Source organism: Humulus lupulus, chromosome 1, assembly GCF_963169125.1.
Source record: "Humulus lupulus chromosome 1, drHumLupu1.1, whole genome shotgun sequence".
Classification (NCBI taxonomy): domain Eukaryota; kingdom Viridiplantae; phylum Streptophyta; class Magnoliopsida; order Rosales; family Cannabaceae; genus Humulus; species Humulus lupulus.
The window spans coordinates 19,765,217-19,837,305 of record NC_084793.1 but is presented as its reverse complement, the minus strand read 5'-3'; the positions used below and the strand labels follow the sequence as shown (position 1 = coordinate 19,837,305).

Genomic DNA, 72,089 nt, shown 5'->3' with positions numbered 1-72,089 from the left:
GGCGTTTTTGAGACCCCAAGCCTTGGGTTATACTTAATGTTACTTGAGCTCGAAGTAACCTGACAGAAACAGATATACGTTCAAAACACTTTCTCTCTCTCTCTCTCTCTCTCTCTCATGTTCTCCTTTATAACGTTCGTTGCATTTTCAAAGGAAACTCTAGTTTTAGGACTCAGATTCAAGTAAGGATAGAGTCATTGTGATTCTAGTGAAGATTAGAAGCTTGATAGCCGGAGGATTTAGCGGGAAACGACATAGTCAAAGGTAATTTATGCTTTGAATTTCCAAGTTTCCGTTTCCTTAAGTTTCTTAAGTTTTAAATTTGGAATCTATGTTTTGATTAGTTTTTGAGTTGTTTGAAACTTAGGTTTTGATGGTTTTGGACCATTGAGTTGATTGGGAACTTTGTTTTTGGGATTCAGATATGTTTGGATAGGTTTATGGAGGGTTTGGTATGAGAAAAATGGAGGAAAATGGATGGGTTCCAGGTCGAGTTGCGGCTCTGTTCTTAGGTGTCGAGGCTCAAGCTTGGTAATTTGGGCCACGGCGCTTGGTAGGTGCGTTGTGGCACGAGGCGCAGGCAAAAATGAGACTAGGGCCTCTGTCTTGGGCGGTCCGCGGCTCAGCGGCTTGGGGCTGTGGCGCTTAAGGGGATTTTTTGCCATAGGGAGGTTTTGAGTGTGGGAACTCAAACGTAAGGGCTCAGGAGTAATCCTACTACTCGGTTTAGTAGGATTGATGCCCCGGAGGCTAGGACTCGGTTCAGAAGCCTTTATTTACTCATTACTGATGGGATTCTATACTTGGTTGTGACTAAGTTATCGCTAGGGGCTCAAGATTAGGATCGTGCTCGAGGGTCATTCTTATTTTACATTACACTCGGACATGAGGTAAGAAAACTGCACCCATTACGTGATGTACATGATTAGGGCTTGGCTCGAATGTTGAATAAAGTTTTGATTGGGCGATAGCCCTTGTAAATGTGCATGATTATGAATATGCATGAAATTATTGATTAAACATGTTGAGTGCGCTGTATACGGATGTTTGTTATGTGATGAATGTCTGTTAGCATTGTATAATTGGAAAAGGCATTGACTTATCAGTCAAGGATGACAATAGTGCTGAGCACTAGTCGTAAAGCATTGACTTATGAGTCAAGGGCGGCAATAGTGCGTAGAGCACTGGTTGATATGGTTAGATCTAATCAGGAGCGCATCATATGCTTGTTCGACCCAATGGTCATGGAAAACTGAAGTGCTAGGTACGTTGGGCCAGCTTCAAGGCTGGTTATTCATAGGATAGGGAAATTGGCCCCGGGGTGACTCATTAGTCCCAGATCCTAGGATGCTAAGCCCGATGAGATTAATTAGTCATGTACTTGGGCAATGGGCCCCGATATGAATCAATTAATCATTTATTTAGGGTGATTGGCGCCATTTGACACTATAGTCGATTATATAAAGGTATGCATGCATGAGTAGGGTTATTACTGCTAGGCATGTCTATTATGATTTGGAAATGTGTTATTTACTGCTTATGAGCATGATTAAGTTTTCTTGCTGGGCCTTGGCTCACGGGTGCTTTGTGGTGCAGGTAAAGGGAAAGAAAAGCTGGACCAGCCATGAGTTGGAGCGCTTAGGTGGCGATGTGTACATATGCGGCTGCTTGACCACCACAGCCAAGGATTCTCAGAGGAACTAGGGTTAATCCCTATTTTTGCTGTTTAGGTCGGCGGGTTGTAACTTTTGAGTTGTAATGACCTTTTTGGAACTATAAACAACTTTTTAAACGTTTACTATGGGATCCCATGTACAACTTAATGTTTTAATGAAATATCCATTCCTTTTGACTGAAATTTTAACCTGGAACATTAATCACATTTAGATGCACGTTTATAGCCTAATGACTCGTTTAGCAAGTTAAGCACTATTTAAAATACACAGTGTAACAGTCTTGGCTAACCAGGGTGTTACACTTTTCAAATGATTTCAATGCGTTTTGTGAACAACATGGACTTATACATGAATGCACTGCACCATACACTCCATAACAAATTGGAATAGTTGAAAGGAAGAATGGTATTTATCTTGAGATGATTAACTCTATGCTTTTACATGCTAAACTGTGTTATAATTTGTGGGGTGAAGCTTTGCTTGTTGCGTGTCATATATTGAATCGAATTCCTATGAAAAAGAATAATGTGTCTCCATATGAGTTATGCAGAGGAAAGAAGCCTAACTTAGGCTATCTTAAAGTGTGGGGGTGCCTTGCTTATATCAAGAGGACGGAGCCTAAAAGGACCAAGTTGGTTCCAAGGGCTGTAAATTGTGCATTTGTTTACTATGCCTTAAATAGTAAGGCCTATAGGCTATTATACTTTGAGTCTAATGTGATAATTGAATCAAGAGAATTGGAGTTCTTTGAGAATATGTTATATTGGGATAGAAATTCTCAAGAACCCACAAGTGTTGGAGAATCTCTTAAAGAGAAAGATCCAAAGGTTAATGACCAACCTATATCTCGGAGAAGCCAAAGGCTTAAAGAGTTGGGATCAATTGAGAAATTTTCTCAAGTAGAGATACTCTACGGTAAACTTGAAGAAGTCACATGGAAATTTCCTATGACTCTTCAAGAAGAGGATGATCCCAAAACCTACCAAGAAGCAATGTCTTTGAGAGATTATGTTTTTTGGAAGGAGGCAATAAATGATGAAATATATTCAATTATGTAAAACCACACATGGGAACTAGTAGACCTTTCACAAGGTTCAAAACCAATTGGGTGGAAGTGGGTATTTTGAAGGAAATATCACACCGATGGCACATACAATCCTTCAAAACTAGATGAGTAGCTAAAGGGTTAAATAAAAGGAAGGAATCAATTATTTTGACATGTGTGCACCGGTTGCTAGGAAAACTACAAACTAGGTTTTATTAGCCTTATCATCAATATATAACCCTTATATTCATCAAATGGATGTCTAAACGACATTAATAAATGGAGATCTCGATGAGGAGATTTATATGGAACAACCTGAGAGTTTTGTTCTAAGGAGAAATGAACATAAAAGATGTAGGCTTGTTAAATCATTATATGGTTTAAAACAAGCACGGAAACAATGGCATGAGAAGTATGATAAATATATTGTTTCGGATGGGTGTAGACACAATAATGGTTAAGTGCTTATACTCTAAGACTTGTGATGAATATGTCATATTGATGGGTCTATGTATTGATGATTGTTGATTTTGAGTAATGAGATGAGGGGCATAACAGAAACGAAGAGGTTTCTATCTTCCACTTTCTAAATGAAGAACCTTTGAGAGGTTAATACCTTCTTTGGTATAAAAGTGACAAGAAATAATGGGGTTTATGCCTTAAGTCAAGCTCACTTTGTTAAGAAAGTGCTTGACTAGTTTAGTAATCTCAAAATCAAAGAGGCAAATTCACCATTTGATTCAAGCATAAAGCTTGAAAAGAACAACCGTAGAGCGGTTAGTAAACTAAGTGGGTTTACTAACAATCCAAGTATGGAACATTGAAAAGTGATTGAGAGAGTTCTAGGGTACCTTAAAAGGACAAAGTAGCTAGGCCTCTAATAATCAAAGTTCCCAAAGATACTTGAAGGATATTTTGATGCGAGTTGGATATCAAGTGTAGGAGATAATCTCTCCACAAGCGGTTGGGTGTTTATGACTCAAAAGAGGAGTTGTTTCTTACGGCCCATAGAAACAAACATACATTTCACTCAACCATGGAGAATGAGTTTATAACTCTAGCGACAAATGGCAAAGAGGCCAAGCGACTTAGGGATTTCATGAGGAATATCCAATGGTGATAAACAAGCCACATTAGCTAGAGCATATAATGGCATGATAAGTCTAGACATATAAGTCTAAGACATGAGTATGTGAGACAATTGATTCTAAGACATATCAATCTCATGTATAAAGACAAGTGAGATCTTAGCAGATCCATTTACAAAACCTCTTACGAAGAGGTTAGTAAGTTCTACTTCAAAAGGGAAGGGACTAAAATTCCTAGAATAATATATTCGCCAATGATGGCAACCAACCTCTAAACTTGTGAACATCAAGGGCAGGAGTTCAATGGGTAAGAACAAGTTATTGGGTGAATAATTTCAACACTAACAAAATCACGAGTTCCATCCAAGGATGGTTAGTGTTGGTGGCTACCGAGTGAGGCTTAATCCTAAGGATTTTAATGAAGTGGAGTTGTGTGAAACAAACAACTCTAAATGTAGCAAAGATGTTGTAAGAACTTCACCTATGTGAACTTAGAGGTGATGCCACCTCTCATGGGAGTTGGAGTTTCTCCCCGGAAAGTTCGTGAAATGGATGAACACATGGCCATATGAGTGCTAAGCAAGAAAATTGAGAAAATGAATGGTCAAGTGGAGGTGTGTGAGGTGTTACTAGTCCTATCATTAAGGAGTACTTGGTTCAATTTTTTAGAAACCAATGAATTTGATAAGGCTTTGTAATTCTTTCACTAAGATAAATTTTAAATCGAAAGATACTTTATTTTATGCAACAGCTAAGAAGAGATGATTATATTTAACCAAGATGGAGAATGTTGAGATTGGTTAAATATAATGTTTAAGATGTTTACAAGTTGAGGTGCAAAACACTTAACGATTTTCACTTTAAGATAAGTGAAAACATAAGATTGTGGAGAAGGAATCTAAAAGTGACTTTTATGGGTCTAAAGTAATACATAGGCATGGAAAAATGGGGCGGTGAGGTGGGGCGGGGCGTCTTTGCCCCGGTAAAAACGTGGTGGGTCTGGCCCGCCTCACCTCGAAAACTTTTTTTTTTTCTTTACTCTAACCTAATTCTCTCATGCAACTTATATACATGCATAGTACGTAAAATTGACATTTTATATATGGTTTAGAATATATTTAATACTAAATAGACTAGAAATAATTTTAAATATTTAAAAATATGTTTTATATAATTCATCATTATTCTTGTATTTATTTTTGTAAATTTTAAAATAAAAAAACAAAATATAATATTCGAGGGTGTAGTTGATACGAAGTGTAAAAAATAAAGATTACAATAAAAAAATAATATTTAGGCTTAGGAAAAATTATAAAATTATAATTCAATGTTTCTTTTAAAAAAAAAGTTAATGGGGCAAATGAGGCAGGGCAGACCTGCCCTGATTAAGCCGGGGCGGGGTGACCGACCCCGCTCTAAGAAACTAATCGGGGCAGGGCAAAGTGTTTGCGGGGCGGGGCGGGGCAGACCCTCCCCATTTACATGCTTAGTAATATAATGAGGTATCCAAACATTCCCAAAATATTTGGTAGCATTTGGAGCAATTTTAGGACCATGAAAGGTCTAAAGTCAGAGAGGGTGGCAATACGTCGTCTACTAGCAGTCTTTTAGGGTCGTACAATTTATGTAAAATGATCCAATTGATGTGTTTTAAATGCTCTATTCCTATTGGATAGACTAATGATGATGCCTACACTATATGTATATATGGGTTATTAGAGTTGAAAAGCCTTGATCACACTTTTCAACTCTCTCTAAACTCATTCTCTCTCAGTGTTTTCTAAGACCAAATTTTTCTCCAAGAAACTCATGAAGCATTGCTTGACTTGCAAGAGTTTCAAGACTTGTTCAATCCTAAATCTTATTATACATAGTTGAAACTTCAAGCAATTGAGAAGGCATGGAATAAAGATTTTGGACAACAATATTCATATTTGTGTATAAACCTTAGAAGTTCTCCAAATTTGAAGATTCAAGTTGCTCAATACAAAGGTTGTATCTCTCTTTATTTAATTTAACACTTTATCATAACTAGCGTATTTTCGTATTCAAGGGCAACCCTAATCTTGTATTTTGTCATTTTATTATGTTTTTCATTGTTGGTATAGATGATTAAATGTATCTAAGTTCATCTTATCATCATTTAATCATTTAGTTTTTTATATTCAAGATTAACATTCATATCATGAACATATTTATTTGATTATCAAGAATTGAACTTCCAGCTCAAGAGTGTTGATTTCAGTCTATCAAACCACGCCCTCGGTGCTTGTCTTAAACTGTATAATGATTTAGTATGCTTGCAAACAAAATCTGGTTTTGTTTCATCAATAAATCCCTGTGGTTGTTTCATAAACACATCCTCTACCAAGTGACTATTTAAGAATGCTTTGTTTATGTATAATTGTCTCACATCCGATCCTCGAGAGACTGCTATAGTAAGGACAATTCAAACTGTAGAAGCTTTAATTATGGGACTGAATGTCTCACCAAAATCAACACCTGGCCTTTGGTTGAATCCCTTTGCCACAAGACGTGCTTTGTAACGTTGAAAGGAACCGTCAGAGTTCTTCTTTACTTTAAATACCCACTTGTTGCCCACAATGTTCATGTGTGGTGTCTGTGGAATCAGATTCCATGTTTTGTTCTTAACAAGAGCATTGAATTATTCTTTCATGGTTGCTCTCCATCCATTGTGATTCAAGGCATCGTCAATAGATTGTGGTTCTTGACTCATTTGTATCCAGCTGGATTGACTTAAATAAGTCTTTGGTTTATAAATCCCTGCCTTTGATCGAGTGATCATAGGATGTCCAGTACAGGCTGCATTTTCATCTGCATTTGAGGGACATGGTGATGATGATTCTGCCTCATTGTGCACTTCATTTTGTACTGAACTACTTGTTGATTTACTGGGAGAAACAACATCATTAGTCATATCAAAATCAACAACAGGATCAATTGAATTGCTTACCTGATCTATGTTATGACTAGGAGATGATGACAAGTCAAGTGATGTAGCTCTGTGATTTTCTTCTTGATGGCCACTGGCAGCTTGAGAACTTGCTGCATTAGAAGGGTGAGATAAGATAGGTGCTTGTGGATAAGATGATGCATACCAAGATGGAATATAAAGTGATACAGGTGACTCTGGCTGGTGAGTGTTCAAGAAACCAGATTTGAAAGGAAATTCGTTTTCATTGAAGACTACATTTCGTGAAATGTACAAGTGCCCAATTCTACTCAAGCACTTGTACCCTTTGTGGCTATCACTATAGCCTAGATTTATGCATTTGGTGGAATGGAATTGAAATTTATGATTTTGGTAAGGCCCAAGACATGGAAAACAAGCTGACCCGAAGACATGAAGGAATTTATAATTTGGTGCTTTGTTGAATACAAGTTCGAAGGGTGACTTGTTGTCAAGCACTAGTGTAGGTAGGCGATTAATGAGATACACTGTGGTCTGAAATGCATCCCACCATTACTTTTGAGGAACACCCGATTGCGCAAGCAAGGTAAATCCCATCTCCACGATGTGACGATGCTTGCGTTCAACTCTTCCGTTTTGAGCTAATGTGTGTGGGCAGGAATGCACAAAAGCTATACCACTATCAATAACATCATGAGTGAAGGCTTGATACTCTCCACCCCAATCTGTGTGAAGTGTTTTAATTTTCTTCCTAAGCTGATTTTCAACTAAGGCTTTGAATTGTCGAAAGGCAATGACAGCTTTAGATTTGGCTCGTAATGGATAAATCCAAGTGTACTTACTAAAATCATCAACAAAGTGTATATAGAATTGAAAATTTGTGTTAGACATGATTGGAGTTGGCCCCTAAATATCATAATGTAGAAGATCAAGAATAGATAAGGCACAAATTTTATTAATTTGAAAAGGAATTGAGTGTGATTTTCCAAGTTGGCATGCTTCATAGAAACTTGGTTCATTGATATCGGTTTTTACATTCATTTTATTTAAAACAACATCTAGGACACGTTTGGATGGATGGCCTAACCTATGATGCCATTTATCCTTGATTGAAATAAAAGACTTAGCAGCCACCGGCTGGTGCACATTTAAAAGAAAAACAGCTGGTACATTAGAACAAAGACTTGGCTGGGACTTGTTGGAGTGTGTGTGTGGTGTCTCAAATTGGTAGAGGCCATACTTAAGTTTCCCTCTAAGCAGTACCTGCCTTGTCACCTTGTCCTTCACATAACACAAATCAGAGAAAAATTCAACTAAAACATTATTATGAGTTGTCAATTTTGAAATGCTAATTAAGTTTTTAGTAATGTTGGGAACATGTAAAAGCTTTTTCAAGGAGAGTTTTGAGGCAGAATGAGTTGGGAGAAAACCAGTACCAACATATTGGATTTGAAGCTGGTTACCATTACTCGCCATGAGAGTTTCCTTACCAGTGTATTCCTCCTTCTGTAGCATCTTGCTAGACTCAGCTATGATGTGGCTAGTGGCTCCACTATCTGCATACCAGACATCGTGGTCAAGAGTGCCAGGCGATGTTATGAGAGCCATTGGACTCACAGGGCCTTTGTTCTGATGAGAGTTTCCTCCTGGTGGGGTTCCCATGAAGGATTCGTCATATCTATTGTAACAATAAGCCGCAGAATGGCCATATTTCCCACAAACATGACAAGTGAGTTTGGGACCATTGTTACCACCACCACCACCTCTACCATGGTAACGACTAACTCCTCGATTGTTACTCAGACTTCCTCTGCCTCCATTTGAGGTGTTACCAACTGAACCCCGACCACCAGTAGGATAGTTGCCCTTGTTAGCCAGGTTTGCGGAAAGGTTGCCAACATTGCCGAGTTTTTTTGTGCCTGAGATAACACTGAGTCGATCCATCTTTCCATCAATACTCAGAAGAATATCTTGCAGCTCTTGCTAGGAGGTAGATGAGTGAGTCTCAATGAACAAGTAGTCAATGTCCAAACTAGAAAGAACATCTGAAACAAGATGAGATTTGGGATATGGTTCACCTGCAAGGGCAAGGGCATCAACCCATTGTCGTTTCTGTCAAAGGTATTTTGCCATCGTGAGAGAACCTTTCCTGGATGACTAGATTTTGGTTCTTTATTCATCCATTTTAGCTCGAGAGTGAGCACCGTAGAGGGCCAGAGGGAAGTCGATGAGTCGCAACCCATGACTTCAGAGGCTATCTCTTCCGTGATTGAACCGTATAGCCAACCGAGTAGAAGTTGGTCATTCACAATCCATTGCTCAAAGGCTGGATTTACTTGTCCTATAGAGTTAATGATATTATCGTCATTAGCTAAACTAGGAAGATATTCTAAAGGTCTGGGTATGGTGCCTTTGCGGTAGCCGTCGAGTCGATGCCCACGAACAATTGGCGAGACCATGGTTTTCCACAGAGTGAAGTTGTTTTGATCCAACTTCATGGAAAAAGGCTGGTTGAGTGTACTCCCAAACTGAGGTACATTGAGGTTTGGAGCTTGAGTTTGTGAGGACGATGGCTGATGTGGGTTGCCAATTGTAGTAGAACCAAATAGTGGATTTCCTCCATTGTTTCCATCGTCAGCAGCAGTAGAGGTGTCATGAGTTGGAGTTTGATTGTCAGCCATCGTCGTGAGAGGCAAATGCCGGTTGAATGCTCTGATACCAACTTAAAAAAATAGGGGTACCGTGTATGAATAAAACTCAGCTCAATTTGAGACTGAGGAGGAGACTTCATTTATAGTGTGTTGAGTATACAAAAGGAATATTCTGGAATAATACACGTATGCCCTGACAATAACCATTTGCACAAAAATAAATGAGTAATACACAAAATATTCTAGCAGAAAAGGAAAAGAAAAATCCTAACAAAATTTGTTACACGAATGAGTTGTCCTGTGTCGTATTAGCACTATGAGTTGAGGTTCCATTGTGTGAGTAGGTTAATTCCAATTTCTTCACAGATGGTAACTTGTTACCACAATCAAATTAGTTATTTTATTTTAACTCACCACTATCAAATTACCAATCTATTTTCAAGGTTAAAGTAAGTTTTAAAATTTGTACTAGGCTTCTTAACCGAATTTTGGACTTAGGGGAATGATTTTAGTACCACATAACACTGAGAAACAAGCTTGGAAAAAAAACAACTTCAACTTAATTAAGAAAATGAAGACAAACAAAATAGTACATAAAAACTCATATTGAAGAGTATGATTATTAGTATCATGCTAACCATTGGTATTTGTAACAATGCACCTAACTTCATTTACTTAGTTGAAAAAATAAAATCTCAAGTCCCCAATTATTTTTTACAAGTTTTTGGCATTTTCTTTACTTTTAGGGTAGTTTTGATAATTTCATCCCAATCAAAGTCAAATCATACTCATTGTACGCTGAGGTTACAATATAAGTCACAACACGGTGACACGACTAAAAATTAGAAGATTTGGGCTTAACATAAATAAGTATGGGTTAAAATTAGTTAAACCTAATTAAAATTAGGGCAAAATAAAGTCGGCCAACTAATCTCAAAGTTGACGTGTTTAACATGATTAAGTACAAAATTAATAATAAGGTCACAAACAAGTTAAGATGGAATTAAAATATTTATTAATCTACTTATAACATGATTTACTATATTCATTTAACTATATAAAATTAAAGTTAAAATAAGAAATTTGATGACTCGATAGGCTTTATTTAGGAGTTTGATTACTTATTTTTTTTAATTAGATTTATGTGTAAATTTTAAGTTTATAACATAGTTTAAAATGAATTTGTTTATCCTATTTATTTAAATAGATGTTATATGAGTTAAAATGAATTTCTTTCAGTTTGTTTAAATAAAATTTATTTTTATGAGTTAAATATATTATGTTATGATTGGTTAAATACAAAAAGATAAGCTTTCAAATATAAGATAAGTTTAAACACTTAGTAAATTTCATATAGAGAAGGTGTGAAATTTGAGCTTCAATTGTAGGCACTTTAAAAATGTGTTTTGGGGTCCAAAGTGATGCATGAAGGTATCTAAGGGCTCCCAAAAATTTTGGTAGCATTTGGAACATGTTTAGGACCTTTGTAAGTGTCTAAAAATAGAGAGGGTGGTGATGTGTCGCTACCCAAGTGGCATAGCATCGCCTGATGCATAGGATTTCAAAAAATTCTAACAGGTGATGCATCACCTGCATATAGGTGATGTATCACCTAGCAGGTGATACCTCGCCTGCATGCAAGTGACGAGTCTCCTATTGGAGTACGTACAAGTTACGTAAATTGCTCAAAATGACATGTTTTACAAGTCTAATCCTATTGGTTAGACCTAATGACGGTGCATACTATATATAAGGGTCAAAATAGAGTTTTGGAAGACTTGATCACTCTCTCCAATCTCTCTAGCTCCAAGAATCACAAGTTTTCTCCAAGAACTCATAAAGAAAGTGCTTGACTTTGTGATTTTAAGGCTTGTTCAATCTCAATCCTCATTTCCTTTTAGAAAGGCCTCAAGCATCTATGGTGAATAGGAAATAGAGTGTTAGGGCAGCATTAAGAAAAGTGTATAAGCCTTGGTTTTGTGATTTTTCAATGTTCTAAGGATTCTCTCAAAGTGGTGGTTCTACTAGGGTTTTGAAGGTTCGTCATGATTGAAGAAGACCATTCACCAACTTCGGTTTGCATAATCTTTCTCAATCTTTATTTAGTCCTTGTCATTTTTTTTTTGGGTAGATTCTAAATATTGAGGTGGTGTTATCTCACTCTCCCCCAACAGGCTCAACATATAAACGCGTCATGTAAAGTTAACACGAGCCAAATATGACATATTTAAAATACTATGTTAAATGTGTCATAATTGTGTTGACTCAAAACAAGACATGATACCACAAATTGCCAGCTCAATTTATTGGTGTTATAATTTCAGTGTAATGTAACATCCTACTAATCCAGGATTGTTACACTATGTAATTAAAATAGTGCTTAACTTGCTAAACAAGTCATTTGGACTTAAAACATGTAATTGAAACTAACACCAGATTTAGGTACTAACAATTTTGGTCAAATGGTACCGTTTCATTAAAAAGGGTTTAAGTTTTTACATGGGATCCCAAAAGAGTTTATAACTGTTACAGACCCAAAGTGAATACAAAAGGCCGATATAAGTGGCAAAATTAGGGTTCAACCCTAGTTCCAACAAACACCCTCGATCATGGCGGTTGAGCTGGCCACATATGTACACCCTCCTCTGAAGCTCTCCAACTCATGGCTGGTCCAGCTTTTCCTTTCCTTTACATGCACCATATAGCACCCGTGAGCCGAGGCTCAGCAAGAAAACGTAATCATGCTCATAAGCAATTAATCAACATATTACAAAATTATAATTAACATGCCTAACAATAATAACCATACTTGTGCATGCATTTAATCCACATAAGCGACTATAGAGTCACACTGGGGCCCATTTCCCTATTCCCTATTAACTATCCTTAGATCTAGCCAAGCACACCTCACGCTTTATGTTTCAAGTGACCATAGGGTCGTACAAGCCTATATCACACTTCAAGGTTGGTCTAGCCACGTTAGCCTGCGTTCAGCATGCGATTGCCACCTTCGACTTATAAGCCGACATTTTTAATCAGATATAACAAAAAAACAGTCATCACTTAACACAGGTATGCACAAAGAAATAAACATGTTTAATTAAACATTCCAAGCATGGTGATAACCATGTTAAATAACTAGGCTCAAGACCTAACCATAATCCAGGTGCAGTTTTCTTACCTCAAGTTCTGAGTGAATAACGTATGGCAACCCCGAGTGCGATCCTTTCCTTCCGAACCTAACAGTACACCCTATTCACGACCATAACAAGGAATAACTATCAAGAAACTAACCAATAAACGCTTCTAGATCAAGTCCTAGCCTCCAAGACCTTGAATTCTACTAATCCGAGTAGTAGACCCATTCTTGAGCCTTTAGGTTTGGGTTCTCACTTTTCCCTATTTGAGCCGCGTTGCCCCCACAAAATAGTCGCGACACTCAACTAAGCATAGAGTGCCCAAAATCCCCTGCACACGCGTCGTGACGCTAAGGCGATTCAAGACTCCCCTGCCTTGACCAAGTTCATGAGGGTCGCGGTGCGACCCTGCGAACTCAAAAACCACTGATTCCAGAAATTGCAACCGACCCCAAATCCATCTGAAAACAAAGTTTTGACCATTATAATGGTCCCAACAACTCAGAAACATTATAAACAACCTTAAAACTTAACTAAAACTCAACATCAAAGTAATTCTTTTTAGAAACTTTCAAAACCAAAAGCTTAAAAAAAACAAAGTTACCTCTACCAAGGACGATTCCCAGTTGTTCAGTAAGCTTAACAACCTCTAAGTTTTCCCAAAGCAACTCAATTCCCACCAAAGATTGTTCTAAACCTTAGAATTCAAGAGCTCTTGTAACGACCTACAAACCAGGACCATTACTGTAACGTCCCAATTGTTGGAAAAATAATCAGAGTGTGCAGCGAAATGGTATGGTGGGCCCAGTTTGTTAATAACAAATTTTTTTCCTCCTCTCATATAAACATTTTATATGTTCAAGATTACATACATACAGGAACCATTAATATGCAATATTGTTAATCATGCAATATATATATAATTATACACATACTTATATATATCATATGCACATGTATACAAATATTCAAGAACAAAAGTATTTACCTCTTGAAGCTTATCAAGTGTCCTTAAGTCTTTTTGAATAAATAATGATATTCCTATCCAACGCTTTGAGTACTCAGACCACAATCTTCCTGTAATGTCCCAAATTTACTAATAAGGCTTATTGCCTTGATTAGCGTGCCAGAAGGGCAATAATTGATTTAATTATGTTAATACGTGGATTAAATGATTATGTGATTAGGAATGCATGTTTAGGTGAATTAAATATGTATGTGGGCCCATTTTTGTTAGTAGGAGCATAATTGTAATGTTGGCCCGTTGAGGGCATAAATGTGAATTATATGTATGTTGTGCTTGATACCACAAGATTGTGGTGATGTATTAGACGGTCCTGGGGAGCGGAATAGCGAAATAGTCACAACGGGGTCGAATACCCGGCTCGGGGTGAGCCTAGGGGTATTTTGGGAACATAGTTTGTGTTCAGGATTTACCAGGTAACAGGTAGCGATTTAGCGATCATTTGGGTTTGTTAGGATTAAATGGGGATGTATAGGAACACTCGACGAATTAGCAGGAATTGGAAAATGATGAGAGTTCCCTTGGAGGCATTAAGTGGCTAGGTTATATTTTAGGGGTAATTTGGTCAATTTGGAGGCTGAGGATGGGTTAGAATTATCTTAGACTCTAGAACAAGTTAGAAGAAAACCAAAGAAACACTAAAACCTTAACTCAACTTTCTCTGGCTCTCTCTCTCAGTTCTCTTGGAGACTTAAGGAATTTCGAAAAATTCTGGTGGTGAGGCTAAAGGTTGGGGGATTTTCAGCTGGAGGTGTTGGAAATCTAGTCTAAGGTCGGAATTTTCACTGAGTTAAGGTTCAAAACAAGTTCCCTTACTGAATTCTTTAGTTTACTTTGAGTGTTTTAAGGTTTTGAATTCAATTGTTTGAGCATAGGATGTAGTGAAGTTTTTGTTGAGCTTTTGGGGTGCTTGTATCAGTTTTGTTGCTTGGATATGAATCCTAGATTGAATTCTAAGTTTGAGGTTCGAGATTGGTGAATTTCAGGGAGGTTAGCTCGTAAAATGCATGAGAAATTCTGGGTTTTGGGGCTCGGGTCGCAACCCGCTTGAACATAGAGGCTTGGGGCCTCGAAATTTTGCCCAGGTGTTGTGGTGCAGGCTGAGGTGCACTGTAATGCCCCAAAATCCCTAATAAGGTTTAGGACCTTGATTAGGAGGCGGGAGGGAAATAATTGATTTATTATGCGAAATAAATGATTATATGCATGTTTATGTGAATTATATTATAATATGATGATAAATGCATGCATATGGGTTCATTTTTAATTATAAAGGCATTTTGGTAATTTGGCCCGTTGAAAGCGTAATTGTGTATTTTCATGCATGTGAGTGAATTATAAATAATACCACATTATATGTGGATTTGTTCGAGCCATTCGGCATGAGACGATCTTTGAATGCAAGTTCTCGGTCTGGTCATAACGGGGTTAGTTTCGGGGCTCGGGGTAAGTCTCGGGGTAATTTAGTGATTAGAACATTGCCAGGAATCAAAGGGTAATGGGAAGTGATTTATTAGCATTTGAGAATATTGGGAATAACGGGAATTGGAGGATGTTAATTATGATTAGCGGGATTAGATGGGAAATGACAATTTTTCCCTTGGGGGCTATTAAGGAAAGAAGATAAGCCTAAGGGCATTTAGGTCTTTTCACCCTAAGGATAGATATAACTTGAGAAGGTTGTGGAAAGTTAAGCAAAAATAGAGCATCTCCTTCATCTTCTTCCTCTTCATCCGTTCATCATTTAGGTCTTTTCACCCTAAGGATAGATATAAATGTTCTTGTGGACCCATGAACAGTTTTATGTATATAATAAAACATATCCTTTCCTTTTTTTTTGTTTTTCACGTTAGCCTATTAATAACACTTAGAACACGTTTTTAACCAAAAGACTCGGGTAGCGGGTCAAATTTCTGGTTCACCATTCACCGTATCAATTCTGGGGTATCCAGGGCGTTACAGATCGGAGCTTGAGTCTCTGTGTTTGTGCATGATCCTTGTACGCCCTAAATATCCGCGAGTTATTAGCGAGCTGGAAAATGGCATAATTCAATTTGCCATGTGTAAATCGTCCACCCGGAGCTACTGTTACGAGTCTCCACCTCTCTAGCCCGAGTTGATTAGAGAATTAGCAGTCTACTCGAAGGCAGCGGGTCAGTAATATGGATATCATGAGCTGGCGCTACATCAAGCTCGAAGTGCAGCATAGATCTGACACCCGAATCCTTGTAAATGCTACCAAGCAATGTAAATGTGCACATATCAGACATCACGTGTCTATTCCATTCCTGAATTCTCGAACACACAGTATAAACGTGCGTATTCAGGCACCCCACGACTGGTTTGGGCCATGCGGCCCATTAACCCCCCTTACCTATTGATTAGACCACACCTCACTGTCAGGTTTTAGGAATTAATCATCAGTGTCACAGAGATGACATGATGGGTAAGAAGGTCACGGGATGACCCTCTTTACCAACGTCCAGGTATCCTCTCCCTATAAATACCAAGACCCTGGGCGTTGCAAGGGGTTGGCATATTTTTTGTAAAGAAACACCCTGTAAGGAATAGTCAAGAGAGATCAATAATATTGACTAGTGGACTAGAGGGATTTTAACCTTCGAACCACCTAAAAGGAAAGAAGTGATAACCTTCCCACGATAGTAATTTCGCCAGTTTAGAGTTACGATATTTTCATATTACTGTTCACTATTTAGCACTAATCCATCCTGTTTATTCGTATAATTATCTGTTTGCGAAGAACCGCGTCAACAATCCTAATTATGCTAGTAATAGTTAGGTAAGCATGCTGAATGCCCTATATTCAGATATTTGACATATGATATATGCCTGGTAGCATTGCTTAGTTGTGTGTGGCACTGACTTACTAGTCAGAATCGGCAATGGTGTCAGATCCGTGTGTGAAGCTGTGACTTACTAGTCAAGTTCAACAACGGTATTGAGCACTGGTCATGTGTTACTGACCTAAGAGTCAGGAGCGGCATAAACGTCATGAACGTAGAGACGATAAAATAATAGATCTAATCGACATCTGCATTGAATGACTCATATGGAGCATTGATGCCGGACCGTCCCTAAGTTCGATGAAAATTATAAGCGCTTGTCTAGTCTATGACTAGTTACTCAGAGCCAGGGCCAAAGGCCTAGGTGACTACTTTGTCACATGGTTGAGGGAAACAGAATCCCATTTTAGTGACTCTATGGTCACTCGGTAGGTTTATGTTGGTGACTATTTCATCAAATACCTATCTTGTTTAAGCTAGTGAAAGGATCACTTATTTGTAAAGCCCAGGTGACCGTATCGTCACATGGCTAATGGGAACAGAACCCACCTTAGTGACTATTACAACTGTCACTCTATTATTTAGGGCTATAAGTCCAGCATGGTTACCAGAACCACCAGTGTTAAATCACTTATCTGATTAGGATTGACTTGATAGTCATCCATTCAGGAGGGCAGGATTCCTTATTCTGGATACCCATCATTATCATAACTTATTTGCATGCTTGAATAGGGCTATACTTCCTAGGCATGCACGTTATGACTTGATGGCATCATATTACTAATCATGAGCATGTTGAGTTTTCTTGTTGGGCTTCAGCTCACGGGTGTTATGTGGTGCAGATAAAGGCAAAAAAAAGCTCGACCATCATTGAGTTGGAGAGCTTAGGTGACGATGTGTACATATGCGGCTGCTCGACCGCCACGGCCGAGGGTTGAAAGATGAACTATGGTTAAACCCTGTTTTGCCGCTTAGATCGGCTGATTGTAAATATTTTCTTGTAATTAACCTTTAAATTATATTTTTGGGATCTCAGTGTATACAGTAAACGTTCTAGTGAAACGTTATATCTTAACCAAAAATTTTAATTCAAGATCGCTAATCATACTTAGTTACACAATTATGGCCAAATGACTCGGTTAACGAGTTTAGCACTGTTTAAAATGCGCACCGTAACGGTTCCTGGAGTTTAGGGCGTTACAATAACCATATCCACCAGCGTTATTGTCGTCCTTGACTGACAAGTCAATGCTTTACGACCAGCGTCCATCGCTATAGTCGTCCTTGACTGACAAGTCAATGCTTTACGACCAGCGTCCACTGCTATTGTCGTCCTTGACTGATAAGTCAAGCCTTTCTCAATTAGATAATGTAGACCAGCATATATCATATATCAAAGATCCAAATACAAAGCATTCAACATGCTTAATCAATAATCACAAGCATAATCTTAATCATCCACATTCTAAAGTGTTCATGCCCTATTCATGTTCCTGTTAAAAAATTCGGGCCAAGCCATAATTACACGTATCACATACCAGGTGCAGTTTTCTTACCTTGGGTCCAAGCATAGCTTACGAATGAACGACCCTCGAGCCTGATCCCGATTCCCGAGCCCCTAACAATAACCTACTCACAACCAAGCATAGAACCCCGCCAATAATGAGTAAATAAAGGCTTCTAGACCAAGTCCTAGCCTTCGGCACGTCGAATCCTACAAAATTGGGTAGTTGGATCGATCCCGATCCCTTAGGTTTGAGTTCCCACGCTCAAAACCTTCCCAAGCCCAAAAATTCCTTAAGCATCGCAACCCCAACCATTTGAGCCGCGACCCATCCTAAGTCAAAGGCCCAGCCTCTTCTGTCACTGAACACGGGCCGCAGCGCGACCCCGCATTAGGAAACCGCCAACCTTCTGGGTTTGTGAGGGCCGCGGCGCGACCCCGCGAACCCAGATTTTTCAGATCCAAATCCTTCCAACACTCACCCCAAACCGTACCAAACCCACAATTCAATCTCACAACTTCCCTAGAATGTCCCAGGCAACAAAACCTACCATTCAAATGGATCAAAAACTCACCAAATCATAAAATCCAAATCACTGAAACTCAGAAACTTAAAGCATAAATTACCAATGATTATGTCATTTTTCTGCTAAATCCTCTAGCCATCAAGCTTCTAATCGTTCCTAGAATCATTATGACTCTAACTTTGCTTGAATCCGAGCCCTAAAACTCGAGTTTCCTTTGAAAACGCCAACGACATCAAATGAGCGAATGGAAGAGAGAGAGAATACTGAACGTATTTTGTTTATGTCAGGTTACTTCGAACTTAAGTAACCTTAAGCAAATCTCAATGCTCGAGGTACCCCAAAAACGCCCCCGAGGGTAAAATAGTCAAAATCCTCAGAATTCCCTCCTGATCTCACTAACTTCAAATAGATCCTCAAATATTTATTCTCATTACCCAATAACTAGGTAATGTACTAAATACCCAATATACCATTTGACTCTCCCCGAATCAAGTATTGGTCTGTCCCGTTGTGACTTTCCCGCTAACTACTTGCTCCCTAGGATCGTCTCGTGCCGAGTAACCCAAATATATCCACATAATGATGTGGTCCCACACATATATCACATATATGCCAAATATACCCATAACGAGTCAAATTACAAAAATGACCCTTTAAATCAAAAATGGGTCCACATGCATATTTAATACACATAAACATGCATATAAAGTCATATTATAATATAACTCACATATTCATAAAATGATACACATATATATCACATAATCACATAATTTCCATAATTTTCCATCCTAGCCCCCTAATCAAGGCCCTAAGCCTTATTAGGAAATTTGGGACGTTACAACACCCGACAACACAGAATATGTCAGGAGCAAAATCACACTTGGGAAATGGAGGTGCAACGTTGACATCTGACTCTTCTTGAAACGTGATTGTACGAGTACATCGTTGATCACCTAAGTAGCCCAAATCACAATTGCTCGTAGATGTGAACAACCCACCCGTACTTCAAATTACTAGAAATCCTTTTGATTTTATGTACTTAGTGTATTCTCCATACTTTTCTCTGTGTAAAACAATATTTGTTGTATGCAGTTAAGGCAAATAGCCTAATTAACTCTAATTAAGAGAACTAATCACTCACAGTTGTCTATAAATAGAGTTGTGGCAGTCTTTTGTAAAACAAGAACACAACTTGAGCAAGCTAAAAAACAACCAAATTATAAACCCAAGAGAACTTGAGCCTTTGCAAGTACTTACCTAATACACTAACTCGTGGATTTGGCTTAATTAACAGTCGTACCATGTAAAATCCCTAAGCTTGATTTACGTACTCTTTTTAATCTTATTGATGAAAAACTGCATCAACATAATAATGTATACAAATATATATATATATATGCATATATTTTTACAATGTACACATATACAATACATTAAAAAATTATATTTATTTTTATGAAAACGAGTGTCATCAGAGTCCTAACCTTGACAGGAATATAATATTTCGTTTCTGTAAAGGCAGATATATACACTACATTAAAAAATATATATTTATTTGAGTAATAATTGGTAAATATTAAAATTACACACTCAAATCACACATAATAATATTTTATTAATCCTAGTTATATAATTTAAAATGATGAGTCTCACTTGAAATATTTAAATAACTAAAATTTATGACATATCCTAATTTGTAATTTAAGTGTATGTCTAATAGTGTGTTTATGTAATGTAACCAACACTTTATGAGAGTTCCAACTTTGACGGGAATTCATGTCCCATAATGGCAATGCAAAAGTGGGGAATGCATTCTCCGCCATCCTCTCCTCACATGCATTCCTTCTTATGAGATCCCTCTAATGTCTTCACTCTATTGTATCGTGGGCCTTGTGCCGCAAAATAGGGCCCAACATTTTGTAATATATTGTTAGGACAACATAGTATTTAAGGGCATGATAGGTTCATCTTCATGATTTAGAAATTGTATTTTAAAAAATATAACTCTAAAATAAGAATTTAGATTTGATATCTAAAAATTTATTTATGAAAATATGATTGGTTGTATTTTCTGTTAACTATTTTTTAGTTTGAAAAAATTGAATATGTATTAGGTAGGAAATCTAAAAATGTAAAATTGAATATGTAATTATATATATTTTTTACTTTTATTATAATAATAATTGAAGTGAAAATATTTTTTTATTATTTATTAATATCAATTATGTATTGGTTGTAATTTTTATTTGATCAAATATTTTTTTCTTCAATAAATTTTATTTTCGAAAATATATTATAAATTAGAATGAAGTTATATCCGGTTGCATGATTTTATAATTAATTATTTCACCAAATTTATATAGATGACTAGAAATTTTAAATAGAAGGAACTACAGAATACCTTAAAAAAAAAGCAGATAGACTTGTAGAAAGGGCGTAAAGAAAATAAAATCAATGTAAGAACGTAAGAAAAGTAGTAAGGAAAAAAAAAAGTATATCAAAAAATAATAAAAAAAGATAAAAAGTAGGTTTATGCTGAAAACCTGAAATTTTTGTTTTTTAATCAAATAACATAAATCATATTTAAATCCTATATCAATCACACCATTTTCTGACATTTATTTTTATATCACAATGCTTTGTAGTATATATGTAAACTATTGAAAGATCCGACAAGTTATTAATTTAAAAATATCTCGCAATTAATCAATAAAATAAGTGATCGCTGGAAAGAGGGACAAATAAAAGTGAATCACGTATTAGAATTTCACATCGCATAATTTTTTTTTGACAAAAGTAAATTTTTATTATTTGGCTTTATATGATAAAATATATATATTCATATAATAATATAACGTGAGAATAACCATTCATTTCAATTGGTATTTTTTCCTGAAAATGAGACATGAGATAACAAATTCAGTCTTTTACTAAAATTCTGAATAGCTGTGCAGAATTCAAGTCCATTTCTTAACAAAATTTCGTTGGTTGGTGAACGATTAAGTATATATTTTTAAAAAAATTATTAGTTGATTATTTTTACATCCAAATTGAGTAACATGACAAATTTGTTGTAGCTAACATGGAATAATGGATACATTATTCTCTACAACAAAAAGTACTTTACATCGATACATTATTGGATCTAAACAATACTTCAATCATATATATATATATATATATATAAATAATCAATGTTACAGTGACACAACATATAGCACGCTCTCACTAGAAAATGAAGCAAAAAAAAATTAGAAAAAGGAAGAAGGCACGTCTGATAAGTCTATCTTCTTCATATCATTGTTTCTGTTGTCTTGGGAATAAAGGAGAAACATTGCAAAGGACAGAACATGAGCTTGAGCTGAAAAGGCATAGAGCTTTTTCTTTCTTCTAGGGTGCCATGCTCGTATAAAGTCACAAATGGAGTCACATAAAAGATATATATAACAGTAAATAAAAAGTTATGTGAAAATTTGTTTTTCTATACAGTAAAAAAAAAATATGTAACCTTTGGGAAACGAGTTATATATAATTAGATTCCCACACCTAACATTTTTACCAATGTCCAAGCAGCCTTATTATGAGCTCTCTTTCTTTCTCACTTATTGATTATTTTGGGAGATGTTTTGTCCACCTCTTATAATCATGAAAAAAATAGAAAAAGGGGTCTGGAAAAATTCTATGGTAAAGACAAATAAGCTCTCGTAAAAAGAAAATATATTCTTAGAATGAGTGGTATATATACTTTTGTTTTAGGAGTCATCGTTTTCAAAATCAGATTGTCATACCTTTGGCCTAAATCCTTGGGCGATGAAAGCTGGAGAGCATTGAACTAGTTATTGGATTAGATGAAAATTTAAATGAAAAAAGAAAGTAATAATCAGAATACATATCATGATCAATCATTGTATACTCACACAGTATAATTGTATGTATATAATATTGTTAACACATTCTGCTTTTTAGTTTGCTCATTAATGAAACCAATGATTCAGTTTGGTTCTTGTTTGTTTTTAATGATGATGGAATTTATTCTGAGTGTGTTAAAATTTGCGTCTCATTTCATTTGGATATATAATTCTTCTTTCAGTTATGTTATTCATGTTCTTTTAAATTCTAATTGTGACAAAAAGTTGTGATGTAACTCTGAACTTCATTTTCAATATAGTACATTGGTACTTTTCCTCTTATTAATAAATACCATGTGAAATATCAAAATATCATTTTCAAAAAAAAATATATATATATATGAAAAATAATAAACATAAATTACACAAATTTAACATGGGTCCTACATAAATTAATAAGGATAAACCTTTTGAGTATTTTTCTTGGTTTATAACTACTCAAATATGTATAAATAATAAGCCATAATAAAGTAGTAATGTCTTTTTTTTCTTTCTAAAATAAATAAATAATAAGAAGAAGCATCATCATTGAGATTGTAAAGTGATTATATACATAAGATGTGAGTTTATTGTCTAGCTTAAAAGCATGTTGAGCTAGACCATTCACTTTATTATTAGCAATCAACATGAAATAGAATTGATCCGAGAACTTTAAACAATAAAGCTCTTATATTAGAGAACAAGACACCCACCTCATTTACATAAACAAACTTATTATTAATAGCCAAAGCTAAAGAGAAGTAAAAAAAAATGCAGCTTCAATTGGGAGTCCACATGCTTGAGCCCCATTAAGTCTTGCTAGAAGACCAAGAACTTCTGACTCAAAATCTAAAAGGCTACCTGAAAAGAACAAAGATGATTCATGAGATATAGAACCTAGGTATAAAAAAAAGATTAAAAGATTAAGAGGCTAATTCTCTAACCAAAGGGAACCAAGGGGTCATAAATTGATACTACATACTCTAAAAAAAAGCTAATAATAATAATCAAAGAAAAACTTATAGTGAATGCAAGTAATTGAAGAATAAGATAATAGCCACCATATTTGCGAAAGTAATTACTTGTTAACCACCAAGATTATTATGGTAGTCTACTTTAAGGAGTTTAAACAAAAATGCCATAACTTATTGTTTTGCTGACATGATAATTGTTTCGAGACCAATTGTATTGGTTGAGCTAGAAATAGTTACATCAATATTACAAAGGTATTTTCTAATTGTGCTTTTTCAGATGTGAACAGTCTTATTAGAGCAATTCCAATAAGAGTTGCTGGGAGAGTGGTTTGTTGAGATAGGTGGATGAGGTGAAGGAGTTTTATTAGAAGAACACTGGCAACATTGTCCATTTTTTTATAAAAAATTTCTCTTTTTTTTATTGGTTAAGTTTATTAAAAAAACTAAAGTAGGGTCACTTAAGTCACCACTAGAGTTGCTCACATTATTGTTGTTCTTAAAGGAAAAATAATTCTAGATTGTTTATTTACAAACTTGACATAGTCATAATAATAAATTATTTACTGAATTACTTATTATAGTTGTATTACTTGTGGGAGATGAGCTATCTTATTTTTTCCAAACATCATCCATGTAGCTCATGAACTAATTAAGATCTTTTCACAACTTTGCTAGATGAGAAGGATAGAGACTTATCAATTAACATAGCTAGGTTATAATTGTTTTTGACCAAGTAATTTCTATGAGATTGGTATATTATACATCTACAAATTTTAATTGTTTTATTAAAAAAATAAATAATAAAAACTTAATTTTTACAATTTATAATACTAAAGAACTACTTGATTGTCACTTTTTTTAATAAATTGCCAAATAATGGAAAACTTTCTTTTAAGTATTTATGAAAGTTAAAACACCTAAATACTAAATAGGGCCAACAAAAAAAAAATACCTAAGACTATCTCCAACCATAACTTCATTTTAAATCAACTTTATCTTCATGTTTCACATTTTTCACTTTAAATTACTATTTTATCTCCAATCACTACTTCAAAAAAGGAATATATCATTTTTTAATTATTTTTAATCATCAATAAATAATTTAACTAATTAATAAATATTAATTTTATACATGAACATTAATATATATATAATTAAGTAATAATAATTTTATATAAGTAAAAAAAATATTAATGGACTTACCTTAAATTGCTACATTATGAAAATTAAACATTACATTTTAAAAAAAAAAATTGTTTTTGTTGTTGTTTAGTTATGATTAATTTTATTTTGTATTTTAAATTTTACACGTTATTGAAACAAAACTATTAAGGTACTTTAGGTATCATTTTGATGGTTTTATATGAATAGTGTTGTCTTTATTATCGAATGAACATAGTGTAATTCTTTAAAATGAAGATAAATATAAAGTTTAGTTGAAGATGATTTTTGTATGATTTTGATCTTTAAAATGAAGGAATTAAATTTTTAAAAGCAAGGTTAGAGATGCTTAATGAATCACAATAAAACAATGGACATTAGCAACAAAACTAAGAGTACATTTTTTTTTTGTTTTGTTTAATATTTGATACATTTTACAAAAATGAAGACAACCTAAGCTAGTACAAAGGGAAAGAAAATGTGTAGTTTGTTGGCCAAAGACATATGGAATTTAATACCATAACATTTTTGACATGAGTCTGTCTAAGGTCTAACAAGCAGAGAGAAAGAGAGAGAGAGAGTAGAGGTGACATGGCAGATGTCATGTGTGAATTTTCCGGAGGAAATCAAAGCCGGTGAGGGTGAGGGTGGTGGTGAGGTGGTGGCGCCGCCACGGTGGAGTTGAGTAGCGGCGGGGCTCCAGCCTTGGGTGGAGGAAGGCACTGGTAACACTTGGTGAAGAGGCCGAAGGTGTCAATCTGGTGTATGAAGTTTGTCATGCTCGCCCACCCACCGAATCCAAACCCAACCACTAGGACCCACCCAACAATGAAGGCATTGATCGTGTACGCTCCTGCCCATCCTCCAAAATATTTGGACGGCTGTTCCACCGCGTTCTGCATGCAATCAATCACAGCCGTTAAATTAAATTATTATTTACAAATCTGGGCGTACGATAAGAATTAGGGCTAAGTAATTGTCGTTTTGTGTATAGAGAGTTCACAATAGTACTCCTCTGGACCTCTGGTGCAGAGAATCAAATACGAACCGATATTCTGGCTCATTGATGCAGCACGAATCTCGTGCTTTCAGCACTGTATGTACTGCCTCACTTTTTTTTTTCTTTCTAAAATCTATTTTTTTTATGGAAAAAAACGATTAATAAATGTATCATAAATTTTACAATATATCACATAATTTGAAATGCAGTCACACTCATTTATTTAATTTTTACAATAAAGTGCGGTCATCATTTGTGTTAAATTTTACACCTAATTAAAAAATTAGTGGTCTGCTAGACTGTGACCACACGCTACCTCTGCTCCTACAACTATAATTACTTATTAATTTTCCTTTGCAAAAATATATTGAATTTAACAACACTGTCAAGTTCAGCCAAACGTTTGACCAAAATGTTATTCACTGTCACGTTATGTTTTTGGCAAGAGAGCTTTTTCTAGGATGTGTCTTACGTGGTGTGAAATTCTATTTTTGGGTGTAGTGTTGTTGTGAATAAATTATAAAATATAAAATTCATATATATATATATATATAAAAAAAGTGGGGGTTAATTTACCTCTCTAGAAGCAGGGGATCGAAATGTGAAGGCGTGAGCGAGAGCAGGGATGATGTAGACGGTGAAGCTAACGAGAAGTGATCCAACGGTTGAGTTGATGGGGCCGAAGAAAGGGAAGATGATGGCCAAGAACCAGATGGGAATCACCACAGGCAATCTCGCCGCCGCGCGCTTGCACAGGCTCTTGCACTCGTGCATTCCTATTGCTTTCTCCCACACAAAGTAGAGTGGTGTGCACGCAAATCCAAATGTGATAAACTGCATACATACCCAACCAAACCATTATGAACACACTAGCAACCTTCATAATAATAAAATAAATGAGTAATGGTAAAGGCTGAGTCCAGCTCGGGCAAGGTGACTTCTCATTATTTGGTCATTTGCACAAAAATGAGAGGCCAGCTCGCCCGAACTTAATATATCTTATGCTACTGTGAATAATGTTTTGATATATATTTTGTGAATAGAAAAGCATAACTAATTACTCAAATGCAAATGTGTGGATATGTATGTACCTGGTGGATGAGCATTAAAGTGACAGCCATGTCTCTGAAAGGGGTTCTGGGGAGAAGGGCAAAAGCGTTGGAGTGATTAAGAAGCATGTCTCCAAATGCCCAATAGACTGCAGATGCGGATGGAAGTGTCAGTGTGAGCACATACAGAGTAGCCACTAAGTAAATTGATTTAAACTTCTGAGGCTTCCACATGGCGTGCATAATTTCCCTGTTTCAACCAAAATTTACTCATTTATTGTCCTGTATTATCATTAAAATGTATGTTTTTATATAAATGCATAATATTAAGGTCAAACATTGAACCAAATATGGGATAAGGGATATGGGGTTGGCTCATGATCATGATCATTATTATTATTATTATTATTGTTATTTTTTTCCCCTGAAAAAAGGGAATATTGTAATTATTGGAGGACCTTCGAATCTAAAAACTGGATCCCCTTTTGGTCTTTTTCTCATGATAAAAGCAAAATAAAATTTGGAGAAAAGAGTTTTGGCTTTTCCAAATTAAACAAAAAAAGCTGTTCCCCCCATGAAAAAATAAAGGACATGTTGCCACCCACGCTTAAAAAAATAGAATTATTTGTCCACGGTTTTAACTTTATTTTGTTGATTAAAGATTAGTAATTAGATCTTACAGTCAGGTTTTGTCTATAAAAAAAACAAAGGTTTAGTCACTTTCAATATGACGTTTAGACCACGTTTTATGCTCAAAACCAAACCCTTATCTAGAGACTATGTATAAACATATATGGACCAAAACTTTTGACCAAAGCCAGATAATAACATATGGAAAAGAAAAATTGAAAATAACGAAAAAGACATTATATAAACAAAATTTGGCTTGTCTTACACAGTGACGGCATGTCCCCCGAATGTATAGAGAATGTTTGTGGCCCCAGTAAAATATAGCACCAACTTAGTTGGACCAGAGTGCTTAACTCCTTCAATCTATATTATCACAGAAAACACATAAAAAAATTGTAAAACTTAATTCATGGCATCATAAAAGTAAAACTATACTTATAATTCAAAACATTAATGTACTTGTATTATTAATTACCTGGCCGTGGAGTAGGGAAGCTATGGTGAGGTACCAAGCAGTGTACGTGGTCATTAACAAGCCTAAGAATGACCAGATTCTATAGTTGTGAAATGAAGGAATAAAAACTGTGGTGGCACAACAAGCTCCGAATATGTATGTCCAAGTTCTCTTGTCCAAATTATCATTTATGTAATATATGTTACTGTAAAAAAAGATTAAAAGATAAGATACCCCAGTTAAAAACTTAAACCAACTATAACAATTCTTTATTGCTGTGTTATAAAATATAAGGATAAGAGTTAAACTTAGGGTCAGAGAGTTGTGTAAGAACCTTGCACAAGCTATGAGTTGAATAACAGATCCAAACAGAAGAAAGGTACAGTTAAATGCCAAACCCACGTTCCTCCAATGCTTCCCAAGAAGGCCATCAAGAACTTCAAACCACTACATGATAAAAACAAAAACAGAGAGAAAAAAGTTGATACCCATGTGAGATTTGGACTAAACTAATAGTGTAAATATATTTAAATTATTTGTATATATGTTTGTTTTGGTGAAAAATAAAATAATGAACCTGTATGACATGGTTTCTGAAATCAACTTTCTCTCTCTCTTTTCTTGTTCTATATTCAACATAGAGTATGCTGATGAGATAAGCTGTCCAACTTCCCAATAAGCCATAAAAGAGTTGAAATAGTATGCCTGATAACATTCCCAGCTGGGAAAATGAGTATGGCAATGTAAGCAGAACTTGAGCCACCTGTTAAGAAGAAAAAAAAAGATGATCTTAATCAACTGCAAAAGCAACTAAGACATAAGGGTATTATTGCATATATAGTATTGAAAAGATGGTAAATTTGATATAATATAAACCTGGTTTGAGGCACAGCTAAACCAAGCATCATAAACAGAGCCACCATGCCAAAAGAAATTGGAGAGCCTGGTTTTGACATCTTTAGCCTTTCCTTCAGTCTCCATCTCTACATAACTTCCTACTATCACAGTCTCAACCACCTTATCAGTGGCCATTTTTGTCTCTCTGTCTCTGGCTATATATCTTAGCTTAGCTCAGCTTGGATAGCTCTAACTTCTTCTCTTTTCTTATATTAAACTCTAGTAGTAATGGGGAACAAGGGTAAGAAAGATATTTGAAAATGAAGAATATGAAGATGAAGATGAGAAGTTATATAGTGGTGTGTGTATATGTGTGTGTATATATACACACTCACAGGACACAGTGGGGTTCTCGAAGGTTGGGAAAGGCTGTGTTTGAAAGGTATTTTAGAGAGAGCGGTTTTGGGAAACGAGTAAAATCCGCTTTCTGGGTGGCTTTACACGAAATCCTCTGCTTTTGGGGCCCTTTTTGGTAATTAAAATTTTGTTCTTTAGCTCACTTGCTCACTCCTCATTTTAATTGATAAAAAAAATTATTAGTGTGCAAAATAAACTAATCTTTTTCAAGTAATTGTTTATTTATAAAGCGTGAGTGGCCTGTCCGCACGAGCGGGTTTCCTCCCTAGGCTTCCCAAACTCATTATTACATTCGTAGTCTAATCCTTCTTTACTTAATTATTAATTATAATGTAGAATGAACATATCCTGTGTATAATGATAATTGATTTTAGCAAATTATATTGAGAAGCATTAATATATAGATTCTTTTCATTCACTTCTAAACTAGAATTCCAAGATAAAATTCAATTACCACATGACTTCCAATATAAATAATTGATATGGAAATACTTTTCAAGATTTTCTTTTGCACTCTTTTATGTAAATATTTTATAAATAATGGTAGGGAAAGATAGTTTCTTTAACCCTCCTCATAACATATAGGAACTATTGGAACACATATAAATACAAGTGAGAATAGAAAATGAATATTAATACTACTTTTCAATTATATATTACATATATTTATGGAAAAAAGAGTGTAATTAGGGGGGGTGTTATGATGGTAAAAGTAGAAAGAGTGTGTTATAAGAAATAATAGTGTAGAAGGCAGTTAATTAGGGAGTAGGGGTTGGAATGAATTGAATAGAGAAAAATAAAGAATGGAAAGAGTGGAATGAAATTATAACAAAATAGACCACATGATTGCAGCCAAACGGGCGTGGTCGCTTTACATGAGAAAGAAAGCTGCTTTTATCACATGGCCCCCTAACCTTTGGGGACTTGGGCAAATGCTCATTGATCCAACCCCAATTCAATTTAATATAAAATCATTCATGAATAATTTAATACTCTTATATCATATACATATATGTACGTGTTTATTATATTTGTATAATGTTCACATACACATAATGACAAATATATCAACAGTTTAAGAAAGCCTTTGGAGAATTGCAAGATCATGTCATGTCATGTGCCCTTGGAAAACAAAATAACACCATTTTCTTTATTATTTTTCGATACCCCTTTACTTGTTTTCATTTATTTCATGTAGAATACTAGTTTTTCTTTTTCTTTTTTTTCTCTAATTCATAGCTCTTTATACTTACTGACAAGGGTATTATAAACCACTCTTTTTTCTTCTTCTTTTTTTAGGTGAGAGTGAGAGATAAGGAGTTAATGTTTTTCTTTTATTGTGTATGTGTATTTATTATTAGTGACAATTGCAGTCCCGTTAGATTGAAGCAATGATCTTTTCACTTAAAATTCTTCAGATATTTATCAATTCTCTGACAAAATTCATTAATTTCTTTTATTTAATACAAGCGTGTGAACTCAAATCGACAGCTTGCTTAAAAAGAAACTATAACTATTAATTACAATATGAAAAGTGGGAATTACAATATATGAAGTGTACTGTGCTGGTTTGTTTCATTTTTGATCTATGAAAGAGTTTTTGGTACTTTATCTAAATTCATGTATACAGAAAAATTGAGCCTCTTCACAATATAAATATGGAGATTTTGTATGATTTTTGCTCTCACTAGTTAATGATCTTATAAATGACTGTTAATTGGCCAACTTTGAAAAATTTATATTTGCTCTTTGACCATTCTTGAGTTAAAATAATCCGATTTTTCAATAAATAAAAAAAAGTGTATATTTCCTTTAAAAGGTATAGCATAACCAATAAAATAGTAAACAAAACATGAAGAAAATGTTATAATATACAAAATGCCAAAATCATTTACATTATTAATATATAATATTTTTTTTTAAATTGAAGAGGTGTCACCTGAAGAAATTATTGATTACCTTCCAATTCCATCAATACAATGATGATAGACCATAATGTGTGTTTGTTTTTGTTCAAATTAAATAAAAAAACAGCTAGCATATATAGTTATATGCAGAGAATATATTGTTAGAAAAATACTATAGCATGACTTAGAAAAACATTGTTTTGCTGCAGAGTAACATATTTATGGGGTTTGTACTTGTAGGGCACACCCTCTCTACATTGTTATACTCTATAATCCCTGGGAGTTCTGTCTCCTTTGACTAATCTGGTGCGGTTGAGACCACCATAACTCTCTACATGTGCTCCTCCAACCCAATGGTGAGCTAGCTAAAGTATTTTCCATCTTTTCAAAAATGAAAGAGCCTTGGTGATTGTTTCTTTTCTATTTGAAATTTAATATTGTACCCCAAAAACATAAAGTTTGAATCTTTGAACATTTTTTCTTGGTTGGTCAAATGGTGGACTGTGTTAGACAAACTTAGACAAAAGCATGTTATTGGTTTGAACCTTGTCCTAAGAACCTGTATGTGAAGTATATAAGGTGGGAATGAAAGTGAGCTAGAGAAAATGACATTGTTCTAATAACTATGGTACAAGTATGACAAATATAGACAAAGCATGTTACTTGCTATAAGTTGTGTCTTTGAACTTATTTGAAGTTTACAAAGTGGGGGACCAAATTATAAAAGGTTTTATCATTGGACTCATTAATGGTGTCCAAATTCCCATCAAGAAAATAAAATTAAAAAAAATGTATGCAACTCCAAAAAAGAAAGAAAAAACTATTGATGAACACCAAAACAATCACCTTACTATGATCTAGCGTGGTAAAGATTTAGCACGCTAGGCCCAATTCAAGTGAGTGGGAAAAAAATGTTCATGCTAGGTCAACCTATGATGGGCAATAATTTCTTAAGCCACATTTATTGATTTGAAATTGCATGAATTAGGTGATTATATATGTACATATATGTATATAAATGTGAGTATGTCTTTTATATGTATCAAAAAGTCATCATACAACTCATCAAACTCACTTTGCTTAAATCCAGTCTCAATGATGGGAATGCAAGTCTAGGAACATCCTTAATGAAAAAGTGCACTAGAACTTTTCTTCATCTTATTTGCTAATACTATATGCATAATTTGGGTAAATTTAGTGAAGATTTTGCATAAAGAGTTTATAGAAGTGGCTTCTTGTTTTTTTTTATTTTTAGCCTTAGTAATGATTAAAGTTCCAAAACGGTTTAACTTTTTGCCATTGTTGATGGTAAACATAGCTATTTTTTTGATGATGAATAGTGAAGCATCTTCACTACTTTTTTGGGTACTTAAGAGACCTGAGATTGGAAATCTACATTTGACCCTGAATTGAAATTCAATTACAAGAAGTGGGTCCTTGGTCTTTCTACTTGTCATTAAATTTTTTTTCTTGTGGTCAACTCCATTTGTAAAATACAACATGCTATATATAAAATATAAATACATTAAGGGTTGCAAGATAATTTTTATTTGAAGAAACACTATAATGTACACTTGCCTTTATGGCCTCCTAATGTAGAGCCATCTCTAGGACCAAAGAGTCATATCTTTAATGAAAATGTGTTTAACTTTAGTGCCCTTTATGTAACACATTTAAAGCTGCCAAGTGGAAAATAACAAATCAGAAAAGAAAGAAAAAAGTGGTAAAAAAGGAAAACTGTTGTTGCTTCTTACCTAATTATTTTGCTGTTTTGAAGCATATTAATTCCCCCTATACTCTCTTTGAAAATGACTTTGTTTGTTGTGAGTGTGGCAAAGGGGGGATCATAGTTAGAATTAGGTGAAATGAAATGACCCAATTTTGTTTTGTCTCTCACACTTGATTAAACTCTTTTATCCTTTTATAAAGATCATGTGTCACTATTAGATGACACATAACATACAGCAAAAGTGGCTCTTTATACTTGTAACTATCCATCATCCATATCCATCCAAGCCTAAAGTGAAATTGATTTTGGTACATAATCATACATTTGCTATGATATTGCTTTGTGGTTTTGACACCCAAAAAGGTTCTATTAAGAAGAATTATTACGAAGACTGGAATTGCTTACAGCATTAGATTTTGAACCCATATCCTCTAAAAGACACAATTATGGTATTAGTTGGCACAAAATTAAGGACATAAATTAAAATGTATGGCTTTCCTTAGTCGTTATAAACACACAAGTGTCGTTATGAACGATATTATTCTTTCCCTTGTTTCGTTTTCATTTTGTCAGGAAATTCTTTCACTAATTATTCAAATAAGTCAAAAACTACTAAATCAAATAGTACTCCTTTGTCAAACAAGTGAAAAAAATCACATTTGGGAGGAGAATGTCGTTTGGTTCTGGAACCTCTCTAAACAGAAAATTTGTTATAAAAAACATATTAATGGTAAATTATGTTATTAATTATTAAATTTTAGTTTCATGTACAAGTTTATTCAAATTTTATGCATGAAGGGATCAATGTTTATGAGATATCATTGAGATTCCAATATAATTTAGGGATTTTTAAAAAATAATAATTTGATATTGTATATAAATCTATTGTTATTTGCCATAATTCTCTTTAATGTCGCTCACCATATATTTTGTATAATTAGGTAGTTCCTAATGTGTAGTCATCTAATCTCGTAAATTAGCTATATGTGAATATATTTAGCCTAGAATCACGCTAACAATCAATGGTCAGTTTTTGTATATAATTAGCAATATTTTGTACATTACAGACAAGGGAATAATAACATTTTTTATGGTATCAGAAGCCTAAGGATCCACCTTCACCCACCCCAGAAGTTGTCCCTTCTTTCTTCTTAATTCCTCATCTTCCTCGTCCTACTACCATGACTGGCTCAAAAATTCACCCAGCCACAACAGTAACTAACATCAAGTCAGTCATTCCTATTGCATTAGATTTTGAATCTGCCCAATACAATAATTGGGCCACTCTGTTCCAAATTCATGCCCGAGCGAACCTTTTCATCGAACATATTATTCAACCAGCCAACACACAACCTTCTTCTCAAACTCCACCAAAAACCAATGCAGAATTGGCAGCAGAAAAGGCTCCATGGGGTCGTCTTGATAACATTGTCTGTCAATCAATTTACGCAACGATATAATGATATCCTCAACACCATAATCGATCCTGATGACACTGCTCACGATGCTTGGAATCGTTTGGCAGACTTGTTCCAGGACAATAAAGTCTCTCGGGTTGTCATGCTTGAGAAGGAATTTACTACCACTCACTTAAGCAATTTCCCTAATGTCAAGGTGTTTATACAATGACTCAAGACTCTTGCTGATCAGTTGGCCAATGTTGGAGCCAAAGTCTAAGATGCGCGCCTAGTTCTCCGTCTTCTCGGTGGCTTAACGGAGACTTATAGCAGCTTTGTGACAGTCGTCCAAAATCAAAAACCTCTGCCGTCTTTTGCCACCACATGCTCTATGCTTCGTCTGGAGGAAACCACCGCAATTGAGCGTGCCAAAATGGAATCAAGTTCGAACACTGCCCTCATTATGAATTCTAATAATTCAACTTCTGATAATGGATAGCAGGATCATTCTTCTCAACATCATAATTCAAACAATCGACCCAAGAAAACCAATTACAAGGGTTGTGGTGGTGGTAATAGCCGCAACCGCGACGGTGGAAGAGGTGGTGCTGACAACCGCAACCAGCTGCGGCAACAATGGAACCCGCAAAACCAGCAGTAGTGGTATTTTCCACCTTGGGCTGCATGGGCACCACAGCCGTGGGCAACCCCACCGTGTCCCTATCCCACCACTGGCTGGCAGAATAGGCCTCCGCCTGCAACAAGACAGCAGGGTGTGTTGGGTCCCCGACCTTCTCAATCTTTTTATATGGTAACCTCGGCTTCTAGTGGGTATGCTCCTACTAATATTTAACAGGCTATGCATACTCTCTCATTGAATACCCCGGATGAAAATTGTTATATGGACACCGGTGCCACTTCCCACATGACCGCGAACCAAGGTACTCTGATGTCCTATTTTAATTTGAGCAAAGTCAATGCAATAATTGTTGGTAATGGTAGCACAATTCTGATTCGTAGTTATGCTAACAACTCAATTTGAAAGAGAAATCAAAACTTTCCAATGTTCTAAAGGTCGTGAATTTGACAATGGATTGTTTCATTCATTTTGTGAACACCATGGTATGTCCTTCCAATTTTCATGTCCTCGTACTTCTTCTCAAAATGTAAAAGCCGAACGAAAAATTAAAACTATAAATAATATGGTTCATACTTTGCTCGCTCATTCCTCTATGCCACCATCATTTTGGCATCATGCTTTAGAAATGGCAACCTGCCTCATTAATATACTTCCCACCAAGGTCTTAGGTAATAAATCACCCACTCAAATTATTTATCAAAAGAATCCATCCTATTCCCATCTTCGAATCTTTGGGTGCTTGTGCTACCCTCTTTTCTCATCCACTTCTATCAACAAACTTCAAGCACGATCAACTACGTACGTATTTTTAGGGTATCCTCCAAACCATAAGGGCTATAAATGTTATGGTTTATCCTCTCGAAAGATCATAATCTCATGCCATATGCTATTTGAGGAAAATGAATTTCCATTCTCCAACTTTCATAATCCAAATAACTCTACTTATGAGTTTTTGGATCATGGAATTCATTCATTATTGCTCCAACGTTTGCAAAATGAATATACTTCTTCTCAATATCCTCCTTTAGCCCACACACCATTCTGATCCAGTGAACCACTCTTCCTCCTCGGCCCAGTCTAGCTCTTCAGCTTTGGATCCTCAGTCTCCAATACAGGCCCATTCTCCTCGTCTATCTCCCTCGCAGGCCCAGCCCACGGATCAACTTTCTTCATCTCCCACTTCGCCTAGCCCATCCAACCACCAGGCTGGGTCGATTTTTGCCCCCACAAACCAATAGCCCAAAGCGCTACATTCCACCAAACCAAAGAGCAAGTCCCATATCCCCAGGCCCAAACCCATCACCTCCAAGGCCCAACTACAATCCTCAGCCTTCAGCCCAATGCATGACTACAAGAAGTCAACATGGGATCTTTAAGCCAAACAGTAAATACAAAGCCTTAAGTGCCACGACACCATCCATATCGCCTCTTCCCCGTAACCTAGCGAATGCACTAAATGACCTGTTTACCGAGTTTTTCGGAAACGAATAACTAACAGAATAATAAAAAGATAAGAACTGTAGAAATGCTGAAATATAACTAAACAAACAGTGTTTTTACGTGGTTCAGGCGTTAACAAGCCCTAGTCCACGAGTCGATGTTATTATACTTGGAAAAGGTTACAGTAAGATGGCTGGTGCACAAGAACTTCACCCACTCACAGTGTTTCTCTCGGGTTCTCTTGAAGAAGATGAAGCTAGAGAGATTTTAGTAGAGTTTTTGCTATATGATTTGTTCGTTCCTCTCCTTGTAAAATGAAGGGGTCTTTATAGCTAGGGTTTCGGATTAGGGTTTTTCTCTACGTACATGAGTCTTAATTACACCAGCCATAAATAGGGGATACAATTACTGTAGTAGCATGGCTACAAGACTCTATGTGGGTATATTTACGTGAAAATATGGGGAATACACAAAGTCAGCCGTCTTTTCCAAGTTGTCAGCGGAACAGTAGGCGAAAAGGTACCCTTAGGTGTGCTGGGATGTGTGCGGCTTTGACCTGACGGGCGTGTCAGGCGGGATCCTGTGTCAGACGGATATCGTTCCAAATATGCCTTCTCCCGGACTCGACCGTTCGGTTTTGTTCTGTGCGAGGCACGGAACTGTTTCCGCGGGGACCACTCGAAGAGCCTCTCCTGGAAGGGGCCTCCCCGAGGGGTATCCTTCGGGAGTCCGGGAGAGTCGACGAGTTTCCATGTTGTGCTTGCTTGGAAGAGTAATCCGGATACTAAACAGGAGAGGCGAAGCCTTTCTGTCCATCCGCGAACTCTAGTCACCTACCGTGAAAGACATCGATAATTCTGCTTCCCCGAGGACATCAATCTAAACGCTATCCGGAAATCTGGATAACATGACCTGAATGGGAAAACTGCTATGTTAGATGAATATAATGCTCTAATTAAAAATAAGACATGGGATTTAGTACCTCGTCCATCAAATGTCAACATAATTCGATCAATGTAGATTTTTTGGCATATAAAGAAATCTGATGGTTCTTTTGAGAGGCATAAAGCCCGTATTTTAGGTGATGGCAGGTCACAAAAAGCAGGGATTGATTGTGACAAGACATTTAGTCCGATGGTCAAACCAGGGACTATTCGAACGATTCTCATTATTGCATTGTCCAAATCGTGGCCTATACATCAGTTGGACGTCAAAAATGCATTTTTGCACGGAAACTTGAATGAGACAGTGTACATGTACCAACCTATGGGGTTCAAAGATCCTACTCATCCTGATTATGTCTGCTTACTCAGAAAATCTCTTTACGGTCTCAAATAAGCTTCGCGTGCCTGATATCAAAGATTTGCTGATTTTGTTGCCATTATTGGTTTTTCTCATAGCAAGTCTGATCACTCTTTGTTTATTTACTCTCGTGGGACTGACACTGCATATTTATTATTGTATGTTGATGATATTATACTCACTACATCTTCAGATGCTTTTCGACGCTCTATCATGTCTCTACTTAGTGCATAATTTTCCATGAAAGATTTGGGCCCGTTGAGTTATTTTCTGGGTATTGCTGTCACCCGACATAAGAATGACATTTTTCTTTCACAACGTAAATATGCAGAAGAAATATTGAAAAGGGCGGGAATGTCAAATTGCAAACCATGTCCCACACCGGTTGATACAAAGGGAAAACCCAGCTCCAACGTCGGCTCCCCTTATGAAGACCTGACAACATAACGTCGGCTAGCCGGTGCACTACAATACCTTACATTCACTCAACCTGATATTTCATATGACGTCCAACAAGTCTGCCTCTTTATGCATGCTCCACATGTCGACCACATGGCCGCTTTGAAACACATTCTTCGTTATGTGCAAAGTACCATTGATTTCGGCATGCATTTGTATAAGTCCTCAATTCAGACTATCTTGTCATACACAGATGCAGATTAGGGGGGATGTCCTGACAAATGACGTTCTACCTCGGGTTATTGTGTTTATCTCGGTGACAATCTTGTTTCCTGGTCTTCAAAACGACAACCCACATTATCTAAGTCAAGTGTCGAAGCTGAATACAGGGGTGTCGCTAATGTTGTCTCCGAGTCCTATTGGATTCAGAATCTTCTTCTTGAACTTCATTGCCCAATCCAAAAGGCAACTTTGGTCTATTGTGATAATGTTAATGCGATATACTTATCTGGAAATCCAGTTCAACATCAACGCACTAAACATGTTGAAATGGACATCCACTTCGTTCGTGAAAATGTTCAAAAAGGTGAAGTGCGTGTCCTTCATGTCCCATCTCGTTACCAAATAGCAGACATTTTTACAAAAGGGCTTCCGCGCGTATTATTTGATGATTTTCGGGACAATCTTAGCATACGGCAACCTCCTGCTCAGACTGTGGGGGTGTGATAGCGTATATAAATCTATTGTTATTTGCCACAATTCTCTTTAATGTCGTTAACCATATACTTTGTATAATTAGGTAGTTCCTAATGAGTAGCCATTGTATCTCGTAAATTAGCTATATGTGAATATATTTAGCCTAGAATCATGCTAACAGTCAATGGTCAGTTTTTGTATATAATTAGCAACATTCGGTACATTACAGACAAGGGAATAATAACATCTTTTATAATTAAAAACCAAATCACTCTTTGGTATCATTGTTATATTTGATAGGGATGAGAGTGTTTTATTTTTTTTAAAATTTGAAGCAACAATACTAAGGTTATGTTTGGTAGGAAGTATGGAGAGTAGGATGGATGAAGGATTTAAGAATGATGAGGAGTAGGATTGATGGAGAGGACAATTGCTCTCCTTTTATCTTGTTTGGTATTAGAGGTGAAGTTGAAAGAATGGAGAAAAAATTATTTATTAAAATTATCATTTTATTAATTTAATATAAATATTTATTATTTTTGTCTTTTTCTTAATGGAGAGATTGAATTTTTAAGTTTTGGAGGGAGAATCTCCCCCTCCATCTCTCCCTCTTGCCAAACAAAAAAAATTAAGCTTCTCCTCCTACAACTCTCTTTTCGTCCCTCTTCATCCACCCATCTCTACTCGCTACCAAAAATTAGTCATAAACTACCCACAAGACTAGCTAATTTAGTAAGCATATGAGACAAGCATGGTCACGGTGACTTGACAAGAGCTATTGCTGACATGTAAAAGGATTTCATGATATAGATAATTAAAAATATTTCTTAAAAGAGCTTATATTAATTTTTCACAAAAAAAAAAAAGATTAAATATCTTAAAAAAGGTAAATGACTAAATATATTAGTTTTTGTATGTGTATATCGACTATTAAATTGTAGTTCTTTTTGTTAGATGTGGATTAATCTAGCTTCTAGCAATAAAACATAAAAACAAAAACTACTAAATTGTACTCAATTTATTTGAGATGTGGCAAATCACTTTATTAACGGGTTCCATATTAAATAAATATGATTTGTTAAAATAATGTCATACAAGTGTGTGTAATATTTTTGTATAATTTATGTGTTCATGTATCATTACTCTTTACACAAATATATATATATATATAAAATAAACATATGTATAATGGAGTTTGATTGAATGATAAAAATTAAAATATGTGCTAAAAATAAAAATGAGAATTATTCTAAGTAGATATCTAGGAAGGGAGAATACTAATTTGGTCCCCGTGTTTTGCTCGAATACTTGATTGGCCTCTATGTTTTGTTAAATGACAAATTTGACGCTGTGTTTATTAAAATGGAACAAAATGATACCCTGGACCTGATTATGGTCAAACAATTTTTAAAAATGACAAAAATGCCCTCGAGTTTGATTAATTAATGAATTAAAAATGAGAAAATATATTTTAACAATAAATTTATTTTATTTAAAAACTATATTCACTAAAACTTAAAAATAATTAAAACAAATTTTCCCAAATTAAAAAAAAAAAACAACGATCTTTTCATCTGTTCCCTCACTCTTCTTCTTTTAGATCTGATTCGAACAGAGCATCAAAACTTTGGACGGAGACTAGAGAGGAAGATAGAGCTAGGCGTGGAGCTTCAGGCAAAGCTTGGGACAGAGCTTTAGGCGGAGGTTCTCTCGGCGACAATCTCACAGGGGTGGAGTTTAAGGCAGAGCTTGGGGCAGAGCTTCGCTCGACAACGATCTCGCATGGGTGGAGCTTCTCTTGGCGACGATCTCACTAGGGTGGAGCTTCAAGCGGAGCTTATGGAAGAGCTTCAGGTGGAGCTTCTCTCGGCGACAACGGGGAGAAGGTTGGGTTGGGCGAAGGGCAAGGTGACGGGGAGGAGGAGGCTGGGTAATGGCGAATTTGGGTTTCGTTCTTAGTGGTTGAAGCTAGAGGCTAGAAGATCTGAGTTTGTGAGTGTTGAAAATCTCTTTTTCTTTTCTTTTTCTTTTGGTTGAACAGATTGTTGTTGCATTTGAGTTTTTGAATCTCATTTGGTTTATGCATCTGAGGAGAGTTCATTGGTTTTGAAGTTTATTTTTGGTGTTTTATGATTTGGATTTTGAAAAGAAAAGGAAGACGAATTGGTGTTATTGAAAAGACGAAAGAATAACATGAATAAGATGTGAGTTTTGAACAGAAACAAAGAACATGAACATCTTCACCTCGACTTTCTCAAATAGATATGAGTTTTAATTTTTTTTAATTATTTGGGTAAAATCAGATCTGAGATATGAGATTTTGCGTCTTTTGTTTTGAGATTTGTTTGTGACGAAGAAGAAATGAACACTGATAGATTTGAGTTTTTTTAATATAAATTTTTTTGTTTTTTGTACTGTTATTTGGTTGTGATAATGAGAAGATAAACACATTAATAATTTTGGTTTTGTTTGATTGTTTTTATTTTTTTCCTTTGTTTAATTTTTGTTTTAGTTTTTTTTAATTAAATTAAAAATATTTATGTTTTTTATATTTTTTATTTTATTTTAAATTAAATTTATTTTTATTTGTAAATCTATTTTTAATTCGTTAATTAATAAAATCGAAGACATTTTAATCATATTCAAAAATTATTTGACCAAAATCAGTTCAGAATATCATTTTATTATATTTTACAAAATACAATATTTCATTAATCATTTAACAAATCACAAAAACTAATCAAATATTCGTACAAATTAAAGGGTCCGCGTAAACTACAACATTTTCGGTCGAAAAGTAAACATCTATCCTCAAAAATCGGTGATCGGCCCAGTGGAAGGCTTTCCAGTTGGACAAGAAAGCCCATATGAAATGGGCCTATGATTGGAAAATGGGCTTTCGGGTACATATCTGACATCAGAAGCAGAACCCATTTTCTTCTTTTATAATGGTACTCCCGCGCGACCTCTGTCAGACTGTCATTACTCTCCACTCCAATCCATCGCGTCAGCCCTTTGTGGTCACCGGCGCTCCGATCATGGCTGGTCCGACTCATCTGATGACCACCTTTTGCTAAAGCTTTTATAGGAAGGTACGGATTATGAGCTTTATTGGGATGGATAGTAAGCATGGATAGTTATTACATACTCAAAAATTTTAACTTCAATTTTTTATTTTCTATTTTTCAACTCTGAAAGTTCTGTGTAGTTGGAGATATTTTTTACTGCCATGAAACCTATATATATATATATATATACACACACTCTATTAAAATTTCTGGGCTTTTACAGTTGTTATGGGTGGTTACTGAAAATTCTGTATAGTTGGGTTTGTTGTTGCTTCACTACTTTTCCCTTATTTGCCAAGTTAAGTAGTCAATAGACTTTAGAATGAAATGGCTTGCTGTTTTTTGCGTTTTGTACCATTTCTTTTGTCAAATGAAATTTGAATAAGTTGGTTGTTTTTGTGATCATTGACGAAATTTGCAAGTGCCTTGCCAGTTGCCCTGGGCCCTTTTCAAGTGTAGTACATTGCCTTTTTTTTTTTAAATAAATAAAAAAAATCAGCGTAGTTGCCAAAAAAAATAAAGCTTTTTCTAGTTCTTTGCCAAAGTTTGAAGCTCTACTCTTTGAATTTTAGTGCAAAAACAAGTTTTAGATTTGGAGTCTGTCATTAGATCTTCTCCTGTAGATAAATGTAATATCTAGTGTTTCACATATAGAATCAAAAGGATTTTTTCCTTTCTAACCTTAGGTTCAGCCAAATGTAGCTTTTTAGCTTTAGTACATCATATACCCTTATAGAGTTTTCCTATGAGCCTTCATTTTTGCCTCTCTTATCAGCTAAGTTGAGCTAACAATCCTCATTATCTTGGTTACAGTTGTCCCATTGGTGAACCAGAAGGAAAAATGTCTGCTGCACAGGAAGGAGTTCTTGGGCGCTCTAAGGCAGAGTGGACTCCATCTCGTGATGCATATTTGGTTGAGCTTTTCATTGAGCAGCACAATTGTGGAAGAACAGCTTATAATGAATTCAAAAACGAAGTTATTAGGTCGGTAACCCGCGATTTTAATAAGAAGTTTGGCATGAATTTAGAAGAGAACCAGATAAAAAACCGATACAATGTCATGAAGAAAGACTATGGAGTTGTTAAAACTCTTCTTAGTCACACTGGCTTTCATTGGGACGAAATACGACAAATGGTTGTGGCTGATGATAAAGTTTGGGACAACTACATAGCAGTGAGTTTGATCTTTTTACAGAATCTTATAATTAGAAACTTAAGTTCCAAGTTCAAAGAAAAGAATGATCCTTTCTCTTAAATGCAATTAAAGAATCTCACAAGCTTGTTGTTGCAGATAAAAAGTGAAGCAAGGCCTTTTAGACGCAAGAGCTTTCCTCTTTACAACCAAATGTCGATTATCTTTGAAGGTAATCTCTATTTCACTTATTGGTTATAGCATTTTCCGAGTTGGTTTCATTTCCCCGACCTGTTCTAAAGCAGGAGAATCAAGAGCTATTATGAAACACCACTTCCCAAGTGGACTACATGTGACAGCTGAAGAGGGAAATAGTAATACTGAAACTGTTCGATCTTCAGAGCCTACTAACCTTCCAGCGCAGGTAGTTGATGGCACCCCTGATTCGGATTCAATGATCCGAATAGATGACAACAATGACGATGATGATACTAGGCAACAAAAGAAGCACAAAGCCGAGGCTCCTTCAATGTCTGGCCGTAAAAGAAGATCATGCTATAAGGTCAGGGAGACAATAGAAAATACGTTGTACGAAATGTTTTGCTCAGCCAACTTAAAAGCTGCGCAAAGAAAAGCATTTAGTGAGAAAACACTTTACCAAAAGTGCCTTGAGGAATTACAAGGATTGGAAGAACTGGATGACATGGAATTTGCTAAAGCTGTGAATGTTCTCAAGGATGATAAAAATGCAGTTGCCTTCATGACTATAAAAGGACCTCGGCGATTAATCTGGTTGAGGTCTCAGTGGCCTGCAGCATAGTATTAGTTTTTACTTTTGGTTTGTTGTAGATGATATGTTGTATTACTTAATCAAAGAGAAACTCAACTTGACTGCCTCTTTTTGGCCTATTAACATGGAAATATTTTGTTTCTTGAAGGGGATTATCCTTCTAATTTTCACTAAAGTTACTTATATCAAACTATAAATACTTGATCATATTATTGTTCACCGGAGTTATTGCCTATCTTGATGAATCTGAGGGTGTGAATCTGAAATCTGAACATGAAAACAGATCTTGCCCCAAATGGAAAGCATATGATATGATTATATGTTATGTAATATGCGCCTTTGTGGAGTTTGATGCATTGCTTGCTTTGTGAAAAAAAATCTCATACACAGTTTGTCTCAGGTTTTGGGTCCCATTTAGATACGATTAGATTAAAAAAAGGTGTCCCATGTTGGGCAGCCAAGTGGTTGTCACCCATGATATGGCAGTGAGTTCTTTCATGGTATATTACTGTCGATTGGAGAATGCTTTTGTAATGTAATAGATAACGCTGTAACATATTTAGTAATAAAAAAATGGAATATCTTAAGGTTAAGGCCAAATCAAATGTTTATTATTTAATGAATGAGATAAATACTCATTAAAAAAGAAACTAAATTCAAGTTAAAGGCAGCAATAGTTAAGCTTAAAAAAGAAAAGAAAAAAAAAACCTCAAATTTGAAGGTGAAATATAATCTTGCAACAAATTATTGTAAGACAAAATAAAATAAAATGGGGGCAGCCCGAGATATAATGTTTTTTATATGAATAATTACTTTGCTTAGCTCATATAAAACAATAGTTTTTTTTTGGAAGCAATATAAAAACAATAGTTTTTTTTTTTTTTGCAGTAATATAAAAACCATAGTTGATTAAACATAATAACCAATTTCTGAAGGAGAAAAAAAAAATTCTATTTCTAAAAAGTAAGCGGAGCTCAACAACACTCATCTCTTGACACAAGAAAAGTAAAGTTATTTCGATTCTAATTCTTTGTCTTCTTCTTCGTCTTCTTCCTCTACTCCTACTCTTAAACTCTTCCTCTGAACTCTTATAACCTTATTCTTCCTTCACTTATGGATCGGATCCTTCTTACCGGGTCACTTCTCACACTCCTCACTTTCTCTTTCGTCTTAGGTAATTACCCACCAAGATTATAACTTTAATTTTCTATTCTCCGATTTCTCACTTACCCAATTCTTACTTTGTTCTTTTTTTCTTTGCAGAAGTAGAGTCAACGACGTTCAAATTATTAAACAAATGCCGGAACACCATATGGCCCGGCTTACTATCCGGTGCCAACTCAGCTCCGCTCCCCACCACCGGCTTCGCTCTCCACAGCGACGAATCCCGTACCTTACACATACCCAGAGCGTGGTCCGGTCGGTTATGGGCTCGGACCCATTGCGGCCATGACTCAACCGGGAAATTTTTATGCATCGCCGGGGACTGCGGTTCCGGCAAGGTGGAGTGCGAAGGAGCCGGGGCCAAGCCGCCAGCCACACTAGCTGAGTTCACTCTTAACGGCGCCGACGGCTTGGACTTCTACGACGTCAGCTTGGTCGACGGGTACAACATCCCGATGCTGATCGTCCCCAAGGGAGGTACCAGAGGTGGATGCGGTGCCACCGGTTGCCTCGTCGACTTAAACGGGGCTTGTCCGACAGCATTGCGAGTGGCGCGTGCAAATGGCAAGGGAAGCGTGGCGTGTAGGAGCGCGTGTGAGGCGTTCGGGGATCCCCGCTTTTGTTGTAGTGAGGCGTACTCTACGCCAGACACGTGTGGACCTTCGCCTTATTCGCTCTTCTTCAAACATGCTTGCCCACGCTCGTATAGCTACGCGTATGATGACAAGACCAGCACTTACACGTGCGCCTCCGCTGATTACATTATTATATTTTGCCCATTACCGTATACGAGGTAAAATTACTATCTTAATCTCGATTCATGTCACTGTCTTGATGTGTTTACAAGGGTAGTTTCGTAAATTAAATAAGCATGGCACATTCAAGAAATTTCGCTCTAAAAACACTAAGTGGGGTGTGATGAAACTTTTCTAATGGGGCCAGTCCCTCCATAATTTGAGCCTTTGGACCCTTTTTTTCTATGTTTATTTATTTGAGTCTCTGTTGGGACCTCTCTTTATTTATTAACTAATTCCTTTTTCCATTTATGACCACATATTTTCCTTTAGGGAAAGTTATGTAGATATAACAAGTGTCAAGTGGCGCCATGTTGATGACAACAAATGTTTGTCTTTCTTTTTTGTTCTTTTATTGAAGTTTTGATGTAACAACTCTTATTATTTCATGTTATCTTAATTATAATTATGTTTGCCCTTTGAACAAGAAATAATCCCTTATTACATAATCAGTCCCATACATCTTTTTGTTTGTGATTTTCATTTAATGTATTTGGGCATCTATCTATACACATTTGAGGCACCTAATTAATTAGTGTTTGTTTTCTTTTGACCACTCTTAATACTCAGTGAGAATTTTATATAAAAGAAATGTCATTTTCCAATATTGTAATCGATTACTAATCATGTATACTCAAAAGAACACTAATTGGATTGTTGTATTAAACAAAAAAAAATGCAGCCAGAAAGTGTTGGGAGCAAGGAAAGATGGGATACCGCTACCACTGGTGAATAAGACCATGATGTACTTAAGAAACCGACAATCGAGTGGAGCTGTAGCATCATCCACAGGTCTTTCTTCTATGCTATTTATGGCCCTTGCAGCCTCTAATGTTGTGCCATTTTTGCTATCATGGCCAATTTTTAATCCTTTGTGACTAACATTATTGGCCTGGATACATTACTTCCAGGCAGATAAACATTACTTAAAGCTCGTCAAGATTGGTACCAATGCCGTTTATACGTACTTTGTTCTACTGCCCTTATGGCTCTTCCTTAGAGCTTTCATCTGGATTTAAGGTAAAGGGTTTATAGGCTTCACAATTGCTGCCACCACAAACATTTGTGTATATAAATTTTATGTTTGATTTGTTTAGGTTCACATACGTCTAGGAGAGTCATAATTTTATATCTTATTGACTTTTACATCAAAAGTTGTAGTTTTGTTGGAAAGCATTGAGATTTCATTTTCACATATTGAGGAACTATATAAAGTTTATATGTTTAAATCCTTGAAGGGCGAAAAATTCATATTTGTTGTTGCAGGATTGAGTTTCTATACATAGAAATGCATAATAAGGGTACCTTATTCAATGCTTGAATATATTATAGGCTCTCACTCTATTGATATGATTTTTCACTCAGTTTTTCCTCATACAAATTCCAGTAGTTTTCTTTGTTATATCTCTGTGTTTGTAGAGCCTAACAGTTCATAAAAGTAAAAAAAAATATATTGTTCTTTAATAGTTGCATTTATAGATTATAATCTTTATTATTGGTGCAACAAGTATAGAAAATAAGTAGTCAAAACAGAGATTTTGCTTATTTTGGAATATTATACTGTTTTCATTTAAGAGTCGGAAATTATCTAATGTAAAAAAATCCTAAACATTATATATCATCAAGCCAAAAAACATGAATCTGCAATAATTAATAAATATAGTACAAAATTGAGATATCTCGACACCTATCAATATTTTCATCACATTATCTTATGTTTTAAATGATATTTAGGGAAAGTATATTTTCTCATTGTGTAATCTGAGTACGTGTAGGAGAAAAACATTTTTATTTCAATCACCTCTATATATTTTTTTTAACTAAATGAATTTTGTCTATTCTTCCATGCATTTCTTTCTATTCAGCCAAACATATATAGAGTAAAAGTCTGTTATCTTGTCTTAACACTACACATTAACTCTATCATATAGTGTAATGTTAATTTTATTACACTACTACAAAAAAGCTTTTTAGCAAGTCCTTGCGGGGCGCAAGTAAAAGAATTGACGCGAGCTCTAAAAGAATAGCCGGAGTAAGTGGCAGCGCCACCACTCCACGGTGGCCATTGGGTCTAATTCTTTAGTGGGTTTTGAAGCCCAAGATGCAAGGAATATGGTGGTGGTGGTGGTTCATCTCGTGGTGGCTTGAGGTGGCCAGAAAGTGGTCAAAAAGTTTGGGAAATCCCAAAATTGCAGAAACTTCGACAAGCCCTTTGAGGGCCTTAGGCCGCGCGTGAGGGGCTGAGCTACAGGGGTTGGGGGTTTTGGGGGGCAGCGTGTTGAGTGGGGAGGCGCTTGGCGATGTGGCCGTTTGGCCTTGGCAAAGACGAGCTAGAGAGAGAGGGAGCTTCGGGAGAGAGAGAACTGAGGAGAGAGAGATAGTGATTTGAGTGATTTTTGGGTTTTTTTATATTATTGAGTGATTTGAGGGATTGGAGAGAATTTATGATTATTTAAAGTTTAAACTTTTAAGACACACATAAGTTTTTAGGGCTTACACCGCGTGTTCTAAAAAAATTCTTTAAGGACTCGTAATAAGTGTCCTAAAAAGTTCAGGAGGTTTTGTTAAAAAAAATCAAACTTTTAGGACACACATAATTGTGAGTCCTAAAAAATTCAAAAGCTGTTTTTAGGACTTGCATCTAGGTGAGTGCCTTACAAAATTATCCTAAAAGAATGTTTTTGTAGTAGTGTTATATATATTTATTTTACTATCTTTGACCTTTAATTTAATTGATTTACATGTGCATTTCAATAACAAATTATATCATTAAAATGTGAGATATTTTAAAACTGTTTATATATGTCCATTGAACTAAAAGAAGGAAAGCAGAAATAGTCACATTTTGGAGCAATACGAGAGACTAAGGGTGTTCGTGGTGTGGTTGGTGCGGTTTTTCTCTAGTTTTTTAGACCGCACTGCATATGCGGTTTGAACAATTTTTCAAATCGTAATTCGCACCGCATTGACCGCATAAACCGCACCACAAAAATGTGGTGTGGTGCGATGAGGTTTTAGCGGTTTATATCTATGGCCAAATAATTTAACAATTAAATATTATAATTAAGAAAGATTCATAATATATCTCATAACCATAGAGTGTTTAACAAAACAATTAAATGTACAACAAGCTAATAAACTTTAAGTAAAACAATAAACATATAACAAACTAATAACAAATAAAAAATGTAATATAAAAGTAAATATTATTTTAATTAAGGAGGAATATCTATAGATTGAAGTAAAATATATGTTAGCATCTTATGAAACATTATATTTCTTTCTAGATATTGTGTATATTATATTATAAATATTTATGCATTAATTGAAAAAAATAATATAAAAAAGTTAATATATATAATGATGCGGTGCAGTATGGTTTGAACCGCAATTATAAAATTTAAAACCGCACCGCACTGCGTGGTTTGGTAAAAATACAAACCGCAAGTGCATCGTGAAATGTTCTAAACCGTAAATTGCGGTGCAATGTGGTTTGATGTGGGCAGTTTGTGCGGTGTAGGCAGTTTTATGAACATCCCTACGAGAGACACTATATGTTATTATAATCGAGTTACTTTTTCTATTTAGTACCAATATATGTTTTACATTGAAACTTCAATATTTCTCTCTAGAAAATCTTTCTAAAATTTTTGTACAACACATGCTCAATGAATATATATTTCTACGTAGGTAATTAGCTAGGGACGTATAAATCTGTGTTGATTGAATGAATTTCATATTAGTCTTCATTAACGGGTGCTGTGAATAAGGTAGTTTTATCAACATTTTCTCACGAGTGCCAAGAAAATCCCGATAGTTGTTGCCTTCTTGGGCTTCGTTATTGGGCCATGTGGTCTCATTTCCAGCTAGGGTTTAAGCTGTGGAAATTTACAAAAATGCATGCAATTTATAGTTTTAAAAAATAATTATATGGAGTCGCAATTTTATAACAAATATTTACAAAGGCGGTTGCCAAAAAATATTTTTGTGTACAATATTTATATAATAATTTGTAACGAAAAAACTCATTATTGTAACACAAATTTACAAAAACAATATATTACATAAAAGTACTAGATCTAAAATTAAAATTTACGAAAACACTAAATTGCATAAAACAACTAGATCTATAGAGAAGTTATAAAAAATAGATTTTTCATCTTCTCCACCCATGACGGTCGGGGGTCGGGGTTTCGATAGTGAACACATATGGGCGGCGTGTGTATACATTGGCAGCGGTGGTCAGTAGGGGTCGGGCATGAAAGAAGAATGAGAGAGGCCAGGGAGAAGGGCACCGTACAATACAATACTTTGTTACCATATATTTCAAAGTTTTTTTTTCTTTTTTGGTCAGTTTTGGTGTGGAATTTGTAATTATTCCTTAGTTGAAATATGTAGTTTTATGGCACTACTACAAAAACATAATTTTAGGACACTCACCTAGATGCGAGTCCTAAAAACAGCTCTTGGACTTCGAAACATAAAATAATTTCTTTTAGGGCTCGCGGAGTGAGTCCTAAAAACTATGTGTGTCCTAAAAGTTTGAATTTTTTTTAACAAACAGCTTCTGAACTTTTTTGGACTACGTTGCAGGTCCTAAAAATTATGTGTGTTCTAAAAGTTTGAATTTTTTTAACAAACACCTCCTGGACTTTTTAGGACACTCATTGCGAGTGCTTAAACAATTTTTTTAGGACATACGATGCAAGCCCTAAAAACTTATGTGTATCCTAAAAGTTTGAATTTTAAAAAATCACAAATTCCCTCCAATCCCTCAAATCACTCAATATTATAAAAAAAATACAAAAATAAACTCAAATCACACTCTCTCTCCTCGGTTCTCTCTCTCTCCCCCGAAGCTCCCTCTCTCTCTAGCTTGTCTCTACCGTGGCCAAACGGTCGCCTTGCCGTCGCCACCGAACGCCACGCGCCGCCCCCCGAAACCTCTAACCCTCGAAGCTCAGCCCCTCACGCGCCGCCTAAGACCCTCAAAGTGCTCGTCGAAGTTTATGCGATTTTGGGTTTTCCCAAACTTTCCGACCACTTTCTGGCCACCTCAAGCCACAACGAGATGAACCACCACCACCATATTCCTTCTATCTTGGGCTTCAAAACCCACTAAAAATTAGACCCAATGGCCACCGTGGAGTGGTGGCGCCACCACTTACTCCGACCATTCTTTTAGGATTCACGTTGAAAAATCTCAATTTTTAAAGCTCTCAAATAAAGAATTTGTGCCCCGCGAGTCCTAAATTTTTTTGTAAAACTCGCCCCCAAAAAAGTCTTTTTTTTTTTAAGTAGTGTGGGCTTCTGTTATATATTATTCCCTCATCCTTTGTTTACTACTTCCCAGTAACACTTCCATAATGCCGATACAGTCTTTGACTATAATATATACTATTGAAAGGGTTGCACCAAGACTCAAAAAATTAATAATATCAAAAACATAATATATATATACAGTTGATGGACACTTACATAAACATAATATAAATCTTCGAAATAGACAAAATTATTTATTATTTGCCAGCACAATATCCAACTTTATTAAATCAACATCGTGCTTTCCCGTGAGGATACAACCTTATCAATTCCAACATACACTATAATAATATATACGTATATAGTAAAATCTATTAATGTGTGCGGTTTCATCGCGAACTTTTTAAAAAGTCCAAATGACTAAATGTGCTACTATTTTGTGCTTGTTCTCACAAATTTTCTTTACTATTATTAGATATATTAATAATAATTTTCTTTTAAAAAAAAGGCACGAGTTGTAATAAATAATTATACATTTTTAATCGAAAGTTAAATTAATAATTTTGGTTATGCTCATAGCATCTATGATCGAGTGTTATAAAAGTTGTGCACTGATATATTTTAGCATATCTTAAAATAAATGTAGTTCTATTTCAAAAAATAATTAAAATGTAGCTTACATAGCGTTGTAAAACATTTGCCAAATTTGACACATGTTAAAAATTGTGTCAAATTTAACACAAAATATATGTTATCTTTTTTATTTACTTTTTTGTTCTTAATTAATGTCTTTTATATATTGAAAGCTTTTTAAAAAAAATATTTATTTAATAATATTTTATATATATGTTCAATAAAAATTAAATGATTTTTGAGTTAATTTGCACCTTATGTATTGAAGTACAATTATAAAAACGGTGCCCAATATCCTAAGAGCATCTCCAATAGAATACTAAATTGGTGATGCATTGTCAAAATATAGTTCACTTTATAAAAAATTTGCTCCAATTGTGTGCCAAAAGTTGTGCCAAATTTGGCACATGCTAAAAGTTTGGCCAAATTTGGCACATAATATAGTATAGTGCATATTTTGCATCATCATAAATGTTAAAAAAATTTATTTACTTTTATGTCATTTATATTATTTTAGTATTATTTTTATCTATTTGCATTAAAGGCTATACTTTTTACCTTATTACTTTATTATTATCTTATACTATCAACAATAAATATAAAGAAAAATTATTACTTTGTGTATATTTTCAATAAATATCAAATTAACATTAATGAAATATTAAATTTTACAACAGTTTTTACAATTGTGCATTGGAGCGTAATACTAAAAATTGTGCTAAATGTATAATGTATTGACTTTTTGTGCCAAATATAATACATTATTTACATCTCACATTAGAGATGATCTAAGATATGATATATCGTTATTAATGCAATTTAGTAATGGGTAACACATATTTCAATTTAAAATAATTTAAATTCAAAATGTGAGACTCAATATTTATTTACAACACAATATTATAGGGTATTAGATGCTCTAATGCTCTTTAGCATTAATCTTATAAAATTAGGCCAAATATAAAATTTGATTATTTTTTAGTCAAATTTAGCATAAAATTTATCATCGATTAGAAATTATCTCAGAGTGGATCATTTACTATCATTAGATATATTAACAATAATTGAAGAAAAAAAACTACCGAGTTGTAATAAATAATAATGAATACATTTTTAATGTATAGTTATATTGTTAGTTTTGGTTATAGAGTGGATCATTTACTACACCTCGAGGCTCGAGGTTCCCAACTTTGCAGAGTTCTGTCAATTTGGCTCAAAAGATTATAAATATGTTTGTAGCAATATTTTACAACTATAATTTATAGCACTTATTACTATCATTATGGCCCTTAGAAAAGTTAACTTTAACCTAAATTTGTGACACTTTTCACGAGGTTTGAAAATCAAAGCGAACATACTTTGGTCTGTAGATATGATTTTTTGACTTTTGTTTGTTGAAATTGGCGGCAATATAATAATAGAGGATAATTTGGCTCGATCGTTCTCATTTGGTCCCTGCAATCGTGTGGTTTGGACCATCTTAAATTATTCGGTTTAATTTTGTAATAATATAACGAGAAAAACGCAATAAAAAGTATTACTGATGAGTGTTTTTAATATTACATGTCAAGAAGAGAAGATTCCCCCTTCAAAGATTTAGAAATGGATGTTTTAAAATTATTTTTTATAAGTCAGCCATATTTGATCATGTAAATGCATATGTTTTGTCATGCATAGAACATCTTGTTTAAACATACATTTGCTTGTTAACATACTGGAAACTCAATCTGATAAACATGTATGTTTCGTATTCTATTCTAAATTTCATGTTAAGATATATTTTTAAATGATGAGACATTAGAAAACTTGAACACGTGATTCTAATTTAGCACATGACTTGATGAGTTGTCTTTCCTTTTTTGTGCCCTAGTATTTATACATTTTTCGTCCGAGTTTTCCCTACTCTTTTGGAGGAGCCAAAAAGTGTCTTCTCCAAGAAACATTCTTTGCAAAAAGATCTGAAGTATTCAAAACTTCATTGTTCATTAGCCCATGGCGTTTTGGTGATGTTTCACCATTCTTCTTGAAAATTCTAGTGCAAAGCTTGAAGGGAGTTCAAGCTATGTCTCAAGGGGAGCTTGAGCAGCAGCTGGAGGGAGTCCAGCAAGAACACATTACCAGCAGGAGGCTGGTTGCTTGAAAATCTTCACAAAAATAAGGAGTTATTTGTTGTTTGTGAAACAAATTAAAAGGGAGTTTTAAATTATTTTACTATTTTGTAACTTGTAACAACTCTGAGTATTTTTAGTGAATTTTCTTCACCTCTGGACTAGGTCTTATAGAGTAAGTTGTGAGAAATCATGGTTGAACCATGTAAAAATGATTGTGTCATTTTTATTTTTCTGCACCTATCTTTGAACTAAATCTGATTTTTATTTGATAATCTAAATGGGTAATTGAGTAATTGTAGTTAACTAACTTTCAATTGGTATCAAAGCTTGTGCAGTGATCCTTGCGATCCTTACTTGACTTTTGTTACTTTATTTGCTTCTTCTCTAGTTAACGTGATTGGTTGGTTCCTTAGGGGCTGAGTGTGTATATTTTTTGTTTGCATTTTTCTTGTTGTTTTTTTTCTGCTGTTGCATTTGTTTTTTTTTTTTTTTATGGATTGCTTCAAAGAAGGCAGGTCTACTACTAGACTCCCCATGCTTGATGGAACCAACTATGCTTGTTGGAAAGCTCGGATGAGAGTTTTTCTCAAAGCTATGGATGAACATGTTTGGAGTGTCGTGGTTGACGACTGGACTCCACCTACCATCAAGGATGGTGAGGACACTAAACTAAAGCCCGTGTCGAAATGGACTACAGCTGAGATTGAAAAGGCTAATTAGAACTCTAAAGAAGTTCATGCTATTTTTAATGTAGTTTCTATAAGTCAAATGAAGGCTATAGAAAATTGTGAACTAGCCAAGGATGTTTTGAATAAGTTGCAAACTAAAAATGTACGAACAAAAATTTTCAAAAAATCTAGATTGAGATCTCTCACTACTGAATTTGAAAATTTAACTATGAGAGATGATGATTCTATTACTGAGTTTCATGTTAGATTATGTGACATTACTAATGAATCGTTTGCTCTAGGTGAAACGTATTTAGAATCAAAGCTCATGAGGAAGGTGCTCGGAGCTCTCCCTATAAAGTTCAAGTCAAAAGTTACTTCCATTGAGGAATGTCATGATGTTGATACCCTTGATTTGGATGAGTTGATTGGATCATTGTAGAACCATGAACTCACTATGAAAAGGTGGTCCAAAGAAAAGAAAGATAAGAAAGTTTCTAATGGAGTTGCCTTATCTCACAAAGTTGCCGAAAATCTTTTTGTGGGAGATTCTCTTGAGAATTTAGATGAGGAGAAAATTGCACTGCTCACCAAAAATTATGCTAAGTTTTTTAGGAACAATATGAAAAAAGGCAGCAATGATTTCAGAGGAGAAAACTCAAGAAAACCTCTCAATTTTCCTTGAAAGTATACTAATATGGGGGAAAAGAGAAATCCAAAGGGTATTCAATGTCATGAGTGTGAAGGCTTCAGGCATATACAAGCCGAGTGTGCTTCCACCTTGAAGAAAAAGGGGAGAGATCTGGCTGCAACCTGGAGTGACAGTGAAGAGGATCAAAAAGTTACTGAAGAGGAGAGTTCGGATTTGGAAGAAAACTACGTTGCTTTCACTGTTAAGACATCTCAAACACCATGTTCAGACACTAACTCAGATGAAGTGTGTAGTGATGAGGATGACTTGGACCAACAAACATCCTATGAACAAATATATAATCAGTGGGTTAGTATGATAAACAAGGCAAAAAGTTTGGAGGTTAAAGTGGGCGAGCTCGAAGAAGAAAGGAGAAACTTGTTAAGAAATGTTGAATTTCTTACCTTGGACATTGAAGAGAAAGGAGTTGCTTTAGAAGAAATGCAAGTGAAGCTGGGTTATGCCAATAAAACCATTGAGGCATGCACTATGAGGCAGGATTTATTTGACAACATGATGAGAATTGGTCAGTTTGCTAGAGAAAAATATGGTATCGGTTTCAATCAACCATGGTTAGCAAAAAGAAAGATATTTCAAGTTCATCTCAAGAAGTGCCTCACATTCGCCCTTCTCATCTTACTGCTCCTACAAAACCTCCAGCCACAAAAAAAAAATTATTCATATCTGTTATTTCTGTGGAAAAAAATGCCATATTTGTCCAAGATGTTACAAGTTGAAATTTTACTTGCTCGGCTCATAAAAACCTCTAAATACAATCCACTTGTCTCTCTTGTTGGAAGAAAATTATGGAGGGCGAAGAATGCTCAAACTAACGTTCTAGTGGTTCATACCTCTCTACTGGCGTGCAACAGTGATCAATGGTACTTTGACAGTGGGTGTTCTCACCACATGACGGGACACAAACATCTTGATTAGTGGTGAAAAATGCATATTTATTAATTTTAATGGTCAAAATAAATTAAGTTCAATTAATATTTTCATGGAATTAATATCATTTATTTTATAAATGAAAATATTTGATTATAATTTAATTTATTGTTATTTTGTAGGAATTAAAATTGCATTTTGGCATAAAGAAAAGAAAGAAGAAATAAATAAATAAAATTGAAGAAAGGAGGAAAAGTTGTCATTTTTGCAACTTGAAGTCCAGAAATTCGACCCAAAAGACCCCAAGCCCAGTCCACCTCTTCTCTACTTCCACTTGCAGCGCCAAGTGGCACCTTCTCCCACGCGACACACGTCCAGCAACACAACTCCTTGACCCGCGAGTGACCCACATGGAGCCCCAGCCCGATCCGCCTGCCTGACCCGCGCACCAAGCCTCAGCTCCACCTGCATTGACCCGGTCAAACCAAGCATTTCCCTAGCTTTTGAGCTCCACGTGGCATGTTTCTATTGGTTGGGAATGGGTCAAACCCACCAGCTACCACCAACCACCTTTTGCCCAATTTTTTGTGCACTTTGGGCCTTGCACCTTCCCATTTTGAGCTTTAAAACTCACATTTTGTGGTATTTTAGAATAAGGGAAAAATGAACATTCACCAAAATAACTAGGTTAATATTAATAATAAGATTTGATTTTTCAAAATCATATTTTATTATTAATATTTCGGATTTTTTTTGTAAACCCTATTTTGTTGTTTAATTTCTTTTTAATCAGTTTCTCCCTCTATAAATAGGGACTCTTCTTTCACATTTACCATGTAAATTTTATGTAGCAAAACTCTACCAAATTTTAGTCTCATTTCTCATATTTTCCCCCTAGAATTTCATGAGAATGTCTCGCATAATAGGTTAGAAGGTTAGGATGATCATATATGCACTATGATTTTGTTTTGTTTGGTATTTTTTATTCACCATGTGTTTAAAGTTTATATATTTGAGTGATCTATTTTCTTTCATCTCTATTTCTTCGCTTTGTTATCTTTATTTATGTTTACTAATAGTATATAGATTTTGTCAAGCACTTTCTATTTATTATTAAATTAGTGAAAATAATATAGATAATATCTTTATCATTTTCTCCATCTCATTTATATATATTTACTTTTGCTAAATCTATATAGAATTAGTCATGCTTTTTCTATGTATTTTATAAATAGTAAAAGTAATATTTGTGTTAGGTTTTATGTCCAATCTTTTATTGCATTATTGTCAATGATATAATGTCATTTTTAGATTTCTCATAAGATTTATCTCATTCTTCCATGGTAAAGAATATTATTCACTTGAATATATTTTTGTAAAATATATTTGTGCTTCAATGTTAAATCTTCCAAATGAATAGTTGGGATGTGAACTATCCATTTGTGTAATTTTTGTGAATCAAAGATCCAAATAAATAAGTATGCATATTGGTGACTCTTGATCCTTCCTACTTGTTACCTATTGTTACATCACACTTTAGTCTATCTCTATTTTTAATCTTTAAATCTCAAAAACAACAAAAATATCACTTGTTCTAGTTTTCCTTATATTATTTATCTCTAAACTTTATTTATTGATTAACTTTAATTCATTGCCTCCTTGTGGAATCGACCGTCCGATCTATACTACAACCATCGCTTAGTGGATGCACGTTTTGGGCGTTAAACACATCTCCTTGCCAATCTTTTGTCTCATGTTGAGGGATATGTCACTTTTGGAGATGAAAGTAAAGGAAGAATTATGGGAAGAGGAAAGTTGTGTCTACAGGGTCTACCTCCTCTGGAAAATGCTCTCTATGTTGAAGGTTTCAAGACTAACTTGATAAGTGTTAGTCAAATCTTTGATGAAGGGTGCACGGTTCTATTCTCCAAGACTGACTGTACTGTTGTTTCAACATCTGGTTCCCATGTCTTAACAGGAATGAGATCGAGTGACAACTGATATCTGTTGAGTGCTAGCTTCGTGTGCAATGCAGCAAAGAAGAATGATACAGAATTATGGCACTACAAGTTGGGTCATCTAAACTATAGAGATCTCAACAAACTTGTAAAATTGAAAGCAGTTAGGGGTGTTCCAATTTTACCCTCTTTGAAAGACAAAGTGTGTGGTCTTTGTCAACTCGGTAAACAAGTCAAGAGTAGCCATCCTTCTTTAAAGTTTCTGGTTACTTCTCAAGTTTTGGAGTTGCTTCATGTTGATTTGATGGGTCCCATGCAAACAGAAAGTCTCAGTGGAAAAGATATGTTATGGTGTGCGTGGATGATTATTCTCGATTTTATTGGGTTAGATTTCTTAGAGAAAAATCTGATTCTTTTGAGAATTTCAAAGGATTGTGTCTCTCTTTGCAAGCTGAAAATGGTGAAAAGGTCAAGAAAGTGATTCGTCTTCGAAGTGACCATGGCAAGGAATTTGAAAACAACATCTTCACTGATTTTGCAATCTAGAAGGGATAGTTCATGAGTTCTCAGTGCCCAAAATTCCTCAGCAAAATGGAGTTGTGGAAAGAAAAAATCGAACTCTTCAAGTGATGGCTTGTGTTATGTTGAATGCAAAGAAATTATCCAAGAGACTTTGGGCTGAAGCGCTCAACATAGCTTGCTACATTAGCAATATGGTACATCTTCATCTTCATCCTGGCACTAAATAAACCTCTTATGAGTTGTGGAAAGGAAGAACGCCAAATTTGGCTTATCTTCATGTGTTTGGTTGCAAGTGCTACATTCTCAATGATAGAGAAAAGCTTGGCAAGTTTGACGCCAAGAGTGATGAATAGTGTTTTTGGGGTACTCTACCAATAGTTGTGCTTACAGAGTCTACAACATGAGGACAAAGGCAGTTATGTAATCCATCAATGTGGTGTTTAGTGACTTGGAAGACTTTGTTAGTTACTCAGAAGAAGAAGAAATACACACTCTTGTCGACACATCTATTCTGCATGTTGCATCACAAACTACAGATGAACCAAGCAAGTCCAAAATTGATGCTACCACTGAAACCTCTGAAGCTTCCGATGTGTCTTCCATTCCAGAGAATGTTGTTCCTTCAGATATAGAAATTCATAAGAAAAAGGGACCACCCACATGGATTCCCAAAGTTCATCATTTATCTTCCATTGTTGGAAATCCAAATGAGGTAATAGTCACTCGAAAGAAACTAGCTAATGAGATTGCTAATGTTTGTTATCTTTCTTCAGTGTAGCTAAAATCAGTCAAGGATGCCCTTAAAGATGAGCATTGGATATCTGCCATGCAAGATGAGCTTCAACAATTTGAGAGAAATGAAGTGTGGTCTCTTATTCCTCGTCCTTTGGGTGCCAATGTAATGCCCCAAAATCCCTAATAAGGTTTAGGACCTTGATTAGGAGGCCGGGAGGGCCATAATTGATTTATTATGCCATTAAATAATTGTATGCATGTTTTTGTGAATTATATTATAATATGATGATAAATGCATGCATATGGGTCCATTTTTAATTATAAGGGCATTTTGGTAATTTGGCCCGTTGAGGGCGTAATTGTGTATTTTCATGCATGTGGGTGAATTATGAATAATACCACATTATATGTGGATTTTTTCGAGCCATTCGGTATGAAACGATCATGGAATGCAAGTTATCAGTCTGTTCATAATGGGATTAGTTTCGGGGCTCCGGGTAATTTGGTGATTAGAGCATTGTTGGGAATTAAAGGATAATGGGATATGATTTATTAACATTTGAGAATATTGAGAATAACGGGGATTGGAGGGTGTTATTTATGATAACGAGATAGGTAGGAAATTACGATTTTTCCCTTGGTGGCCTTAAGAGGATTTGAAATGACCTAAGGGTATTTTAGTCTTTTCACCCGAAGGGATATATGTTAGCCATTAGATGGCTGTGGAAGTAACCAAAACAGAGCAAAGGTTCCTCCTCTCCCGTGCACCATTTCTCCCCCTTTTCTCTTTGAATTTTAGAGCTCAATTTGTGGAATCAAGCTAGAGAACCAAGCCTTGAGGGTTTTGGGTTATGCTCTACCATTGAAGAGGGTCCTAAGCTGAGATTGAGGTGAGTTTCTGGCCATTAAAACCTTAGTTCTTGCTCTGTTTTCTCATTGAGTTTCAGTTGGGTTTTTGGTTTGAAAGTTGAGTTTCAATGGGAGTTTTTGGCAAGGGTTACTTGGGTTATGATGCCTAGGACATATGTAGATGGTTTTTGGGTTCATTTGGGACTTAAAATGAGGTTTGGAAGCTTTTGGTTCAGGTTGGAAATGGTGGAGTTGAAGGGGGAAAGAACCAGGGCATTTCTGCCTGGTTGTAGCGCTACAACGCCCACAAGGGGGAGCTACAGCACTAGCCAAGAGGGTTCTGATCTTTAGATTCCTGTTTTAAGTGTTTTTTAGGGTTTTTGGCTCGGGGTTTCAATTCCTAAGGTTCGGGATCGAATCTACCACAGTTTGGGTACAATTCGGGGTCCCAGGAGTGAGGTTTAGGTCAAGACCCTTTTATTGTTTATTTCATTAATTGGAGATTGTATTTGGTTATGACTAGGTGACTGCTAAGGAATTAAATGATCGATCATTCTCAAGGGTCGTTCAATTATTATTTATCGCTCAAACAAGAGGTAAGAAAACTGCACCCAGTATGTGATGCATATGATGCACGAGAAACATGTGATTAGGGCATACCATAAATGTTGAATATGAGATTGATCAGAGCTTGAGTCTCTGTGTTTGTGCATGATCATAATTATCCTAGCAACTATTAAGTAAGCATGTTGAATGCCCTACTGTTACACCCAGATTTCGAGCTATATTAATTATGACCTCGAAAGTTGGATTCGCACATAAGTGGACTCATAAGGTTGGAAACATGCTCCAGGATTTTATGTCGAGCTTGCAGGATATAGACAACCTCGAGTATGGTGACCTCGAAGTATTTATGATCTCGAAAGATAGCTCCGGGAATACACTCATCTTCAGGGACGACTTCGGATCAGGGGTCCCGAGCTCGACGCACGTACGATTTCGAAAGCCATGTGGCCTCGAGAGATGTTTCTAGCTCGATAGATGACGGGAAACCTGGGAAGCTAAAGCCTTAGAGATACGCGATAACCACCTTGAATATCTACAAATGTTATAAATATGAGATGTAATCCTCATTTATTATTATAAATCCCCTAGAATCGTGGGATATTATTTGGTCAGTTATACGTCTCCTGGTCTTCAGGGGACGTTTCATTTTATATCTGATTATAGGCATTTAAAGCCATTTATTTTATTTATACAAAAAGAGTAACTACCCAAAATATGTGGGATAGTATTTTGCAGCCTTCTCTATAAATAGAGAGGCCATGCACCATTGTAAAGGACCGAAATTCTGATCCTTGAGAGAAAACTCTGGGGAATTCATTCTTGAAGAATTCCTAGAGATAATCTTGGGTTTAATAACAAAGACACGTGGACTAGGCAGATTTAACTGCTGAACCACGTAAAAATCGTGTGTTTACATTGTTTTATTTCAATTGGCCATTATCAACTATTGTTTATGTGCTCTTCTTTCACTGTTGACGAAAAACGGCGTCAACAGTTTGGTGCTTTCATTGAGAGCCTTAAGCATTCATCCCTGAGAAAATCATGGCCACAAACAATCAGAACACCCCTGAAGAAAATCACCCAAGACGTCCTGGAAAACAACCAATGGAGAACCCGGATGTTGAGGAGAGGAGTGGGTCTTCTGATTCCCGGGGACCACCGCCTCCACCAAGGGATGAGGATATGTACTACAATCCTGAGCGTTACGTTCCTATTGTAGAACTGGAAAACCGGCAGTTGAAACAGTTGTTGGCAGAGGCCAACAAACGGAATGAGGAGTTGACTAGGATAGCCGCAGAGGCGCAGGTGGCTCAGCCCCCGCCTCCGCGCGAAAACCAAGTCCCTCCTCCAAGGGACGTCCACGAAAGGATGCTGCCACAAGGAGGCCGACTTAACCTTCGGCGCCAGCAGAGCCATCTGCTCCTCCTAGGCCCCAGAGGAGTACCTGAGCTCGGGTCCCGCCTAACCCGCCTGTGGAAGTGCCTGCGGGAACTGAGAATAACCGAACCCCTGCAGAGGCTCGGACTCAGGTACCTGGGAGCGCACCGAATGCGACTGACCCATCTCGGGCAAATTCTGGACCCTCTAGGCTGCGACAAGGGTGGCAGCCACCGTCGCCTATACGGTTCCCTCCGTCACCCATAAGATATCCTTCACCACCCCGCAGAAACGCTCAACTTGTTCGAGATCAGGATCAAGGGCGTGCAGGGGATGGACAAGGAAACAGGGAGACCTTCCAGGAGCGGAGAGGCGCTCCATCTGAGAGAAGTCAGACGTCTCGGTCTCGCACCGCGGAGACGAGGCGACGTGGAAAGAATCCATCGCAAAACAACCGAGCAATGAGTCTCACCAGTGACGAATCCAGAGAGACCAGGTCCGTCAGCAAACACGACCGAGGTCGTAAGAATACTGGAAGTCGCAAGAATCGTCCCGACCTGCGCAATCATCTGAATCAGAGTCAGGGGAATGGAGATCAAACAAATCCGGACCTGAGGGATCGCTTGAATAAGCGTAGAGATCCCTCACGGAGATGCGAGCCTGGAATCACGATCAATGACAGTCAATTCCAGACAGCACCTCCTACTGACCCAGTCCAAGAAAGAATCGATCAGCTCGAAAGAGCCTTTAGGCTTTTGAAGAATGAACGAGGATTGAGTCGATATGAGGACTCTGATGAGGAGCTCGAACCGTTTGCTCCCCATATTTCTGACACTCAATTTCCTCAAGGGTTTCGGATTCCTCACGTCCCAACGTTTGAAGGAAAGACCGATCCATGTAGTCACCTGAGCACGTTCAACACTATCATGAGAGCTAGTAACGTGGGTTATGAGCTCAAGTGCATGTTGTTTCCAACATCATTGGAAGGACCCGCCAAAAGTTGGTTTGAAAAGTACAAGAGACACCCAATAACCTCATGGGAGCAGTTGTCTAAAGACTTTAAGAAGCAGTTCAGAGCAATGGTAGGGGTCAGACCAAAAGCATCCACCTTAACTAACGTCCGGCAGCAACCGGGTGAAACATTGAAGAGTTACTTAACAAGATTCAATCTGGAAGTAGCCCGAGCTCGGGATGTGGATGACAGTGGACACCTAATGACAATCCGAGCTGGCGTATTACCGGGAAGTGCCATTTGGGACGACATGCAAGGGAAACCGGTAAGGTCAATAACCGAGTTTAACATACGAGCGCAGAGGTTTGTCAATGTAGAGGAAGCGAGGTCGACGCTCAAAGCGACCTCGCAGTCCGAAACTACAACGATAAACATCAACTCTGGCTCAACCTCGGCAGACCCAGTGGCACCAAAGCCTGCCTCGGAGAACCCATCCAAGAGGAAGAAGAACGAAGGCAGTAATCTCGAAGCTGAAGGAGGAAAGAAAAAGAAAGGAGAGAGGTATTTCTCCGTGTATAAAGTGCACACCGAGCTCAACGAGTCTCGGGAAAACATATACCTGGCTAATGAAAACCAGGTCCCCTTCAGGCGTCCAGACCCAATGAGAAATAAAAAATCCAAGAGAGATTCCAGTAAGTATTGCCGGTTCCACAGAGACACCGGACACACAACTGATGAATGTCGACAACTGAAGGACGAGATCGAAGGGTTGATCTCGAGAGGTTACTTCCGGCAGTATGTCAAAAACCAGAATACTGGTCAGACGGCCGCAAGCCAGAGAGTAGCCGCGCCTCCGACGACACAAAATAATAACTCCCGATCTCGGGAAGAGGACAGGCCCCCCCGATAGATGGAGAGGACGTAATAATCATCTCGGGAGGGCCTCATCTCGCAGGAGGGGGCAGGAATGCCCAAAAGAGATATGTTAACGAGCTTAAGACAGGGGACAGGTCTCCTTATGAACCCAAACCTGGGGCATCTAAAAGCTAGAGGATTGAATCACAACCCATAACCTTCACTGAGGAGGACGCCTCCCATGTTCAGTTCCCACATCATGACCCGCTGGTTATTACTCTTCAGCTTGCCAACAAAAGAGTCCACCGAGTTCTCATAGATAATGGGAGCTCAGTCAACATTCTTTACAAAGCAACCCTCGAGAAAATGGGACTCTCCCTTCGCGACCTGAAGGCATGTGCAACTACTTTGTACGACTTTTCAGGAGAAGGAACTGCCTGCATGGGATCCATTGAGCTCCCCGTGACCTTGGGAGACTATCCAGTCTCGGTGACCAAGATAATGGAGTTCGTGGTGGTAGACTTGCCATCTGCCTACAATGTGCTGCTCAGGAGACCCGCCCTGGTCGGGCTGGGGGCAGTTTCATCAGTAAGGCATCTGGCCCTTAAGTTCCCGACCCCTAGCGGAGTCGGGACATTAAAAGGGGACCAACTGGCAGGGAGGGAGTGCTATAGCATCTCTTTGAGGGGAAAGAAGCAAACGAGCGCTCAGGCACTCGTTATCATACAAAATAAAGATGGAACGGTCTTAGAAATCGATGAGGAGATTGATCCGAGGATTGAGGAGAAAGTTGACCTCGAACCTCTAGAGGAGCTCGAAGAAATTCAGCTCGAGGAAGCTGAACCCTTGAGAAAGGTGAAGGTCGGGAAACACCTCCCAGATGAGACAAAATAGCAATTAATTTGCTTTCTGAAGAAAAACCAGGATGTCTTCGCTTGGTCGCATTCCGACATGGTGGGGATAAGCTCGAATGTAGCAAGCCATGCTCTAAACATAGACAAAAGCTTTCCCCCAAGGCAACAAAAGCAAAGGCAGCTGGACGAAAACAGAAAGAAAGCATTGAAGGAGGAGGTTGATAGGTTAAAGGCAAACCATTTCATTAGGGACGCCTTTTACCCTGACTGGGTAGCCAATCCAGTGTTGGTCCCAAAGCCCAATGGGACGTGGAGAACCTGTATTGACTACTTAGATCTCAACAAAGCTTGCCCGAAAGACTGTTTTTCGTTACCAAGGATTGAGCAGCTCGTGGATGCCACAGCGGGGCATGGCCTGATGTTGTTCATGGATGCCTATTCTGGATATAACCAGATTCCCATGCACACCCCAGACCAAGAACATACGAGCTTCATCATGGATAAAGGGCTATATTGTTATAATGTCATGCCATTCGGGCTCAAGAATGCTGGAGCCACATACCAGCGGCTCGTAAACATGATATTTTCGGAACAAATTGGGAACAACATGGAGGTTTATGTTGATGACATGCTTGTAAAGTCTCAACTCAACAAGAACCATGTTGATGACCTCGAAGAGTGCTTCGGCGTGCTCAGAAAGTATAACATGAAGCTAAATCCTCAGAAGTGCACTTTTGGGGTATCTTCAGGAAAATTTCTGGGCTTTATTGTGAACTCCCGTGGAATCGAGGCTAATCCCGACAAGATCAAGGCCCTGATTGACATGCCCTCGCCTCGAAGGCACAAGGATGTCCAAAGTCTGACTGGCAGGATGGCGGCCCTAAGCAGATTCATCTCGAAATCTACGGATCGTGGTCTTCCATTTTTCAACTTACTGAGAGGAGGTAAGAAATTTGAATGGACAGAGGAATGCGAGCTGGCCTTTCAGGAGCTCAAAAAGCACCTAGCGGAATCGCCCATCCTATCAAAACCTGAAACGGGAGAAGTATTGTACCTATACCTCTCAACCACCGAACACGCGATAAGCGCATTGCTCATTCGAGAAGAAGAGAGAGTGCAGAGAGCCGTTTACTACATCAGTAAAAGATTACTGGGGGCAGAGTCAAGGTATCCACTGATGGAGAAACTCGCGCTCAGTTTAGTTCATTCATCCCGTAAACTCCGCCCTTACTTTCAGGCACATCCCATTCATGTACTGACTGATCAGCTACTTAGGCAAGCCCTATCCAAACCAGAGGCTTCAGGTCGACTCCTTAAATGGGCTGTTGAGCTCGGACAGTTTGAGATCACCTACTACCCGAGGACGACCATTAAGGCACAGGCACTGGAAGACTTTATAGTGGAATGCACTGGAATAGCCGACGACGAGGTAATAACCACGGCCCATGAGCTATGGAAACTTTACGTCGACGGCTCGTCAAATGAAAATGGAGCAGGGGCAGGGGTTATTCTGATCACCCCTGCAGGGAGTAAATTTCACTCCGCTTTAAGATTTGGCTTTAAAGCATCGAATAATGAGGCCGAGTACGAGGCTCTACTCGCGGGACTACGATTAGCAAAGGAGCTCAAGGCTAAAGCTATACATTGCTACAGTGACTCCCAACTCGTGGTTAATCAAATCTTGGGAGAATACCAGGCTCGAGGCACAAGAATGGCAGCTTACCTGGAGAAGGCAAAATCTGCATTAGAGTATTTTGAGTTTTATGAAATCGAACAAGTCCCCCGAGAACGGAACTCAAATGCAGATGCCTTAGCTCGACTCGCCACATCCACCGAAAATGAAGAGCTGAATGTTGTACCCATAGAACACCTATCAGCACCTAGCATAAACGAGCCAGAAGAGGATGATGTGTATATGATCGAAACAGAGCCGACTTGGATGACCCCGATAGTTGATTATCTCGAAAACGGAGTTCTTCCAAAGGATCGGAACCAAGCTCGAAAGTTGATGTACCAACTTCCCCGTTACACAATTTTGGATGGAAGGTTATACCGAAGGGGATATTCCATGCCGTTACTCAGGTGCGTAACCCCTCCCGAGGCTAAGAAAATCATCGAAGAAATTCATGAAGGGTTCTGCGGAGATCACACTGGGGGGCACAGCCTGTCCAAGAAGATCATACGCCAGGGATATTTCTGGCCAACCATTAAAGCGGATTCTTTCGAGTATGTGAAGAAATGCGACAAATGTCAGAGATTCACCACGATACCCCGAGCTCCACCATCCGAGCTGACCATGTTGACATCCCCATGGCCTTTTGCAGTATGGGGCATCGACCTCATAGGCTCTCTCCCGACTGGCAAAGGCGGAGTAAAATATGCTGTAGTCGCTGTGGATTACTTCACAAAATGGACGGAGGCTGAACCATTGGCAACTATAACTTCAAAGAAAATCCTTGATTTCGTTGTAAAGAGCATCGTGTGCCGATATGGAGTACCGAGGAAGATCGTATCCGACAACGGGACTCAGTTCGATTGCGACCTATTCACCAATTTTTGTGAGAAGAACGGTATAATATAGAGTTTTTAATCAGTGGCCCACCCTCAAGCGAATGGCCAGGTCGAAGCTGTGAACAAAACCCTCAAGAGTTCACTAAAGAAAAAGTTGGAAGAAGCGAAGGGACGGTGGCCCGACGAATTGCCCCAAGTCCTTTGGGGATACAGGACAACGGCTCGAACCTCGACAAGACATACCTCGTTCTCTCTAGCATACGGCTGCGAGGCAATGTTGCCCATAGAAGTCGAAATCCCAACGATCCGAACTCAGACTTACGACCAAAGTTCAAACCATACTCAACTCGAGGAAACCTTAGACTTGATCGAAGAAAAAAGAGAAGAGGCCCAGCTGAGAAATGCTGCCTACCAGCAACAAACTACCAGATCTTTCAACAAGAGGGTTCGAGATCGAAATTTCGAAATGGGAGATCTGGTGTTAAGACGCGTATTCTTGGCTACTCGAGATCCGGCAGCTAGAGTGCTCGGGCCGAACTGGGAAGGACCATACCAGATAGAGTCAGTCATCCGACCTGGTGTGTACAAACTTGCGAGATTGGATGAGAGCCTAGTACCGCGAGCATGGAATGGCGAACACCTTAGACCTTACTATCAATAGTATAAGAAAAGTGTTGCCTATAACCATGAGTTTCTATTTGTATTAACTTGTTTGTTTTTGAATGTCATCAAATAAAAGTTCCATTTCGTTCAAATATGTTATTTCTTTTCATTTGTGCAATCTCTCTTAATTTAATAACCTATGGTCACACTCATAGGATATTAAGGGGGCATCATTGGTACATATACCATCAGCTTAAAAAATAAAATAACATATGCAAAAATATATATATAAAGTATTTGGATATAACCAAATACACGAGCTGAGATAGTTTGGACATAACCGAATTATCAAAAATATAAAGTATTTGGAGATAACCAAGTACGCGAGCCTAGATAGTTTGGACATAACCGAATTATCAAAAATATATAAAGTATTTGGATATAACCAAATACACGAGCTGAGATAGTTCGGACATAACCGAATTATCAAAAACATAAAGTATTTGGAGATAACCAAGTATGCGAGCTTAGATAGTTCGGACATAACCGAACTACCAAAAACCTAAAACGTTTGGAGTTAACCAGATGTGAAAACTTAACAGGTTTGGAACAAACCAGCCAAAAAATTAATCGATGATAAGTATGAACCTAAACCTATTGCGAAACAAGTCGAGATCGAGGCTGGAATATCTTAAAGAAAAATAGTTTCGAACTCTTAACCTCGGAACAAAAACTGAGGATGAGTAAAAGTGACTAAAAAAAAAAAAAGATATAACCAAATCATTTACATTACATACCATATAAGTACTTTTGGGTTCATGGTTAAAGTAATACCCGACTTTGAAAAATAACGAGGTCGGAAGCGGATAATTTGAACAAACTATGCATGAATGCATTGAGCTTCGAACCTAAATCCACGATATGTTTGTATGAATAAATAAACATAAATGATTCATCCATAAAAAATGTGCAAAATATTTTGAGCCAAGAAATGTAAAGCACATATAAGTAATATTTAAAGAAATTGTATCAGCCCCGTGGGCATAAATTAAGATAGTTACAAAAATAGGGGGACGCAGCCCCAATAAATGATTTCCCCGAGATCAGATTTAAGGAAGAGGATTCTCCTTGGCCTTCTCAGCATCAGTAGCACCGGACCCCCCAAGACGAATAGCATGACTATCCTTCTGAGCCGCCTCTCGAGCAGCTTCACTTACCTCAAGACGGGCATTCCACCGCTCAACATATGTGACCTCGAGAGGGCCCAGGAAGCTGGTATCGAGGTCGGCATTATCAGCCCAAAGTTTGTACATGGCTTGGTCGACCGCTTTCTCCTTCTGATCCTTATACTCATCCAGGAGGCGGGCCTTCTCGCTCTCCATGAAGTCGAAGGTGGCAGATTTCTCCTCTTCGAGCTTGGCATTGGCCTTCTCGAGACAAGTCTTCGCCTGCTCAAGCTCGGCATTCGACTTCTCCAGCTCCTCGAGACGGGCCTTCATTTTTTCAAGTTCAGACTTTGAGTCTTTGAGCTCGTCAGCCATCTTAAGCTCGAGATCCTTCGACTTCTGGGCCAGAGACATGCTCGTTTGCACCTCATTGGTCAGCTTATAGTTGAGCTGTGCTGAAACGACAAGGGCCTGAAACACAAAGAACGAATCAGAATTGCGAACTGAGGCACAAATATTTAAAATAGAGTTGCGAAGGCTACCGCGGCGGTGAGTTCGATACTCTTATCATAAAGAGTATTGCAGTCCGCCTTGCGCACGAGGTCCCAGTGGTCGGCGCCAAAGCCAGAAAAGCTCTGACCCACTCGAGAAAGGACATCCGAGTTGAGCACAGCCCCTTCTGTCCCAGCGGCGCCATCGAGCACGAACTCCTCAATGTGAGTTCGGGCAGTCGGCAGCTGAACCTTGGAGATAGAAGGTTTCTTCGGGGGCCGAACAACTGTTATTTGAGTTTCGGTCGGAGGTAGCGAGATGGGCGCGGTCGAGCCAGACGCATCAACCTGGACAGTCGGTTCCTTGGCTGTTCTCGTAGTAGTCTGGGCCAGGGGGGTCGTCTCGTGGCGTCTGGGTTCCTTGGATGGTCGATCGGACCTCCGTGGTATTCTCGGACGTTTGCTCTTCTGGGCGCCAGCCCCCCCATCGCTAAAGAGCACAGCGTCGAGGTCGGGATTCATGGCACCTGCGCAGTTCCAATAAGTTAGACAATGATAATATGTTGGAAAGAGAGGGAAACCAGGTAAAGAAAAAACCTAGCTGGAACTCTCCCCCGAGCTCGAACTTGGGGACCATGAAATTCCCCCATCTTCAGAGGAGGCGGGGGGAGTGCCTTCCCTATATGTGGGTGATAACCTCGAGAGGTCCCTATAATCGTTGGTCCCATACTGAACGCCTATCCCGTTCCACATCTCGTCCGTGGTGTACATGGTGTCGTATTTCCCGAGCCCACTATCAATCCTATGAACACAGTCATCTACCCAACTCCATATGTAGAAGTGGTATCTATCCTGTGGGCACGAGACTAACCTATTGGGCCTGTGTTTTAGTAAGGTCGGGGACCACATTCTCGAGGTAGGAAGGACTTTACCTTCATCCGAATCTGAGCTCGAGGCTTCATCATTAGCCTCATTCCCAGACAGCGGGCTCTTTGGGCGAACTGGAAGTGGCGGCCTCGTTTCTCTCCTCGAAGGAAGGGCACCTGTGGGCAGTGGCACCTGCTCCCAGTTTTCATATTTTATATTGGACCAGTCAAAGGTGGACTGGCCCTCCCCCAAAAGTCTGCACTTTCGGAGCTTATCCTCGTGTAGACGGTATAAGAGGGACCTCCTGCCACGTGGGAGTTGGAGCAGGGTCTCTCTATGCTCCTTAATTGTATCATCGGGAGTGGGACGCTGAAAATTGGCTGAAAGACAACATATTTCTACTAAGTACGGGTCTAAGAGCTAAAGTCGTGAGCACAGAAATAAAGATAACAAGAATACTTACGAATCCGCCTGAACGAATAGTGTCGAGACGGGGACAGACCATCTGTCCAGAAGAAAGCCCTTTTGAAATCGGGCGGATGATTGGGAAGATCTTCAAAGACCTTCCTTTCCTTGGGATAGCTCGAAAGGTAATAAAAGCCATCCCCTCCCCGAGCTCGGGAGGAGTTACTTTTCAGACAAAAGAGATACAAGTTCTCTTGAGGCGAAGGTCCTTCCCACCCCATCTTGTGGTATAAGGACCTCAGGGCAGACAGTACCCTGTAAGAGTTGGTGTTGAGTTGGAACGGAGCCAACCCAACGAAGTCCGTGAAGTCCTTGAAAAAAGACTTCAAGGGCAACAGAGCTCCTGCCCTCATATGTTCCTGGCTCCAGGCCGCGTATTTCACACTGGCGTCGCGACCCCCAGGGGCGAAGCAGCTTCGCTCATGGTTGGCCGGAGGTCGACACTTCAAGGAGCCTGACAGGCTAAGGCCGTGGAAAGCCAGGATGTCACTTATCTGGCTAGTTGTGGTAACCGAGCTCCAGTAGTGCTCGGCCTCAAACATTTCTCTCCCCGGCTGCGAGGAGGAAGGTTCCCCCATTAGTGAGAATTTGAGCTCTCCCGGATGGTACGCGACAGTAACCTTTAACGAAGGATCGAGAGGAATCGGTCTAGGTCCTGAATCGGATTCCGGATAGAGGGCCTCTCGAAGAACTCTCCTCTTCCCCTCTATGACCTCGTCAATCTGGCGGCAGTAGTGAGCTCGAATGTCCTCTTGCTCGCGCGCAAGCTCGTATTCTCTTATCCGACGTTGATTACTTGCCAATAGCGATTCTGGGCTCGGAGATTTTGGCTCGTAAGGGAGTGCCAGCAATGACCCCCACCGTCTTTCCAGATTCTGTGACATCTAGCAAGAAAGAAAAAATGGTGAGGGCCAGGCATGCAAGAGTTCCGAGCTCGAACTTACTAGCTCGGGGTTTAGGAGCGAAACAAGCTAAATATCAAGACCCTTATTGAAGAGTCAGGACGTGCGTTCCACGAAAAAAGAAAGGAGCGTGGATAGTTTTTTGAAAATCCCGAAAGTCAAGGGAAAAGAAAGTGGCGGTTAACCAGGAAAGGCAACCTAGGGTTTCGTGCATTTATCAAGGCCTATGTTTTTTACCCGAAAACTTAGTGTACAAGAAACGTCGCCTAAAATTTTTTCAAAACCCAGAAAATTGGAACCTCACTCAAATATTAAAACTGGGTATAAGCCAGCGATATAAATCCAGTACGGAAGTCTAAAAAGCATAAGAGTCTATCGGATCAAAGCCTCCTATCGTATTATGCTAAGGATGTAAACTAGTATATACACATACACAGCAAGAACAGTTTGAATAAAAACTGACAAAATGGGAAACAAAGATTGCTTACTTACACAATAATGGCGACGGCAGAGAGATTGTCGATTGAAGAAGAGGTAGCAAATAAGAACTCACTGACCCGAACAGACCAGGATTTCTTTGTTTCTTTGGCCGAGAAAACATGCGCAGGACAGAAGCTTTTTAGGAAGGTCTCTGGTTTTCTTCTTTTTTCTTATTTTCTTGCTTATGGTGAACAAAAGTGAAAAAGAAGATGAAGAGTGGGGTCTTGTATATATAGGTGGGAAAAAGGAATTAATCTGGAACGTTGAACAAAATCCTTGCAAAATCCAACGGTCAGGGATCAATGACAAGATGGCGCCGAAAAGGTGTCAGACGGACGATCGTGGGCGTGTTTCCAAGGTACTCAAGTACCAAAAATGAGCAATACCCAATTGACGCGTGTCCATTTTCAAGAGCGTATGACAG

At 37.3% G+C, this 72,089-nt stretch overlaps 3 protein-coding genes across 4 annotated transcripts; 2 read left to right on the top strand and 1 right to left on the bottom strand.

The window, feature by feature from the left end:
- Positions 1-24,766: 24,766 nt before the first annotated feature.
- Positions 24,767-28,736, bottom strand: LOC133788530 (auxin transporter-like protein 2). The gene is made up of 8 exons (XM_062226049.1): positions 28,423-28,736; positions 28,124-28,309; positions 27,881-27,993; positions 27,568-27,751; positions 27,358-27,455; positions 26,505-26,712; positions 25,990-26,247; positions 24,767-25,309 (listed from the first exon to the last, which is right to left on the bottom strand). The coding sequence occupies exons 1-8, from the start codon at positions 28,576-28,578 to the stop codon at positions 25,040-25,042; spliced, it is 1,473 nt and encodes a 490-aa protein (XP_062082033.1). The 5' UTR covers positions 28,579-28,736; the 3' UTR covers positions 24,767-25,039.
- Positions 28,737-39,855: 11,119 nt separating this feature from the next.
- Positions 39,856-43,447, top strand: LOC133788510 (uncharacterized protein At2g29880-like). 2 transcript variants are annotated; one of them, XM_062226028.1, is made up of 5 exons: positions 39,856-40,302; positions 41,074-41,402; positions 42,192-42,552; positions 42,670-42,742; positions 42,816-43,447. In XM_062226028.1, exons 3-5 carry the CDS (start codon positions 42,220-42,222, stop codon positions 43,328-43,330), a joined length of 921 nt encoding a protein of 306 aa, XP_062082012.1. In that variant the 5' UTR covers positions 39,856-40,302; positions 41,074-41,402; positions 42,192-42,219; the 3' UTR covers positions 43,331-43,447. The 2 variants fall into 2 exon arrangements, with proteins under 2 accessions (XP_062082012.1, XP_062082010.1); XM_062226026.1 differs by having other exon boundaries at positions 39,857-40,302; positions 42,813-43,447.
- Positions 43,448-44,240: 793 nt separating this feature from the next.
- Positions 44,241-46,523, top strand: LOC133788521 (thaumatin-like protein 1b). The gene is made up of 4 exons (XM_062226040.1): positions 44,241-44,474; positions 44,564-45,257; positions 45,941-46,050; positions 46,170-46,523. Exons 1-4 carry the CDS (start codon positions 44,414-44,416, stop codon positions 46,175-46,177), a joined length of 873 nt encoding a protein of 290 aa, XP_062082024.1. The 5' UTR covers positions 44,241-44,413; the 3' UTR covers positions 46,178-46,523.
- Positions 46,524-72,089: the final 25,566 nt, after the last annotated feature.

Coding starts and splice junctions, on each gene's coding strand:
- LOC133788530 (XM_062226049.1), bottom strand. CDS start 28,578: ATGGCCACTGATAAGGTGGTTGAGACTGTGATAGTAGGAAGTTATGTA. Junction 27,456..27,567: donor CTTCCCTACTCCACGGCCAG/GTAATTAATAAT, acceptor GTGATAATATAG/ATTGAAGGAGTTAAGCACTC. Junction 26,248..26,504: donor CTTTAATGCTCATCCACCAG/GTACATACATAT, acceptor GTATGTATGCAG/TTTATCACATTTGGATTTGC.
- LOC133788510 (XM_062226026.1), top strand. CDS start 42,220: ATGTCTGCTGCACAGGAAGGAGTTCTTGGGCGCTCTAAGGCAGAGTGG. Junction 42,553..42,669: donor TTTGGGACAACTACATAGCA/GTGAGTTTGATC, acceptor TTGTTGTTGCAG/ATAAAAAGTGAAGCAAGGCC. Junction 42,743..42,812: donor AATGTCGATTATCTTTGAAG/GTAATCTCTATT, acceptor CCTGTTCTAAAG/CAGGAGAATCAAGAGCTATT.
- LOC133788521 (XM_062226040.1), top strand. CDS start 44,414: ATGGATCGGATCCTTCTTACCGGGTCACTTCTCACACTCCTCACTTTC. Junction 44,475..44,563: donor CACTTTCTCTTTCGTCTTAG/GTAATTACCCAC, acceptor TTTTCTTTGCAG/AAGTAGAGTCAACGACGTTC. Junction 45,258..45,940: donor TGCCCATTACCGTATACGAG/GTAAAATTACTA, acceptor AAAAAAATGCAG/CCAGAAAGTGTTGGGAGCAA.